The 67583-nt window shown below is 59.3% G+C and overlaps 3 protein-coding genes and 1 long non-coding RNA gene across 14 annotated transcripts; 2 read left to right on the forward strand and 2 right to left on the reverse strand.

Moving 5' to 3' along the window:
- Positions 1-3170: 3170 nt before the first annotated feature.
- On the reverse strand, positions 3171-7796 carry LOC123612425 (uncharacterized). Its single transcript, XR_006719661.2, has 3 exons — positions 7072-7796; positions 4528-4706; positions 3171-4452 (listed from the first exon to the last, which is right to left on the reverse strand). It is a non-coding gene; the product is annotated as an uncharacterized LOC123612425 (long non-coding RNA).
- A 5191-nt stretch (positions 7797-12987) lies between these two features.
- Positions 12988-23393, forward strand: GPR132 (G protein-coupled receptor 132). Of its 6 annotated transcripts, none has more exons than XM_010968852.3 (3): positions 12988-13062; positions 17699-17786; positions 21129-23393. In XM_010968852.3, the coding sequence occupies exons 2-3, from the start codon at positions 17780-17782 to the stop codon at positions 22229-22231; spliced, it is 1110 nt and encodes a 369-aa protein (XP_010967154.1). In that variant the 5' UTR covers positions 12988-13062; positions 17699-17779; the 3' UTR covers positions 22232-23393. The 6 variants fall into 6 exon arrangements, with proteins under 6 accessions (XP_010967154.1, XP_010967153.1, XP_074220968.1 ...); XM_010968851.3 differs by having other exon boundaries at positions 13007-13062; positions 20571-23393; XM_074364870.1 differs by lacking the exon at positions 12988-13062 and adding an exon at positions 13824-14252.
- A 13075-nt stretch (positions 23394-36468) lies between these two features.
- On the forward strand, positions 36469-46069 carry CDCA4 (cell division cycle associated 4). Of its 5 annotated transcripts, XM_045505709.2 has the most exons (3): positions 37356-37695; positions 39406-39504; positions 44070-46069. In XM_045505709.2, exon 3 carries the CDS (start codon positions 44077-44079, stop codon positions 44713-44715), a length of 639 nt encoding a protein of 212 aa, XP_045361665.2. In that variant the 5' UTR covers positions 37356-37695; positions 39406-39504; positions 44070-44076; the 3' UTR covers positions 44716-46069. The 5 variants fall into 5 exon arrangements, with proteins under 5 accessions (XP_074220975.1, XP_074220976.1, XP_045361665.2 ...); XM_074364874.1 differs by lacking the exons at positions 37356-37695; positions 39406-39504 and adding an exon at positions 36469-36785; XM_074364875.1 differs by lacking the exons at positions 37356-37695; positions 39406-39504 and adding an exon at positions 37178-37334.
- Positions 46070-50124: 4055 nt separating this feature from the next.
- Positions 50125-56515, reverse strand: CLBA1 (clathrin binding box of aftiphilin containing 1). Of its 2 annotated transcripts, none has more exons than XM_074364871.1 (6): positions 56386-56515; positions 55314-56065; positions 54112-54257; positions 52726-52855; positions 51541-51654; positions 50125-50888 (listed from the first exon to the last, which is right to left on the reverse strand). In XM_074364871.1, the coding sequence occupies exons 2-6, from the start codon at positions 55824-55826 to the stop codon at positions 50727-50729; spliced, it is 1065 nt and encodes a 354-aa protein (XP_074220972.1). In that variant the 5' UTR covers positions 55827-56065; positions 56386-56515; the 3' UTR covers positions 50125-50726. The 2 variants fall into 2 exon arrangements, with proteins under 2 accessions (XP_074220972.1, XP_074220973.1); XM_074364872.1 differs by having other exon boundaries at positions 55314-55949; positions 56386-56509.
- Between the last annotated feature and the right edge of the window lie 11068 nt (positions 56516-67583).

Consider the following 67583-nt stretch of genomic DNA (forward strand, 5'->3'; position numbering starts at 1 on the left):
AGCGGCCCAGGCAGGAACCGGCCTCCCCGCCACCCGCTCCCAGTTTCCGCGCCGCGAGGGCTCTCCGTTCCCCCAGGGAGGGGGCGGGGAGGGCCGGCACGGAGGGCTCTGACTCGGGAAGGGGTTCCGGGAGGGAGGCCTGGGGCACCGAGACACCCCGGCCCTGGGTGCCGGCCTGTGCGCCAGGAATTCTCACCACCTTGTGGGGGCAGGCCCTGCCCGACAGACAGAAGAGACCCTGGGGCTCGGTGACGACCCCCCAGGTCACGGACGACCGCCTGTTTCTGTGCAAACCTTTACTTGAGTGGGGGGCGGCGTCTGGAGCTTGGGTACAAATCCCAGTTGTGCCTCGATTTTCGCATCTGGAAAATGGGGACCAGAGCAGTACCTGCCTTTCAGAGTATTGCTCAAATAAAAGAGACTGCGGCGAACGCGTTTGTGCCCGGGATGGCGTCCTGCCCCGGAATATGGTCGCGGACCCCCGGGCGCACTTCGATGCGGGGACCCCCACCCTGGACACCCGCTCTCCCCGCACCTCTGCCCTGCCTACCCTGGCTCTCTCGGGGACTGCCTGGAGCCCCCTCCGGGCCGCACAGATCGAAGTCTCCCCGCCCGCCCCAGGCCCGCCCTGGCGCTGCTTTGCCAGCGGTCTCAACAGGCCCTGGCGCGCTCAGGCCCGCCGCGGGGCGAGGGTGGGTGCGCGCCGCCGCCAGGTTGCCCCGCTGGCCCCGACCGAGGCGGGCCGGGGATCGGAGGGGGCAGGGGAGGCTGTAGGTCGGGAGATGGGGTGGAAGAGGGAAGATGGAGGAGGCGGAGGTGGAAGGGGCAGGGAGGTTGAGGGCTGGGGCTGCGAGGCTTCGGGAGCGCTCTGGGGTGGAGGCGGCAGGAAAGCTCGGGACCACGGGGGCCGGGGGAGAAGCGGGGAGGCTCAGGGCCTAGACGGGGTGAGGGGAGGAGGGAAGGGGGCTGGGAGTCTCGGGATCCGCAGCGGGGGTAGGGTGCCCCGGGACCGCTGAGACCACCCAACCTTCCACTCCCGCTGGTGGGTGCCCCGCCCCTCCCTGTTCCCCTGGCGCCGCACGCCCTTTTCACTTAGGGTAGACCAAGGTTGCAGGTCTGCAGCGCATCTGGCGAGGGTGAGGATTTGTGTCCCAGTGTACTGGGTGCTGAGGGGTCTCCCCGAGTTGCTGGTGGGACGCACTGGCGGCACTGGGGGGAGAAGCGAGTCTTGGGTGCTGGCTGAGCCGGTGTTCTTGGAGCGCCACCCACATCCACCTTCCCCTGCCCTCACCGTCGCCTCCCCAGCAGAGGCTCTGGGCCAGAAGACCGGGGACGCGCCCGCGCCCGCCCACTGGCACAGATGGAGCCCCGGAGCGGGGCCCTGGAGCGCGGTGCCGGCGGTGGCCACCAGGCGGCGGGGCAGGGCGGGGCAGGGCGGGGCAGGGCGGGGCAGGGCGGGGCCTGGCTGGTGGGGCCAGTGGAGCCTCACGGATCCAGTTAACGAGGCCGGCGGCTCCTGGGCTGCCCGCCCCTTCCCGGGAGGGCCTGGTGGGATCACAGAGGGGCACCCAGGCCCTCGACACCTGACCTCATCTTGGAGTTTCTGTGCAAGAGGGGGACAGGGAGGCAGCTGTTCGGGGGCATTGGGAGGATGAAACGGGGTCTCCCAGCTCTGCCTCTAGGAGGGGACCTTTGCTGAGACCGTGCCTTTGTTTCCCCTACGAAGATGGGAGTGAGGGGAGGAGAATCTCAGGCTGCTGGCCCTCCTTGTCCCGAGGAGAAACAGGCTGTGGGCAGCTGGGCCTCCGAGGGAGGAGACGGCTGATGGCTGGCCCAGCGGGAGGAAGGGAAGGTGGCCCTTGGGCTCCGCTGGGGGAATGGCTGGGCCAGGAGAGGGTCGGCCAGGAGAGGGTCATCCACGAGAGGGTCACCCAGGAGAGGGCCTCAGAGGACCCTGAGCAGAGCTTGGGGCGCGTGTGCATCTGGGCCTGGCCATGGGGCCTGGGGCTGGGCAGCTGGGAGGGCACTCTCCCATGGGAAGCTGAGGCGGAGGATGTGGAGGACCCCAGGCTGCAGCAGTCCCCACCTGCTCGGCTGCCTCGAAGCTCAGCTGCAGGCCGCAGCCGAGGGCCCTGCACTCAAAGGTGGCTTCTCCCAGCCCTACTCAGTACCTTGCAATAACCTAATTTGAAAAAGAATATGAAAAGGAATACATGCGTATAACTGACTCGCTGTGCTGTACACCAGACACTAACACGACCCTGTGAATCAGCTAGACTTCAATTCACAAAAACAACGTAGGCGTCTCCTTCCTGGGGGTGCTGTCAACCTCCAGCCAGGGGGCCGCTTCCCAGACACCTGCCCTGGCAGTGGCAGTGTCCAGCCGCACGCAGGGAGGAGCCGGTCGGCTGGACACCCCTCTGTAGCTGTGGCACGGCCGGAGCCCCCCCCCCCGCTCCCGTCCAGGCCCGAGGTCCACCCATCTGCCCCCTCCTACCACCTCTCTCCTGCCCGGTGTCCCAGCCTTCCAGGGCACAGCCTTTCCTAAGCCCTTCTCTCCACTCCCCCCTCAAGCCTTCGCCTGAGTCACCTGCAGAGAGCCCTCTTCTGAGCCTGTGCAGCAAAGGGTTAACTCAGTAGGCCCGGGTTGTCCGCAGCCCACACAGTCTAAAGACTAGTTTAGCCATGGCCTGCTCCTAGGAGGCAACGTCTGAGCCCTTGGGCTGCCTGAGACCCCTGCCCTGAGCCCACAGCAGGCCCGTGGGTGGGTGGTGGGTGGGCAGCAGCTCCAAGGATCCACCCATCAGGACTTTCTCCTTGGTGTCCCATTCACCAGGCACAGTCCTGGAAGAGCACCCCTGACTGTGATCAGCCCCCTAAGACAAGAAAGGGAGACTTGTAGGGAAAAGGGAGAGGGCAGAGTGGATGGACAGAGAGGTGGGCAGACGGATGCATGGATGGATGCGCGCATGGATGAAAGAACTAGCTCAGTAAGCCGTTAACTGTAGAAGGTAAGTGGTGGGTGCATCTGTCTTCACGGTGCTGTGTGTTTGAAAATATCATACAGCGTTGGGGGAATGTCTATAGACAAGCACTGTGACAAAGTAGCTCATGAGCTAAAAAGGAGATCATGGTAAGGACTTTTAAATACCTAGAACTGAATGATTATTTTAAAAAGCATTGCATATCCAGACTTAGTGGGGTGGGGACAGCGGAAGTGGCTTACATTGGAAAAGAAGGACACTGTAGGGGTTGTAAGCTGAGTCCCTGTCTTGGGAACTTCAAGGTCAGCATGGGGGATGGAATGGCCACAAAGGAGCTGAAGGGAAGATTTCATACCCCAGGGGACTGGTCACCGCACAGCTTGATGCACGTGCCACAGGCCAGATGGCTCACCTGAAAGGGGTGAATCGCCTTGCATTGCAAAAATAGAATGGATTTTTAGGAATCTATTTAGAAATCTATTTAGAAATAGATTTATTTCTAGAAGAAATAATAAGCTTGAATGGTCCTGCGCCTAGCAAATCAACTGAAGCAGTATTTAAGTCTTCCCACGTGAACACTTGGGGCTGGAAAGACCTGTTTTGCAAGTGCAGACACAGAAGACAGAGGATGGAGGACAGTGCCCCACAGCCAGCCGAGGGTCAGCTCTCCTAATCACTGACAGGAGGTTCTCAGCGATGCTCGGCTCCGCCGGGCAGAGAGGAGCCAGGGAGAGCCCAGCACGCAGGTCACAGCCAGAGCCTGTGGCTGCAGCTGGGGACGCAATCTTGTCCACTGTCTCCCCACGGTGGTCCGGGGTTTCTGAGGTGCAGCCTCAGAGCACAGATGCCAGCCCACCGTGGTGTCTGAAGGCGAGATGGGACACTGCGGAGGCCGCACTTCTAGAATGGCCCTGTCACCTCCCCGCAGGAAAGCCTGGGGCTGGACAGCCCGGCACCAGGACCCAGGGGTGGCCGTGGCTCCAGGGGTGGCAGACAGCCGTCAGTGGTGGCGGGAAGTTCACAGTGGAGCCAGGTGCCTTTTTCCTGAATAAAGTTAGGATGTACGTTTCCTCCGCAGGGTCACAGTTTTGTAAACGGGACAAGGAGGGCTCTCTGTGTGGAACGAGCAGTGTGGGCTGCCCCAGGGAGTGGGCCCAGGAAGCATCCAACCAGGAAAGGAAGCCGCATGACCTCTATTCACAGATGATGTGATCTGATATGTAGAAAACCCTAGGTGGGAGGGTGCAGCCCAGCGGCAGGGCACGTGCTTAGCAGGCACAGGGTCCTGGGTTCAATCCCCAGCACCTCCATTTGAAAAAAAAACCCGATTAAAATAAATAATTAAAAAAAAAATCCTAAAGATTCCACAAAAAAACTTGTCAGAACCGACAGGTGAAGTTAGCTGAGTCGCAGGACACGGCGTCAACACGGAGACCAGCTTCATTTCTGTTTGCTAGCGGCAAACACGCTGGAAAGGAAATTAAGAAATCAGTTCCATTTTCAATGGCATCAAAAAGAATAAAATCCTTGGAAATGGACTTACCCGGGAAGATAAAAGGTCTGGACAACAGAAACCACAGAGCCTTGCTGAGAGGAGACATGGCAACGGGGGCACGCCCTGCGTTCACGGACTGGAAGGCTTCCTGTGGTTAGAACGTCAGCTCTGCCCAAGCCACCTGCAGGTCCCCTGCGTCCCCGTCCAAATTCCGGCGATGTGAATTTCTTTTGCAGGGATGGAAATACCCATTTTAAAGCTGGTGTGGAGTCTCAGGGGCCCCAGGCGGCCCCGGGAATTGACCCCCCTGTGCATACATGCTACCTTGGGACTTCCCCATCTACCCCAGCCTGGCCGGCAGAGGCTAAAGCGGGGGACAGGGACAAAGGGGCGGCTGCAGATGCAGCTCACATCCTGGGGCCCTGCCTTCGCCCCAGGGAGCCAAGCCCAGAGAACCCGGGCAGCCCGCCTGGCCACACAGGACACAACTGGGCCCGAGTCCCCAGCCCTGCTGGCCCTCCTCCTGCCTCCCTGGGCCCCTGGCAGCGTTCCTGAATGTCTGCATGCGGGAGTGCGTGTGCGTGTGGGTGCGTGCCTCCATCTTTGCACTGGGTTCATTGGCATGTGAGCAAATGGGGGAGCCTGGCTGTGGCAGGCGGGTGAGGGAGTTGACAGGATACTGGTGGGGGTGGGGTGGAGGAGGCCTGTCCAGGTGGGTGTGGGTCCCCCTCAGCCCTGGCAGGTGGCGGGCCAAGGGCGGGGACCTGCAGGTGAGAGGCAGGGAGTGGCGGCAGCTCCACCTCCAACCTGGATTCTCTGTGAGGTGGGAGGAGCCCATGGGATCCCAGTGGAAGAGGTGGCAACACACACACACACACACACACACACACACACACACCCTTTCGCTCTGCCCTCCTCTTCTGCCTGGACTCTTCCAGCCCTGAGCACAGCCTCCCATGTGATCACCCTGGGAGACCAGCTCAGGCCTGGCCCCTGCACCCGCTGCCTTGCACTGACCCCAGGTCCCTCTGCAGTGCTTCCGGCCACACACCACGACTGTGATCCACAGGGTGCTGCAGTGCTTGTCCCTGACCTGAGGGCCCCCTCCTTGGGCTGTGTGCTCCTGGAGGGCTGAGATCCCCCACCCTCCAGGACCCGCCCGGGGCAGTGCACACACAGGTGCCCAGTAAATGCTCTCTGGGGTGAGCTGATGGCCAGACCCAGTGGGTTTGTCCATCCGCCCTGGTCCCCTCTGCCCAGCAGCCTGGGAGCTGCCATCCTGGGTGTTACCCGAACTGCTCTAAGCTGAGGTTGGCTGGAGCCCCAGCTCCCTGCAGAGGAAACCGGACTGCTTCCGGCATGAGCTGTGGCCTCAGACATCAGCCTAGGTGTTTCCCACGTGGGCTGGCTGTCTCTGCTGCGTCTGTCTAGGGAGGTGGGTGTTGCGTGGTGCGGGTGGAGAGGGGTGGGGAGCGAGGGGCGCCTTACCCCAGCACCCTCGACAGTCCCACCCTGGTGGTTTTCCGCCCTGAGGCACTTCTGCTTTTTACTTGATACTGCAGGGTGACAGGTTGGGGAGGGCACAGTGGCCCAGACCCTATGGGCTGCCACAGACCTCCAGGCCCGCTCTCACCTGCCCGCCCACCCGCCGTGGTGCCCCACAGCTTGGGGCTTCTCTGGGGCCTGGGATGGTAGTGGGTTGGGGCAGTCCCTCTTGGCAGGGTTGGTAGGCAGCCTGTGTCCCTGCCCACCCTCCTCAGAGCAATTCCTAAAACTGGGCCTGCTTTAAACCTGCCTATAGGCCATGCAGGCTCCCTATCCCAGCTCTTGGCATTTGGGGCCCTAAAATTCTTTGTGGTGGAGGAGGGGCTGGCCTGAGCAACGTCCCTTGCCACCACACCCCGTCCCCCCCCCCCCCGACTTGAGCCGGCAGCACCCTCACCCAGTTGCGTCTCCAGAAAGGCTCAATGTCCCCTGGGGGCAAAACTGCCCTGGGTGGGGACCCCTGCGGGAGGTCCTGGCCTTCCCTGGGCTGCACTGCAGGGAAGTGAGGCCGTGGGGGTCCCAGAGCAGGGCGACCAGGGGGAAGGGTTCGGCTTTCATTCCAGACCTACTGCCGTCCATTGACCACGTGAGATCAGGAGATGGACTGGCAGAGAAGGCAGCCACCCGACCCAGGCCTCTGGGCTCCGTCTCGGGTCTTGCTGGGGGCTGGACCAAGCTTCCCGAAGAGGCCGGGGGAGGGCAGAAGTTGTGCCTGCTCTTCTGCAGGGGGACGTCTAGGGGGGCCTGGTCTTTGGGACTCTCCCTGTGTCATGGGACCCTTAGGGCAAAACAGATGATTCCTAAAAGCTGCTGAGACTGGACCACAAAGGCCCGAGGGCCACACTCCTGGGAGGAGCTGCGGGGTCGGGGCAGGGGTCTGGGGGCAATACTCTGGAAGGGCAGGGGGGCTGAGGGAGGGCAGGGGTCCCTCATCTGGGGTGGGAAAGAGTAACTCTTCCTGTCTGGGGACTGGCACACAGCAGGTGCTTAATAAAACAGCCTCCTGTTGCGTGTGCCCCGGCCTGTCCCAGAGGGAGGCTGGCTCACCTGGGGCCTTCCCGGCTCCTGGACGGTCGTGCTGCCTGGTGTCTGTCTGCAGCGGCTCCCTCCCTGGGGCGGCAGGGACAGCCCAGGGGCTGGGGCGGGAGAAGATGCGGGGGCAAGTGGGTGCGCCCTGGATGGGCGTGGTCTGCGGGCCGTGCGTCCGCGGGGGTGCTAATGCTTCTCTGAGCATCTCTGCTCAGCTGCCCTTCTCCACGTGCAGACGTTCCTTGTGTGCCTGCAGTATTAATTCTTGTCAGCTTTAGACCCGGCACCTGTGTTCTCCTGTTCTGCCTTCACGTGCTGGCTTGGTCCCGGCATCCGTGGCCGGCAGAAGTCCTCACGTCGACATCATCAGGTTCCCCTTCTTCTTGCCGTCCTGTGATGCTTTTGGAGATGTTTTAAGTCCTTCTCCGTTCAGGCTGCCAAGAAATAATCCTGTGCATTCTTTTATGAACGTCCTGATTTTGCTGTGTCACTCGGCGCGTGGGCCTATTTGAAGCCACCTTTGGTCCTGTCCCGGAGGAGTGGCTGCGGCCCCACCTGTCCTGCCCCAGGGACAGCCACACAGGATGTGAAGATCCTTTCTGCTTTCTTCTGAGGCTTTGCTGTCCGGTGTCGCATCAGCTGTGTCATCCCCCTAGGCTGGGTTCGCTGTGCGGCAAGAGGAAGCTTCTTGTTACTTTGCAAACACATCATAATCCAAGTTCCAGTTTCCCTTCTCGCCCTCCCAAGAATGGTTTGTACTGCCCTGGGGGCTGGATGTGAGTGTAGTCTTCTGTGAGCAGTTTCCACTCATGGGGTATATGTGCAGGGGACAGGAGGCTCAGGGACACCAAGGACAATGGGGTGCAGACCCGCCACCCCCAGGGCTTGGGACTAGAGGGACAGAAAGACATACAGACAGACAGGCAGAGGTGAGGGCCTGTCAGGTGAGCCAGATTCGGTGTGATGGTGACCCCGTGCTGTGTCTGGAAACCTCTGGTGCCCCCAAAAGACTGCTGAAGGTAGGTCCCCAAAATATCACCCAAAGTGTCACCTGATGCTTCCAGTTGAAGAGTTGGTGGGTCTTTCTGGAAATTCTGGAACAAAAGATAAGGGTATTTGGCATCTATTTAGCTTCCTTGGGAGGAGTGATGCTCTGTTGGTGGGGAAAGGGGTGTAGCAAATCCTGCTAATGCTGGTGAAACAGAGCCATATGGGTTGATGGTTTCGGTTCTCCATGCAGATCCTGCTCCCTGGGGCTCCTGTGGGGAGAGAGCCGCCTTTGCAGGAGCTGACCCAACCTGTCCCCGGGGCCTCTCCCTCTGTCTCCCCTCTTTGTCTCTCCCCCAGACCCCCTCCGCCAGCTCCCCCCTCCTCCCAGATCAACCCCGCTCTAGACCCTTTTCTCACCTGGGGGCAGTTTCATCCTGGGGCCTGGCCAGTGTGCACACCCACCTGCCTGGGACCTGCTCTTACCAGGTTGGGGGAAAACTGGTGACAGTGTGTGCCCGAGGCCACACCTCCCATATCCAAGTGCTCCTTCTTGCTTAGGAACAGCCCGCAGCATCAGCAGGCACAGTGACCACATGTCCCAGCCCCCCTGCAGCCAGGGGTGGCCACAGGACAGCATACCCAAGGAGACAGGACCGGAAGTACTGAGTGAGGATCCTGGAACACCTCCTCAAAGGGGAAGGTCTGCACCATCCTCCACCGTCTTACTTCCCGACACCTGGAATGCAGGTGTGAAGGCTGGAGCTCACCAAGAGACCAGGAGGCAAGCAGGAAGGCCAAGGCCACAGAAGCTGCCGGGCCAGCCCCGAGAGAGAATGCCCCTGTGTGTTCAGCACAGTTATCTGGGAACTCGGAGGTGATGGATGGGCAGCCTGTCCTGGGCTGAACTAAGACACACTATAACTTTGTTGAAGCCGTGACCAGTGACTCATACTTAGAGTGCCCCGGTCAGAGGAACATGGGCTGGTAACAAGTTTCAGAATCACAACGCTCTTGGGGCGATGGCTTCTCAAAAGCCCCTTTCCTTTCCCAGCCTCTTCTTTCTCAGGGAAGCTCTTTCCGAAACTGCCCTGAAAGCCCCTTCCCCAGCTGGTGTCTGGGGAACTCCCGCCCTCAGAGGCGGGTACTGAGTCCCATGAAAACCACCAGAGGCCCCGTCCCCTCCCCTAGCCCTGAGTCAGCATCACTAAGGCCCCAAGGTGGGGGAGGCGGGGCTGGAGCCTGCTCCCTGGGAGAAGGGCAGAGGCTGGCAGTCAGGAAAGCTTGGAAGACTTACTGGAGGCGGAAAAACCATCATTGCAAGGCAATGGCACTTGGCATCGTGGGAGCAGACTGACACACGCGTGCGACAAAGCAGGGCTCTCTCCAGGCACATGGTGTTTGGAGATCGATGGGCGGAAATTACTGTAATGACAAATCTAGTGGGGAGGGTAGAGCTTGGGTAGAGCGCGTGCTTAGCACACACAAGTTCCTGGGTTCAATCCCTGGCCCTGCCATTAAAATAAATAAATGAATAAACCTAATTGCCCCTCCCCAAAAAACAAATCTAAAGAGGTGGGCCATATAATCATCCCCACAGAGGTGGGGAAACGCTTTGTCAAACCCGGGACAATTTGAGTGGCCTCAGCAGTCATGATTGTGGTTGTCGGAAGCGCATCAGAGATGAGAACGTCCTCGGGTCCTGCTCACGGGTGTTCACAGCAGCCAAAGCAGGGAGCAGCCCAGGTGGCCATCGATGGGTGAGTGGGTGAAGATGTGGCCCACCCACACGACGGAGTATGACTCCGCCGTAAGGAGGAGTGAAGTCCTGACACCTGCGCCGACCTGGGTGGGCCTGGAGGACGCTGCGCTGAGCGAGACAAGACAGTCACAAAAGGGCATAGTGTACTGTTCTGCTCACACGGGGTTCCTGGAGCAGTTTCATAGACACGGGGGGGGGGTGGGCGCCAAGGCCTGGAGGGAGGGGCCCACACGGGGTTCCTGGTGCAGTTTCACAGACACCGGGGGGTGGGGGTGGCGCCAAGGCCTGGGGAGGGAGGGGGAGTCGGTGTTTAATGGGGACAGAGTTTCAGTTTGGGGAGAGGAAAAAGTTCTGGAGGTGGGTGGTGGTAATGGTCACACAGTGTGGGTGTACTTACTGTCACTGAGCTGTGCACTTAAAAATGGTTAAAATGGCAAATTTTATACAGGTGTAATTTACCACAATAAAAGTCTCTGAGTCCTTAATGACACTTGGGGAGAGAAAGAATGAATCTAAGGCCCTCGCTGCCGCCAGAGGTGACCTGGCCTGCCTGGGGACACAGGTGGAAACATCACTTTACTGGAAAGTCACCACTCAGCAGACAAAGCACAGTGGCCGCCCCCGGATAGGAGGTGGAAGGTGTGGCCCCGGGACCAGGGGCCGGGGTGCGGGACTGAGTCCACCTGTGACTTGCACTTTCGGAGGAGAGGCCTTGTCACCGTGAGCTGCCTGCTGTGCTGTTATGACCTGTCAGGGCTTTGGGATCACTTCCTGGTTACGGGGAACCGCAGGTGATGGAGGAACAGGTTACATGAGGTTGGGAGGATCCAATCAAGCAAATCTTGACTTTTATGAGGCAACCAGCCAGGTCACTTCAAAATGTAAATGTGGTGGGTTCCGGGGGTGGGGGCTTGCTTCCCAGGGAGGGAAACCCAGAGACGTGACGTCCACTGCAGTGTTCCGTCCTTGCTTGGGACCCGGTTTGAAACCACCTGGGGACGAGCCGGGTGGCAGGCGCTGGGCTGGCTGTCAGGTGGCGGGGGAGGGGTGGCTCTGGGGCATGCAGGGCACGCTCTCGGCTTTGGAGGTGGACACGGAAGCCCCTGCGTGCGAGTCACGGGGCGGCACCCAGCGTGGCCCGGCGGTTCCCGTGAAGCCCGCCTGAGGACGTCTTCCCGCTCGTTGAACCGAGCGGGGGATTCGGGCTGGGTGACGGCCCTCCTCTTCCCCGGGAGCCGTGGGGAGGGCGGACACCTGCTGCCCAGGTGAGCACGTTGGCCGGGCAGGTGCCCGAGAGCATGCCCACTGCCCCTCTCGTGCATCTTCTCAGGCTGGAATCTGTGACCACATGACCTACTTAGCATGGTGGATAATTTCCCCGAGATGATGAAAATGATACTGCAGACGAGATAAATGAGGAAACCCTTCCGGGTTTCACAGGAACCTGGCGGAAGTCAGGACCACTGAACTTCTTGGGGAAAGCGTCCCCTGGGTGCATTGTCAGAGGGGGCCACAGAGTCCCCTTCCTCCTGCCTGGAAGACACTCAGCCTTCAGGGAACGCACCCAGCCCCTCCCAGATGTCTTCCCTCACACCTGCCTTGCTGGTCAGGAACTGTGCGTGGGCAGGGGCTGCGGTGGGCACAGTTACCCTCCTAGACCCCCTTGAGAGCCTGGGGAGTGGATTCAGCTGACCTAAGTCAAGTCCGCTGCCATCCCTGACCCAACAGCCAGTGCGCAGAGGGTGACAGCGGCCCCTGCTCCACGCCGGAGCCCGTCAGCTGGGTGTGGGGGAGCCCGGGAAAGCGCAGACCCCTCAGCGGGGGTTCAGAGGGAGCAGGTCCAGGGGGTGCCACCGATGGAGTGACAGCCATCCCTCGCTATCTCTGGGGTGCCTGGCCTGCTGGCCAACATGGCCTGGCCCCTGCCGAGGACCCCACTCTCTTGGACCCCGAAGCTGCCCTGCCCCCTCAGAGCCTCGGCTCCACCTGCTATGGCTCATTTGGGAGGGGCTGCCCTGCTCCTGAGCCCTGGGAGGCTGCGCTGCCCTTGGCAGTGGCCTGTGCTGGATGCCTCAGGCCCTGGGCAGGTGTCTCAGGAAGGCTGAGGGGAGCCCTGTGCACAGGCCCTCTCACCACATGGCACTCTAGGTGCTCCGAGCCCCCTCCACACTGAGAAATTGCTGTGTAGGGTGGAGCCCAGAGGGAGCCCTGGGTCACACCCCATGTCCTGATGGACAGTGCAGAGTGGGGCCCGCCCACCCCGGGCTCCCCTAGCCGTGGACGCACCAGGTGCCTACTTCCCCTGCTGTGGTGCTGGGCACAGATGGCCCCCAGATGTCAGGGGGTCTAGCCTTGCCCTGGGCTGAAAAGCCAGGACCTCCGTGGTGGACACATGGAGGGCCCACAGTGCTCTGCCAAACCCCGGAACCCAGAACCAGCCTGTTGGGCCCAAGGTGGGCAGGCAAGGCCGTGGGTCACATGCAACCCCCCAGCATCTTCTGAGGACACTGGCCATGAACTTTTGTCTGGGGTCTTGCAAGCCAGAGAGAGAGAAGGAGACACAGCCCCACTAGCCAGCATGGACACTGTGTCCCAGGGGACCCTACGTGGCCCTTCATGTGGAAACCCACCCACAGAGCCACCTGGCCTGGCTGGCGTTGGCTCTGGGGACTCAGAGACAGCGCCAAGGGTGGGTGTGTTGGGCCTTTCCCCCCACGGGGCACCACCCCCAGACGGAAAGGAGGCTGGGCTCCATGTGAAATGGCTGGGTGCTGGGGGCAGGCGCTGTCCTGGGGCCGTGGCGGGCTGTTCTGTGCTGCAGTCCCATGGGTGTCCCTGGGAGGGCCAGGCTCTTGGAGGCTGCTCTGCTCTGTGCCTGCCTCGCCTGCGAGGGGCCACACCAGCCTCTGTGTCCAGCCCCATTTGTCTGGGGACCCCAGGCGCCAGTAGCTTGTGTGAGCTGGTCCCAGGTCCAAGCCGCCTAGGAAGGCCCAGAGCGAACGCAGGTCTGGGTGTCGTCAGAACCATGGGGAGAAATGGGATGGGCCCCGCTTTCTGCCATCTGCCCCCCATGAAAGTGGTGAGGCCGCTGTCTCACCACCAGCAGGATGACAACCGAGCCGGGTTGGCCAACCCCAGGTCTCGCTCTGTTTGCGGTTAGGGGAGTTTCAGAGAGAACACACTTGGACCCTGGCTACTTCCTGAAAGCTCTCAGCTGCGTCTACAGAGAGTGTGAGGCCGGCTGTCAGGATGAGCTCAGAGTGAGTCCAGGGCCCACGTGCTGGGAGCAGTCAGGGCCGGGGGATGGGTCCTGAGAGCAGAGGTGATTCGTTGGTGTAAAGGTGGGGGGTATTAACCTGGGATCCTTCACCCAGAGAGACCCAGGGCACCACTGACCACAAACGTGGTGGGGGGGGGGGAACTGGGGGAGGGGCAGCCCTCTGTTGTAGCTTTGGCGTCTCTGCCCGCCCTGAGATTTCCTCCAGCACGGTCCCCACCAGACGGCTGGCTGGGGCGGGAGGCAGGAGCTAGGGGCTGGCTTGTCCAGGGACCGTCTCCTCGCCCTGGTCCAGGCACTCCGAGCTTCCCGGGCTGGTGCCACGTGCTTGCTGCTGAATCGCAGGCGTCTGGCGGGGTCGGGCGTAAAGGGCCTCTCACCCTGGCCTCCAGGGGCTGCCTGGGCCCGGTCACGTGGGCAGGAGTCAAGCCAGCAGGACAGCGGGGTCTCTGAGGGGTGGGCGACCAGCCCGGTCACAGGGCACGGTCCTGGGGCACAGTGGAGTGTCCCATCAGTGTCCGCGGAGAGCGGCGGGCAGGGGCTGGCCACGGAGGATGGGCAGCGGGAAGGGTGGTTCTTCCGGGCGTCCCTCTGCCTGGACGGTGACAAGTGATGTCAGAGGACCCGCCAGGCGGAGCGGGGAGGACAGAGGTGGGACAGCAGATGTGTGTTTGGGGAGGGAGTTCAACCTCATTAGCACTCAAGGAAATGCAGGTGCGTTTTAACCGGTGGTGGGAGGAGTGAGGGTGGGTCAGAGGCCCCAGTCCAGCTGCCTCAGAGCATAGGTAGGAACTCAGCAGTTCCCTCCCCAAAGTCTAACCGATGCACAAGGACAGAAGTGAGGCCCGAGGTCTGGGTGTGAGGAGGCGGGAGCGAGAGATTGGAAAGAGCCCCAAAGGCCGGCCGTGGTGAAACGGTGAAAGACGTTACAGCAAACCCACCAGACGGGAGCCGGATTCCGGGCGTCCTGGGGAGCCGCTCCTCAGAACCTGCAAGGGAAGCCAGGAGGGCACGTGCTGGACAGGCTTCTCTGCTGCGCTTCTGTGCCCGTTTGCAGCGGCCCACGGTGAAACGGCTGCAGTGTGTTTTAAATGCCGGGAGGGACTCGCGGCAGACGCAGGGCCTGGAGCACCTGGGGAGAGCACTGGGGGCCAGGTCACTCCACCCCGTCCTGTGAGTGTCCACCGCAGCTCCTGTCCGCAAAACGGGCTTATTTACATAACAATGGATTGAAAGGGTCAGTGGAAATAATCCATGAACAATCTCTAGTAGGAAGAGAAGAGTTTTATTTGAGCCAAACTGGGGACTAGAGCCCAGGAGACAGCTCTCAGATGACGGGACCTGCTCTGGAGACGCAGGGTTTCCAGCACAGTTTTGTATCTTGTCAGAACACGAACATTAAAGAAGTCAGGGATACATTCCCACAAGATGTTGATAAAACCAGACCAGCAGGACACAGGGAGTCAGCCCGGCCCAGCCCCCGGGAGGGGGTCGTCACAGAAGGAGGGCCCGCGCGGGCGTCCCAGGGCGGGAGGCGCTTCCGCTCGGACGTTCTCTGCTTCTGGTCAGTGCGCCCTTTTCTTTAATAATTAAAGCAGATGGACAAGGTATGTTTAGGCCACACACAGGCTGTTCTAGCATCAATTTCAAGTTGTCCCCTGTGTAAGCCAGAGTGACGCCCCCAGACCTCTGCGGGTGAATCTTCCTTCATTAAAAGTAACCAGCAGACAGGCCGCAGGTGAGCGTATGGGGGCGGGGGCGGGGCGGCACCTGGAAGCTGCTGAGGGGGCAGGGTTGGCCCCGCAGGGAGGAAGGTTTGGGTTGAAGGCCTTAGGGCTCGTGGAGGCACCAGGGTGGGGCCCAGGGCTGGCAGGGGCTAGGGCTGGGGCTGCCGGAGCCCAGGCCCGGGGAGGGAAGGGGCTTCAGGCTTCGTTCCACGGCCTGTGCCTGCCCCAGAGCCCAGGTCAGGGACAGAGACCCCAAGCCCACCAGGCCCAGGCTGGCGCTGTGGGCGTGGCGGGCTGTCCTCCCCGAGGCCTCGTGTGGGGTCTGTCCCTCCACCTGCCCCAGAGCTGAGACTGCCCAAAGGCAGGTGGGGACGTGGGGCAGGCGAGGAAAAGCAGGTTACTGTGTGCAGGCAGGCAGAGAGGACCAGGCCCCAGGCCCACTGGACCTGGGCCGGCAAGAGCCCCAGCTGCCAGCGGGGATGGGCTCTGGGCGCTCTGGGGCTGGTGCAGGGCGGACGCCGAGAGGGGACAGTCCGCTGCTACCCCGGCCAGGCTCCTGCTCCACACCTAGGGCGCGGCTGCCAGGTGTCCCAGCTGTCAACCAAGGACGACACAAGACCCACTGACGCTGGGTTGCTCAGCTTATGGGTCAGGAGGACACACAGGGAGCAAGGACAGGGGAGCAAGCCGGAAGTGTCCGTGTCACTGGAGCCACGAAGACCCTGGGAGTGGGCCTGGGGCTGAGACCTGCAGCCGTGCTTCCATCGGGCAGGACCGGCCGGGACAAAGCCCGAAGACAGGATGAGCTCTGGGGAGCAGACGGCCCGGAGGCCGGGGGCTGGGCCGGGGAGTGGGTGGAGGGGTAGGTGCCCAGCCCTGTCGGCATGGGGGAGGGGCGAGAGGGGTGGCGAAGACTGCGCACTGGGTGTGGGGACACGCTCCCCTCGCCCGGGCCGTCCCACCACCTGGCTGCTCCGGCCTGGGCCTTGTGCCGGGGCCGCTGTTTCTTCGATGTGGTCCCTTCCAGCCCCCATCTCATCCATCCAGGCGGACTGTTGGCGCCTGATGGTCAGGGACGTGGCCCCGGATCTGTACATCAAGCTTTGTTCTGCACTGGCTGCACGGGGCAGGGGGGCAAGCAGAGGGCCAGCCAGTGCCCTCGGACGGACAAAGTGCAGGCCCCGGGGTCTGCTTCGCCCACCGCTGCTCTGCCCACGGGCCTCAGCCCGAGGGATGCACACTGTCGGTTGGGCCACTTCCTCCCGCTTTTGCAGAAGTGGCTTCTAGAAACATGAGCCCCGCTCTGCTCCCAGCTTCATCAGGGAGGAGGGTGCCACGCAGCCCCTGGGGAAGGGGCTGTCCTCCAGCTTTCCAGAGTCACAGTTCTGGGGAAGGGGTCGGGCCCAGGGTGAGGCCGGTGGTGCCCGCCCCCCGCTCCTGGGGCTCGGGGCCTCTGGACTGCTCCCAGCTGGGCTGGTGTCCTCACAGCTCATGTGGGCCACCCTCACGGTTGGAGACCCTCTGGACGCCCCCTTCCTCAGGCTTATCCCTCCCTCACCCCCGGAGCTGACGGCCCCCCCCAGGTGACAGCCCTCAGGGCCTTGGACCATCTCGTTGGAAGGCAGAGTTCCATGCAGGGTCCTCCCAGGCCAGGTGTAGACCTCAGCCAGAGTATCCGCAGGATTGGACCCCTCCCCACCTTGCAGGGGTGCTGGATGAGTCCCGGGGGCAAGGGTGGGCGGGGGGTCCCAGTGACCCTCCAGGCCCACCCCTGCTGGCAGTCAGGCTATGTCAGTTTCAAAAGTTTTCAAAAGGCTTGGGAGATACCGTTTCTTGATTCTTTCTTGCCTCAGCATCTTATCTTCGCCTCTCGTTCTGAGGTCTTACTTACAAATTCTAAGTTTCAGTGAACTCTCTGTAGTTTCAGGTAAACATCTGGTATTTCCGGCTGCTAAAGTGCACTTGCCAAAGGAGGGCCTGAGGGGAATCTACCCGCAGCGCAGCCGCCGCCGGGGGCGGGGCGGGGGGCGGGGCGGGGTGGCTGCGGTGCTGGCTCCCCGCGGGGTGGGGTCTCCAGCTGGCAGGTGGCTTGGGGTGGGGGCTGGGGCACAGGTGGTGACACCTCTCTAGCCCAGTTCCCTGAGGAAAAAGTTAAGAGCGCTTGCCTCCCCCGGACCCTATCTGGCTGGTAGAACGGAGCTTACCTCAGGGGCACCTCTGGTTAGAGAGGGCAGCTGAGAGACAGGGTGCCTGGAATTCCACCCCCCGCCTGCCAGCACCCGCTGTGCCTGCCTACCTCTGTGCACTGAGGCCGCCGTGGTCACTGTCCCGGGGTCCTGGTCCCTTTCACAGGGGTGATGTCTATGCACTTTGGATCTCAGATAATTACTTCACCAAGAAGAACTCCTAGAAAGGATTTTACCAGATCCAAAGTTAAGCATGTTGAAGATTTTTTAAGCCATGGTGCAAAATTGTGCTCCAAAACATTTGTGCCAGTTTGTGCTCCCATGAACACAGTAAAAAGTACCCACGTCTCCATTGTCTCACCAACACTAAGAATTAAAGTTCTTCATTTTTGCCAACCTGATAGGCGAGAAAAAGACTACTATATGAATGTTTCTGTTTCTTTAACTACATAAGCGGAGTTGAGCATTTTTTGAATTTTTAGGAGCTATTTTTACTTCTTCTGCAAATGATCTGCTGATTGGCTTTGACCCTTCTATTTTTGTTGGTTTGTAGGAGCTCTTTACATATCAAGGATCTGCTGTTGTATCCCACAGGATAAATACAAGACTTGGCATGTAGCAAATTTTAACTAACCATTCGTCAAATGACTTAATTTGTAATTTAATCTGATTTCCCTAAAGCAATTTCAACCTACTCTTTCTCTAGGTCACTTTAAAACTCCTGGAGTAAACCTCTCAACAGGCATGTGACGTGTACTGCAGCGCCGCCCTGAGACAGCTGGAAAACATGCCAGGTGAGACCCACCCCCATGTCTCCTTTGACTTCAAACACTCAGCAGGGAGCCGGTGAGAGTTTTGCTACAATGCACTTTGTCTCGTAACAGGGGCAATTAATGCAGAAGTTCACATGCAAAACTAGATTTATCAAAATAAACTCGGAAACAGCAAAGCTGGAGGCCCTCTGCCAAGACACAGGCAGCTCCCATTTCTTTATTCTCTTGAAGTGCTAGCGAACACCAGCAGCAGGGCTGAGGGGCAGTCCCAGGCTCTGTCTGCCAAGGCCCAGATACCCTGCAGAGACTCTCCCCTTCTCTGGGGACTCATCCATCCCCACTCAGGGGCTCTTTCCCCAGGAATCAGGGTCCTCTGTGTGCACTGTTGGTGGGTGCAGGGGCTCTCACCTGTGTGCCCAGGGCTGGTCACCAGGGGGCTTGGAGAGGTGGAGACTGGAGGCTTGGTGTGGCCGTGCGGCCCCGAGCAGGCGGCCTGTGACGGAGCCACACTCAGAGTCCAGTAGGTGCGCTGTGAGGTGGGGGCGGTGCTGGAGGGGGTGAAGGGGAGCAGGGAGAGAACCAGAGCCTCTCTGACGGCTGGGAGCCCACAGGCCTCACGAGGGCCTCTACCTGGGTTTAGGTCCCCTTACACTCTGCCCCCAGGGGTGTGTGACCATCGAGAGGGATGGGATGGAGACAGGGCAATGCTGGGGACCAGGGAGAGTGGCAGGCACTGTGGAGGACTCGTGTGTCCAGAGGGGAAGAGCCGTCCAGGAGGGGACCGCCCGTGCAAAGGCAGGATGTCACCTCTCTCCCACCAGAGGACCGCCCTCCGTGGCCCGGGGCTCCCCCGGCCTCTCAACCCCTCTGCTGGGCGGAGCCCAGCTCTGGCACAGAGAACCGACCACTGGATCGGGGCACTCGGTCACACCTCCGTCCACATGGAGAATGGAGCTCCAGTCCCAGGGTGTTAGGGCAGTGGGGGGGGGCCCAGAGAAGTGACCCCTCACACCCACTGGGATGGCCACTGCCAAAACCAAATACCAAGTGCCGGTGAGGACGTGAACAAACGGGAGCCCTCGTGCACTGTTGGTGGGAACGTAAAAGGGACCATGTGCCAGGGAGGACAGTATGGAGGTTCCTCAAAAGCTTAAAAAAAAAAAAAAAGGTGGGGATATCACTCAGCGGTAGAGCGCGTGCTCAGCATGCACGAGGCCCTGGGTTTAATCCTCGGTGCCTCCGCGGAAAACAAACCAACCGACCTAAATACCTCCCCCTCAAAGGAAAGTTTAAAAAGAGACTCACCGTGTGCTCCAGCGATCCCACTCCGAGCCGCACACAAAAGAGGTGAAAATGGGTCTCGAGGAGGTATTTGCACACTCACGTTCACAGCAGCCAAAGTGTGGAAGCCGCCCAGTGGCCACGGGCAGGCGACTGGGTAAACCTAGCATGGCCCGTCCACATGCCAGGGTACCGCTCAGCCTTAGGTAGGAAGGGCGTCCGGACACGGGCCGGCACGGGGAAGCGTCCTGAGGACACGATGCTGAGAAGGACCCGTTCTTTATGACCCCTCACGCGGGGGCCAGGGGGAAGGGGAGGGCGTGGGGAGCGAGTGTCCCCGTTCAGGGGACAGGGCTTCCCTTAGGGGCGAGGAGAGGGTCCTGGAGGTGGGTGGTGGCAGCGGCTGTGCAGCCCTGGGGCTGTGCTTAACACCACTGAACTGCGCGCTCAGGACGGTTAAGGTGGCAGCTTTCACACTGTGGCTATTTCACTAGAATTTAAACCCTGGGGAGAACAAGGGAGCGGCGCCACAGGCGCCAGGTGGGGCCGGAGGGCGCGGCGGCTGGACGGCAAGCGGCCGCCCCGCAGCACCCGGAGCCAGAAGACGGGCTCCAGCGGGGCGGGGCTTCGTCGTCCTCAGGAAACCCCTCCAGAATTGGGGTGAAGGTGCATTTCGGGTGAACCGGAGCTGAGGGCAGGCTCTACTCACAGGGTTTGTAAAGGGTGCCCCGGGGGAAGGAGGGCGCGACCTCAGGAAGGCAGGAGTGAAGGAAGGGAGCCCTGTGGCCAACTCACGGCCGCTGGGAGCAGGGACAGGTGGTGCGAGGTCACGGCCACCAACCACCGCGGGCAGCACCAGCACCAGCCGACGTGCAGGGTTAAACAGACAGAGGACCGGCCCTGAGGTAACCGGACAGAGCCGCACACGCGCCAGACACGCGGCTTCGGAGTGACAGTGCCCCAGGGTTCCTGCCCGTTCAGGAGGGTGGCGGCTCTGCGTAACTCCAGACATTTAGACACACACACACACACACACACACACACACACACACAAACACGAGACTGTCTAGGGCTCTCTCAGAAAGACTGAAAATAGCCTCAGTGACCTCCAAACCAGCAGGAGAGGAAAACAGAGCGAGAAGCAAACTCAGTCAAGCCGAGGGAAGACGTGCTGTTTGCTCGGGCTGCTGCGGCAGAGGTGCTCGGGCCGGGGGTGAGACCCCACACTCAGCCTCGCGCGCGCCGGGGGCTGAGGCCCGGGCCAGGCGCGGGCGGGGCTGGCTCCTCGGAGGCCCGCTGCCTGCAGCCCATGGCTCCCTGGCCTGGCGCTGTCTTCTTCTGTGTGTGCCCTGTGTGTAAATGTCCCCTTTTTTTAAAAAAAATAAATTGCTACATCATATTTTTTGATTTGGGGTTTTTGGGGGGGTAATTAGGTTTATTTATTTATTTATCTGTCTGTTTTTTAATACCCTCCCTCCTCCAAATGGGTTTCTTAATGTGACCCTTCGATCACTGGTCTCCAAGCCGCCGGCCCTGTGGACAGAATGCAGACCGCGTCTTTGCCGCTCATGGAGGTCATATTTCCAAGTGTTGTTTGTGTGCTGGAGAAGAGAGTTGACTCTCTGTTCGCCTCTGTGATGGGGTGAATCGTGCTCCCCCCAAAAAGACACGCTGAAGCCCAAACCCCCAGGCCCTCAGAAGGTGACTGCACTTGGAGGTGGGGCCTTTACAGAGGCCACCAAGTTAAAATGGGGTCATTTGGGTGGCCCTGACCCCCTATGACTGTGTCCTTATAGAAAGGGGACGTTTGGGGGAGGGTACAGCTCAGCAGTGGAGCATGTACTTAGCATGCACAAGGTCCCAGTTCAATCCCCAGCACCTCCACCAAGGAACAGACAAGCAAAGAAACCAGCCTAGCCCCCCCCCAACCCCGGCTCAACAACAGCACCCGCTGGAAACCGTTCAGCCCCCGGTGTGTCCTGTCTGGGGCGGCCATGAGCCCTCTTGCCTTCCTGAGCGCCGCCAAGTCTCTTCCAGGCGGTTCCAGGGACACCCGCCCTCAGGCTTGTCTCTGTCCCACAGGAAACGGCACGTCAGCAACCAGCCCTGCCCTGTGGACTGGCGCGCCCCCGCCAAACTGCACCATGTCCTTCGAGGAGAGCAGGGTGTTCCTGGTGGCGGTGTACAGCGCCGTGTGCACGCTGGGTCTCCCGGCCAACTGCCTGACGGCGTGGCTGACACTGCTGCAGGCGCTGCAGGGCAACGTGCTGGCCGTCTACCTCTTCTGCCTGGCGCTCTGCGAGCTGCTCTACATCGGCACCCTGCCGCTCTGGGTCATCTACGTCCAGAGGCAGCACCGCTGGACCCTGGGCCCCTGGGCCTGCAAGGTGACCGCCTACATCTTCTTCTGCAACCTCTACGTCAGCATCCTCTTCCTGTGCTGTGTCTCCTGCGACCGCTTCGTAGCAGTGGTGTATGCGCTGGAGAGCCGGGGCCGCCGCCACCAGAAGACCGCCGTGCTGGTCTCAGCCTCCATCTTCATCCTTGTCGGGCTCGTCCATTACCCGGTGTTTCAAATGGAGGACAATGACACCTGCTTCGAGACGCTGCCAATGAACCGCAGGGTGGCAGTGTACTACTACGCGAGGTTCACGGCAGGCTTTGCCGCCCCCATGTCCATCATCGCCTTCACCAACCAGCGTATCTTCCGGAGCACCAAGCTGAGCACTGGCCTGAGCGCCACCCAGAAGGCCAAGGTGAAGCAGCTGGCCATCGCGGTCGTGGCCATCTTCCTGTTCTGCTTCGCTCCCTATCACCTGGTGCTCCTGGCCAAAGCTGTCGCCTTCTCCTACTACAGGGGAGATGCCAAATCTGTGTGCGCCTTCGAAGCCAGACTGTACACCACCTCCATGGTGTTCCTGGGCCTGGCCACGGTCAACAGCGTGGCCGACCCCATCATCTACATGCTGGCCACGGGACTTTCGCGCCAAGAATTGTGCAGAATCCATAAGGAGTGGAAAAAGTTATCCACAAAGGCGGACGTCACCAAGCTCACGTGTTCCAAGGACTCGGAGGAGGTGCAGCTGCCCACGCCACTCACAGATGGCTGCACACTCCCCGGGCCTGTCCACGTGCCCGGGCCACGGCTGGGTGCCCTGGAGAGGCTGACCGAGGACACGTGCTGAGCTCAGCCTGCCGCAGGGCAGGACACCGGCACCATGACTTCTCTGCCACTGAGCCCGCCAGCCAGTGTCCACGGCGCCAGCTGTGGAGCCCCGTCCAGATGACACACCACCAATTTCTCATGCTTGGAGCCTGCCCCTTGGGGGTCCCGGTCTCCCAGGCGTCCCCACTGGGTACAGAAACCCCATGAGGAAGGTGGCGGCACGCCAGAGTGAGGGCGCCTTCCAGGCTGCGGGAGAGCGCGCGGCAGGCAGGAGGGCGTGCTCTGGCCGGCTCTCGGCTATTAGCAAACAGCAGGGCCGCTGGCAGTGGCCGTGTGCCTGTCTGGGGAAGCTGGCAGCTGGCCCAGCCGTGCACAGGGAGGTGCCTGTCAGCCCCCAAGTGATGACTTTATTGTCTGTGCTTTTCTGCAGGCGTCGCCTGAATGGCTTGGAAGGGAGATGGCGGGGCCTCTGTGCTTCTGCCTCAGAACCTTCGTGCAGGCAGGCCTGGTCACCAGGGGCCAGGAGCCCAGCCCCGAGGGCCCTCGGCTGCGGCTGATGCTGCACTGGGCTGCAGACGCTCAGGGGAGCTGCGGGGCGGGTGCAGCCCACGCGTCCTGCAGGGAGCCCAGGTACCCTGTCAGGGACACCATCAGCCAGGTGTCCGCTGTGCACCCCAGGAAGGGTGATGTGTTGCCACCGGGCTTGGAGAATGGCTGCGATTTCTTCTCATCAAGGCTTCCCGGCTTGGTTGTCCGGGGAGAAGCTGGTTGCAGGTTCGGGCCAGTCCAGCCCCTCACCAAGGCACCGATGGAGCACGGACGGAGCACAGAACTGGGTGCTCGGGGAGACAGTGGGCTCCCGGGAACCTGCACAGCTGAGTGAGATCCGGGTCCTGCCCCAACCAGCCCCATCGGGCCAGGTCGCACGGCCGCCTCGGTTTCCCCATCTGTGACAGGGCCAGCGACCCTGCCCTTAGTGGTGGGGTCGGGTCAGGTGGGGGCTGACCCACTAGCTCTGCCTCAGGCACGCCCCCCGTGCCCGCAGCACAGCGGCCCGGAACCGCCTGGATGGACCGGGGCTCTCGGCTCCCTGGGCAGCCGCAGAGTGGCCTTCTTCACGGGAGAGACTGAGAAGATACGCGGTTTAGAAAACACGTTTAGAAATAAAAATATGAAACAACCGTGGGTGCCAACTTCCTTTTTAAGTAGAAAACTGTCATCGCGCCTATGCAGGCAGGTGTCCCCTCCAGGGCTTTCCTGGAGGCCAAGCCCGTGAGGGGCCGTGCGGTGGGCTCGCCAAGTGACGGGCAGGGGCCCCAGGAGCAGCCGGCGGGTCAAGGCTGGGATCGCAGGACGTTTCCACAGTGAGATAGGGCCTGTTCGCTTCCTGGGCCGCTGTCACTACCGCAAGCCGAGCGGCTTAGAGCAGACACGGTGTTCTCCCCGTCTGGGGCCGGGAGCCTGGGAGCAGGCTGTGGGCAGGGCGGTCCCTCCTGAGGCTCCGGGGGAGGCGGCGCCTGGCCTCACTCTCAGCCCGGGTGTTGCGCCAGCCTTGGCCGCCCTGGGCTCGTGGCCGCGTCACTCCCAGGCCCACCCCGTCTCGTGCGGCCTCCTCCTCCGTCTCCCCTCTGGCTCCCTGGATTCAGGGCTCACCTGGATAATCTGGGACGATCCCGTCAGCTGATCCTTACTTGTGATGCCTGCAAATAGGGAGCGACACCCATACTTCGAAATAAGGTCCTGTCCACAGGGGCCATGGGGTCGGAGGCAGAGGTGCCCTTCGGGGGCCAAGCCCACCCACTGCAAATGGCAAGAAGGAGCCAGAACCGCGCTGCGTGGTCCCCGGGCAGGAACGGCCCCACACTCGCCACTCACCCCGACTCGCTCTGCGCCTGTCGCCACCCACCCCGCCGTGCCATGACAAACGCGGGGAGGCATGGTCACCACCCAAGCCCTCCACACCTGCCTCCAGGAGTCGCACCTGTCAGCTGTGCACTGTCCCCCAGTTGCTCCCTCCTTCCCCCTCCCCCAGAGTCAGGTCCGAGGCCTCCAAGAGGCCCCTCCTGGGCCAGCCAGCCCCTCTGCCATCAGACCTGCCTCGGGTCCCTCTCTGGCCATCTGGAGACGACTGCTCCGTCTCTAGGACCCCCCAAAGCACTGGGTCTCCCCAGACTCCTGGATGCGGACCACGCAGTCTGGCCTGGACAGGCTCCAGCGGGGAGAGGTGGGTGTCGGGGAGGCCCCGTCGCCCCCAGAGCTGCCCCTTCCTTGGGGCCCTGCCTTTCCTGCCAGAAGCGCCAGGTCTGAAAGAGCCCAGCCCGGTTTGAAGGGGCTCAGCAGAGGGGGCCCAGCCACATCTGAGGCTCTAATGCTTTTAAACAACAAGAAGGACGAGAGAAAAGTCCTGGAAAATGGAGGAGCCCAGGTGAGAGACGCGGGGAGCAGGAGTCTGCACCGGCCCAGGGTTGGGGGCCCAGCCTTGGGGGGGTGCCTGTCTACCACCCCCACACCCCCTCCAGGCCAGCCCTCGGGCCTCTCACGCTGTCTCGGAGACCACCTGGTTTATGCGCATGTGTGTCACGTGACTCTGAATGCACCCCACCCCCACCCCCAGCAAAGGGGTTTCCCTTAGTTCAAGACCAGTCTTCACACCCAGGCTGGGACTCTCCCTGCTTCATCTTTTGTGACAGCGTGTGACCAATAAGCAGCCCCTTTCCTCCTGGGTGGTTTGCCACCGAGGCCTGCCCAGCCCCCAGCTCATCCCTGGGAGCTGGGAGTATAGGGGGCAGGGCTCAGGCCCCAGGAGCACCTGGTTCAGATGTGGGGCCGCTGGGACTTTGCCGGGGGTGTTCCTCGGAGGGCCTCCGCCCCCAGGGCTCTCGGAGGGTGCGTGCAGGGATGACATGGGCCCCCAGGAAATTAGAAGATGGACACTTGGAGGGGCAGTCGCTCTGGGGACCAGAAGCTCTGTGTTCAGGGCCCAGCCAGGTCGGGCATCACACTTAGAGACCAATCCGCCATCCTCAGTGTGCGGCCCCACTCAGCTTAGTGGAGGGGTGGGAGGGGGACCCTGATGGAGTGAGGCCCGCCCTGCCCTGGAGCTGAGACCCTGGGGAGCAGCTGGGGAGGCAGTGGGCGGGGCCAGCCTAGGGTTCTCCCTGGCCATGTCCCCCTGCCCCACCCCGACGGACGGCCTTATTATGACTGAGTCTTCAGTCACTGACCACGAACCTTTCCCCTGTCATCTGAGTCACACTGATGAGGGAAATTTCTCAGGTTAGCAGTGTGGTTACGGGGCCTGAGAGTGGCTCAGACAGTCTTCTCCCACACCCTCACCCCCCACCTCTTCACCCCCTACTTCACCTGTTCACTAGTTCCCTCCTTTCTCCTGCTTCACCCCCAGCCCAGAGCGCTCCCCGGAGGTGGGGAGGGAGGCCAGTGCAGTGAGGCCCACCCTTACTGCCCTGGGGCCCAAGGAGGAGGCAGGAATTGAGGGGGGGCCCCTGAGGCCCCTCTGGGGCCGCCCCGCCGCCCCGAGCAGCCCAGCCTACCCTCCTGGGCACATCCAGCTATTTGTTCACCGATGCACTCCCAGCTTCTGGGACAGGGCCTGGGCCTGAGCGGGCCCTACGGTGGCTCCCTGAGTCACGGAGTGAGGGACAGATGGTCGTGTGGTGGGCGGGCACTGTGCCAGCCGTGGAGCCCCACCCGGGCTCCCTGACATTCTGAGCACTCACGTACGTCCAAATATTTGAAAAGTCATCAACAACCTAACAGACGGTTGAGCCAGACACTCCCCACTCCCAGCCCTGATAAATACACCTGCACAGCTGGGGCAGGGCGAGGCCCCCCCGGCTCCCCAATTCCCCCTGGCCCTGCAAGTGGCTGCGGCCCACAGGTGCACACACCGGCCCGGGAGGTGGGCTTCCAGCGGCTTGGCTGAGGATCTGGGGTCTCGTTGTCCGGAGGTGGGGTAGAAGGGCAGCAGAGCCCCAGGGAGGGACCTTGTGCCCAAAGCCCCCCGACCCCGTGGGAGGGGCGGAGAGGGGCCTGCATACGCCAGGCCCGCCCGAGTGGTGAGTGTGCACAGAAAAGCACGCTGGTGATGGCTGGTGGGGCTGACGCCAGGCAGAGAGCGCTCCCACCTCGGGGTCACTAAGACTGTCGGGAACCCCCCGGACTTCCCAGGACACCAGCCTCAGCGTCCTCATCTGCAATTTGGGAATGGCCACAGGGCCCGCCCGCAGGGATGCTGGGGGCATTCACTGAGATCACGTGTTTCCCCCGCTTAGGCTGTGCCTGACAGCCCGCCGGGTCCTGCGGGGACCTTGACGACCGAGGCCCGTCTTCCCCGCGTCGGCCCCTAGAGGGCGCGGGGCGAGGCTGAGCTCGCCATGAGTCTCCCGCCCGCGGCCGCCAGGGGGCAGCACCACCCGAGAGGCCGCCGCGAGCGCGGGGCCCGGCTGCGCCCTTCCCCGCGCGAAGGGAGGGGAACTGGGCGGGGCCACCTCGAAACCTAGCCCGAGAGGCCCTGCGCCCCGGGGACAAGTGACAGTGACACCGTGGTTGACAGTGACATCAGCCCTGTGGCTGGCCTCGTGCGAATCCGGGAAAACCGCGGGGGCAAGCGTGGGTGTCCGGGCCGGGCTGGGAGGGAGCGGGCGCGGTGGGGAGGGCGGGGGGCCGGCGGGGCCAGGCGGTGGCCCTGTCCCCAGGCGGGCTGGGCAGCAGCGTAGCTCCCCCAGGAGGCATGTAGTGCACATCCACATCCCCCGGAGCCACCCCACAGCAGGACCGCCCCCCAAACCTCCCTCGGGACTCTGCGGCCTCCGTACCCCCTAGGATGGCGAGAATCGTAGACAACAAGGGATGGAGAGGGGGTGGAGAGGGTGGCCCCTCCTACACCGCTGGCGGGATGTGAAGTGGTGCAGCCGCTGTGAAAACAGTCTGGCAGTATCACGATCAACACGGAGTCCCACGTGACCCGCCGCGCCAGTCCTAGGAGCCACCCACGCGCGCTGAGAGCCCACGTGTGCGCCTAGCAGCAGTGCTCCCCGGAGCCGAATGTCCAACCGTGGGCGACGGGTAAGCAAACGTGGCCTGTCACACGACGCGGTCACTGTCACTCAGCCGCGAAAAGGAGTCGCGTTCTGACACCTGCTACATTGTGGATGAACCTCAAAAACGCGCTAGGTGACAGAAGGTCAGCAAAGTGTGACTGCGTTTCTCTGAGAAGGCCGGAATTGGGAAACCTACAAGTAGGTAAGGGGTGGCCTGGGCCTGGGCCTGGGGATGGGGACAACGCCAGGGTGACAGCCAAAGGGCATGGGGCTCTTTCCCAGGGGATGAAAATGTTCTACCATCGACTGTGTGCTATTTGCACATATGTGCAAATACACTGAAAACACCGGCTTGTCCACTTTAAAAGGGTGAGCTCCTCGGTACACGATCACATCTCAATAAAGCTGTTTAAAAAAAAGACACATCAGACCCCCTTTGTCCAGACTGCCGCCTCAAGGCCCCTGAAGGGACAGTCTGGCACCACCACAGCCCAAAGGAGGGTGGGCTGAGAGACCTCGGCCCCCATAGCCCCCACGTATCCATGACTCATGACTCTGGGGTCCACAGTCCCCGATGACAGAGACCTGGGCTTCAAGCAACAGGCAGGCAGCGTGGCCAAGGGTCCCCTGTGGGCTCTGCCCTCCGCCCTCCCAGGACCACCTCCCAGCCTCACCCCAAGGTTGTCAGCTGAGGTGAGCAGAGGCACCTGTTGTTTCTGCTGCTGAGGACACAGTCACCCTCCTCCATCATGACCACTCCTGACCTGCCTGGAGTGACCAGCCCACCCTGCCCAGCCTGCCCCTTCACCCCTGGGTTTGGGCTCGGGGTGGGCTCTGATTGCTCCTCAAACCTCAGCCTGCATCAGAATCACCTGACAGGCCTCTTAAGACAGAGACAGATGGTACCCAGCCCCAGAGATTCTGAGTCAGAGAACTTGCATCCATGCCGAGTTCCCAGGAGAGGCTCCTGTGGCTGGGGCAAGCCCACACCTTGAGCACCTCTGCCCTAAGCCAAGTGCCGCTGGAATGGCATGTGTTCAATTCTGCCCATGAGAGGTGGGCCAGGACTTCAGTTTTCCTCTTAGAGGAAAGGCTCTCTATTTCCTGGAACCTGTCATGAGACTGGGTACAAGGTCTGGAGCTGCTGCAGCCACTCTGAGACTCTGTGGGCAAAGCCATCTGAGCAGGAAGCCGACACATAGGGGAGGGCCTTTGTGCCCGGCACCTGCCCATCCCTCTCCTTGGCCTCTTCAGGGCTAATGACATTTGCCTCCAGTCCATCACAGCTCTTGTGCCCAGGGCCTGCTCCACATCAGAGGGAGTGTCGGCCGTCCACTTCTGTCTGCTCCTTCCATTCTCTCCCACTGACACCCCTGCCGTGTCTCTTCAGTCTCAAAGGACACCGTTTTCTTTCATTTATTACTACATCCATGCGTACTCACAGAAGTTGCACTTTCCCTAAACATTCGCTTGCCTATGTAGGAACGCATAGAAACAATATGGAATTATTTTGTGTCTATGCTTTTATCCAACTTTTTACTTTGAAATAATGTCCACTGTACACAAAAGCGGCAAACTTCCTACTGTGGAATTAAAGAGACTGAAATAGGAGTCAGGCACAGAAAACAGATGTGTGGCTGCCAGGAATCAGGGATGGAAGGGGACCGGGAAACGGGTGTGGCTCACAAGGGCACCAGGAAGGAGGCATGTGGTGTTACCGTATTTAGTGTCTTGACTGTAGCAGGGAACACATGAACCTAAACATGTGATTGAATTCTATAGCGTTCAATGAACACACATGAGTGAGGGTGAGACTGGAGACATCTGAACAACTCTGGTGGTTTGTATTAGTGATTGTGATGTTATATTGCAGATGTGTAAATAACTGCCTTTGGAGAAACTGGGAATACTGAACAAGAGATATTTCTGTAGTATTTATTACAACTGTGTGTGAATCTGTAATTATCCAGATAAAAATTCAATTAAAATACAATAAAACCTCAGTGTAGAACCTGGAAGAAAAAAAAAGGAGGAGTCAGGACAGGAGAGACGTGGCCTGCATCACCCCCAGGAAGGCGCCCGCACTGACAATCCAACAGGGAGAAGAAAGCTGCTCTCTGCCGTGGGGTGGCCCAGAGCTATAACAGCCCTGCCAGGGAGAGGCCTCCATCCTTCAGGCCCCGGCTCCTCCAGCTCCTCCCAATTCCCCTCTCCCCCTGCAAAAGCAAGTTCCCCGCCCTGGTTCTCCGGACCTGCCTGGGGTCCACCCCATCTGGCACATCCTGAACTGCAATTCCTCTGGCTATTCCTGAGTGAACTCGCTTTTGCTGGTAAAAGAACTGGCTATTATATTATGATAGATGACATATTTCGTTTCATCAGTGGGACCCAAAGGAGGCAACCCCCCGAGAGATGACAGCTCCTGGACTCAAGTGGGGTGCCCGCCTGGAAGCCCTGTGGTCACTGCCGCTGTGAATCGCTACCTGAGTTTGGCTTGCTGCGACGTCTCTTGGATTCCAAGCTCTGCTCTTTTTGTGTTTTGAGTTCTCAGACTTAACCAGGGATCCGGAAATCCTGCGTCCTTTCTGGTTCAAGGCTTTGTCCTTGGTGAGAACTCAGTTTTTTCTGGAGCGCGGTCATGGGGTTCTCGACTGGGGACATGCTAACTGGGATCTAAGAGTTTGTTTTAAACCCTCTGGAGTCTGGCTGGGACTTGGGGCCACTCTTGGGTTTCTAGGGGAACGCAGGGAAGTGGGATCCTGACCATCCCAGCCTGCCTTCAGGCCTCCGGCCAGTTGCATGTTTAGAAACTATGGACCCCAGAGATGCACATTGTAACTAAGCGTGCAGAGCAAACTAGAAGTAACCTGCAATTACAGTTGCCACTACGGGGAACTTTCGATCTTCTGGAACTCTTTTCTCAAGATTACATTGGAGGACCACGGTTCTAAAATTAAGTAAAATTAATGGTAGTTTATTTTCATTCGTATCTGGGAGTTTCCAAATGTGCGCAAAACTCTAAAATCGCCTCTTTGCAAGATACCATTTCTAAATTGGCCAAAACAACCAAAAAACTAGAAAAGAACAAAATGGCTTACCAAGCCTGGTGCTTGCTCCTTGTGTTCCCTCCCCCAGCTGCTTTGTCTTGCGCACCATCTAGAACATCTTCCTCCCTCCCTTTGTCTCAGACCCCACCACTTGTCTCAGACCCTGCCCCTTGCCTCAGACTCCACCCCTTTGTCTCAGACTCCACCCCCTGTCTCAGACCCCGCCCCCAGCAGCCTTCTTGCGGTCGGCTGGCAGCCTCACCCCATCCCACGCTCTCCTCTGCAAAAAGCTGCCCCTTTACAACTGGACCCAAATGCTAAGCCTTTAATTATTGTTTCTAAGTCAACTGGAGCAAGTAACAACTGGAAGAAAAGATTTAAATAGCAGCTGTCCTAGATTTTTCATAATAGACCAGTATACTCCAAGGCTCCTGGGAAGAAACCTGCTTTCTGCTTCTGTGTGTTTGCCGCAGTTGCTGGTAAATCATCTCCTGTTCAAAAGGGGGAACCTTTGTTTTAAGTAAGTAAGGGGCACCCTTAACAGAGAGGACTCCCAGCCTCTCTGGAGACAGTGTAATGCGTTCTTTGGCTGGTCTGCAGGAGCTTCTGAAAGAAAAATAAGGCAAGCCAGCCCCACGGACGGCTGTGAAAGCGCCCTTCCGCCCGCCCGAGGCGCAGCTTGGGCCTGACTGCGCCTGCGCTTACCTCTGGGCCGCGCCTAAGACTTCAGACGGAGCCGTAGGTCCCTGCTTGCATCTGTCCGTATTTCCACGTGTCTGTATATATATGTATGTTGTAGGTGTGTGGTGTAATTTTTCTCTTCTACTTCTGGTTGGTACTGTTAAAATTTATTTGTAAAAGAGTTCTAATTAATTGGCTTAAAAACAAACAAGCTCTTATATGGATTAACACATAACAGACTGGCCTATGTGCTTTTCATCCTTATGTGATCCGGGATTAATTCTGGGGGAGTTGTTGGCTTAAGTAAAATAGGCATGTCTTTGGGGTGTTCAACTCTGAGAGCAATGCAGGTATACAGTGTTCATCCTACCTGGCTTTATTGGTCAGACACGTCCATATTATCCTTGCTAATAAATTTATCAGCAAGGAAAATAACTTGGTAAGATAAACATTTTCGTGAGTGGTCTGAACGTGACTGTCGAAAACAAGTGAACTGAATGGATGTGAGCGGGATAGAAGTTTCTAGGTAAATCTTTTCAATGGCTTCCTCCAAACTTTTTGGCAACCTGAAGCCCTACAGTTTTGCTAAGCTAAATTAAATGATGGATAAGCGTTAAATGCCTAGATCATTCCTAAATAAGATAAAATACTAAAACATTACTAAAAATAGGTTAATCCACTTTGCAAAGGAACCAAAGATATTTTGGTCTATTGGTCAACATGCCACATTGGAAAATGCACCATGAGGATGATGTGCTGTTAGGAATTCTGCAATGTGTTCCTAAATCTGCCAGTACCGGACCATTCACAATTGTTTACAGTTACTAGAAATAATAAGGGGAAACAACTCTGTGTACAAGGAAAGCAGTGTGGTTTTGGTGAGGAAAGGTATGAGAAATGGGAATTAATTTTGTTGAGGGAAAGAAAGTAATTTTGTCCTAAAGTGAAGCTGGTTGTTTCAGACTAGGAAAGAGAAAAGACAGGATGAAAGCTGGATGAAAATACTAAGTTGTAGGTTCGTGGAAAAGGAATCTTTGAAAACAGGAACTTTATGTGCAGTCAAGCTGGCTAAGGTTGAATTACTGTTAAAAGCATATTAAAAATAAACTTTAAAATCAGTACTGCACTTACGTAAAACTAAAACGAAGTGTCTTTCATTTGCTAAAAGGCCAAGGTTTGCTGAGCCGGTCCCGCTGGCACTGTGGCTGCCTTGGTCAGAGCCTTGATTACTTAAGAAGTTAAGAGCCTCGCAGTGTCGGGAGAGTGACATTTGCTTAAGTCTGTGTAACCTTTTGTGCTTGTTTTCTCATTACTTTGGCCAGATTGATAATTAAGTATCATTTCTTAATGGTCTGTAGTCCTATCCAGCCAAATGTCCAAAACCTTTTGAGATTTTTGACAAATCCCCAAATTGGGTTCTAAATGAAGTCTTTCTGACCTTGAACTAACTCTGGGTTCTTCCAGAGGGCCCCTGGAATATCTCAAAGGATTTGTCTCTCACCTGGTAAAATGTTAAACTAAGCAGGCTTATTTGGTGTGTTAAATATCATCAGATGCTTGTCAAATAAGAAGGAATACTAAATCTTTTTACCTTATATTGTGTAGGTATATGCTAATATAACTATTCTAAGGTTGTATGAAATTCCTGAAGTTCTGAGATGTCCTGATATAATGTTATCAGTCATAATTTAAAAGTATATCACCGAAATATGCAGGTTTTCATTGTCAGTTCCATAATATTGAACTTTTACCAAAATCTTTGATAATAAGCATTTTCAAGTCTTCTTGTCATTTATAGGCTGTTATTGCTTTATACTAAAATTAACTTTAATCTCAGAGAAATTCATGGAAAGATCTCTGACAGGTACTCTGGAATACAAGTTTTTGATAACTTTAAGATCATAACACTGAACTGATCGGATAAGAATTTCTAAAACTCTAATGGAAAACTGATTACCTTAATGTTTTGTCTCCCAGATGTAAAGGACCCCCTTTGCTCCTCTCCTTTAAACTATCTATAACTTATGGAATTTAGAAAAGTGTATCTTCTCAACCAAGGATGAACCATTCATCTTTCTCTCCCTACCTGCTCCTCTGAAAGTTCTGAAGTTCTGATTAAATGCCCTTGTTGTCGTGACGATGTGTGCACTTGCATAGGTTTGATGGGAGTCTCTGTTCTTTGTAACAGGATGCCCAGTGCACCTGGATCCTGCTTCCTTTGATCCAGAGCTGATAAGGTAGACAAACTTTAATACTGTAAAGGCCTAATTACATCTATTAAAAATAGCCAGGCTCTGGTAGAACACTCTTTTTGCAGTGCATTCCCAGGAGATGAAAACAAACATCACTCTCTACAGCCTGGGGATTTTGTGTCCTGGAAAAGGCACCTCCAAAAGGATTCTCTCCAGCCTCACTGGAAGGGCCCCATCAAGTACTGTGGACTAACCCTTGTTACTCAGATATGGCCTTGTGAAGTCTCTGATTCTTGCGTCTTCCCTCCAACCTGGGACTTGACAACTGGGGAGGATCCATCCTGGCACCACTGCACACGGAGATTCTGACTCTCGATCAGTGATGCTTCCAAGGAAAGATCTTGGTCGAAAGGGGGAAATGAGGAATGAATTAAACCTCAGCTGAAGCAGTACCGGGACAGACGTGTAGGGGGCGCTCTCATGCCCACCTTGCATCTTCAGTTACCCCAAACAGAAAGAGACAGGCACCTTCATCTCCCACAGAAAGTACTTACTCTGTAGCGGGAAGAAGGAAATGCTCCGCCCCTGACAGCCCAGCCCATCAGAGACTGTCCAGCCTAGCCAATGAGAAGCCTCCATATGCTGGACTCCCAGCTCCTCCAAGGGACTATTTGCTTATCACAGCCTCTCCCAACTCCCCTCCTTTTCCAAGAAACTGGTCTCTGTGCCCCGAAAGACGAATTCAGGCTCAGAGACAGAGTTTTGGGAGAATCAGAAATGAGTGGCTTTATTGTTTTGCCAGGCAAGGGGGAGTCCCAGCAGGCTAGCTCCTTAGAGACTGTGAATCCATCTTGGGGTTGGGGTCTTGAGGTTTTATAGAAAACTGGATAGAGCAGAAGAGTGACAACAACCGGGGCGGTTTGTGGTGCTGTGTTCTTCTTAGGCTTGATAAGTTCATCTGGCGTCACTGAAAATAGGGTCTGTCGATTCTTCTGAGGTCATCAACTTGGGACTTTCTTTCTGAAAAACAGCATCTGGGTTAAAAAAAAAAATAAGCTATTTGGGGTAAAAGAATGTATAGGGAAGGTTAGGGGCCATTTTAGCAAAGGAATAGAGCGAGTAAACAAAAAGAAAAACAAGGTGTGTCCAAATGAATCAGCGGACCGGCAGCACACAGCCTTGGCATCGGGGAAGCCTCTTTGTTAGCTGTGTTAGTCAGACTTCTGCTCTTACATCCCCTCCTTTGTTCTGTGCAGCTGCCTGGAGTCCACCATAGTTTGCATATCCTGGATTGCAATTCCTCTGCTATTTCTGAATAAACTCATCTTTGCTAGTGAAGTAACTGGCTATTATATTATTAAAGTTGACACTTACTTTCTGGTACAGTATTTGCTGAATTTACTCTGCTTCAGCCCTAGGTTCTGCCTTTTCTCCAAGAACCCGTGGTTCCTTTCAGGTGGAAAGTGGTGGTTAGAAACCAAGATCTGGGCCCCAGGGATGCTCATGGCTACCAGGCTAGCATTATTTCTAGAGCTGGAAAATACATGTATGTCTCTACATACGTAAGTGCAGACGCACGTCTGCATCCCTGTCAGTGTCTTTCTGCCTTAAACTGTGAATTTGCATGGCTACCTCCAACTTCAGTCCAGCCCAGGAGTTGGTCTAACCCACTCCCTTTCCTTTCTTGCAACTCCCTTTGACAGTGAGAAACCTAGCCTTCTTCATCACTTACTCACATATCTGCTTATTTGCTCCCCTGACAGGCCAACAGCTGGTCCCTATGAAGGGGGAGGTGGTGGAGGGAAGAGGCTTAGCGACAAGACCTGAAGGGTCTGAGACGTCCCCCTGCTTGCAGCCAGCAAGTGGGCCTGCCCATGTCCTGGATGTGGCCAAACACCCAAGACAAAGGAGTTAATTCTCATGGGGTAGTGGGCACTCTGTCTGCACTGGTGCCCCTTGCACCCAAGCCCCATTGGCTCATGAGGAGTGCTCAGGTGTCATGCACATGGCTAAGGAACCCTGGGCCGGGAAACACCAGTCTTTTCAAGGGATGGCTGGTAAACCTGCCCATCCCTGCTCATGTTGGACAGCAAAGACCTGCCCTTCATTAGGGGAGAGACCCTCTTTGTTCAAGGTGATCTGCCGACAACAGCCCTGAAAAGATAGTCAAACAAGAGCTGCCAAGGCTGAAGGAGGTGGCAGCAGCGGAGCGGCCAGAGGTGGGCAGGGTCTGGATCAGTTCAAAGGCTGAACTGGCGGGCAGACTAGGGGTGGGTCCCAGAAAAGAGAGGATTCAGGAGGATCCTGGGGGTTCTGGCTGAGTGTCAGGCGGCTGATGGAGCAGTGAATGAAGCAGGAATCTTCGGGTGGAGGCAGGAGTTCTGTTTCACGACATCCAAGAGCCGTAGAGAGGAGGAGCCGGTGCTACATCTGGAGGCCAGGGAGAGGCTGGTTGGGCGAATGTGGGTCCAGATGTGTGAGACACAGGCCACCCCAAGTCAGGTAAGTCCTGTGCGTCCTACTGACAAGGGCTGCTCCCCGTGCTTTCTCTCCTGGTGGTTGTCCCGGCTTTCTTCCACCACAAATGCAGTGGTTTGAAGTGACATCCATTTTTTAGCTCACAGTCTGGGTCAGACGTCCAGCATGGTCGCATCAAGGACACTGCCTTCTCTCCTGGAGCCTGGGATCCTTTCCGAGCATGATCCCGCGGGTGGCAGAATCCAGGTCCCATGGCTGTGCCCTGAGGTCCCTGTTCCTCGAGATGTCGGCCAGGGCTGCCCCCGCTGTAGGGAGCGTCCGCAGTCCTTCTCACGCTTGGGACTCTGTGACCTCCTCTTCTGCCACCAGCTGGAGAAAACGCTCCTCTTCCAAGAGCTCAGTGCCAGGTCAGGCCCCCCGAAGTCCGGGCACTGGGACCCCAAGCCCCGTCAGCGCGCAGCGCCGGATGACATCACTCTGCAGTTCGGGTCCCAGGGCTAGTGCGGAGCCTCGTCGACCACAGCGGTGCGTGAACCGCCGCCAGTTCCTTGGCGTGGGCTGGACGGTGCTTCCTCTGTGGGCCTGAGTGAGTAACAGCAATTCTGAAAGTTCCAAGAACTATGCCTCCTGTTAGAAGTCAAGACACAGATAAGCTTTTTGAGACGGGGCTGTATATCAAATGACGCATTATTAACAGTTCACATAACCCAGATCCGAGTGCCGGGGACTCCTTGTCAAGGAGGAATGTTATCTTTAAGGGCTCGTCTTAAGTTGCTCTGCACAGTTGAGGGGGGATTTCTGCTGACGGGGAAGGTTTGGTCGATGTAGAATGCAGATACACAATGCACAGCAGGGGAGAGAGGGCCAAAGGGCAGAGAAGACTTTTGTTTACGTTTTTCTTGTCTTGCTGTAAAATTCGAGTTTCATTTCACAGCTTTGGGAGAAGAGGCAAGGTCCTTCTCTCTTTCGCACGCCCAGCGGAGGCCGCGCAAGGACGAGGCTGCTGTCTGCAAGTCAGGAAGCGAGCTCACAGCTCGTCAGAACCTTGACCTTGGACGTCCAGCCTCCAGGACGATGAGGAACTCAGTTTCCGCGGCTTAAGTCACCCATTCAAGGTATTTTGTTATGAAGCCCAAGCCAGCTAAAATGAGATTCTCTGGGTCGCCTATGTTCAAAACCTTGTCGTCTGGGAGTAAATATTTTAGGTCTTCTTTGCAAACCCTTGCCCCTTTCTTTTCTCGCGTTCTCGGCGCCGCGAGGACAGGACGCTGGGGAGAGCGGTGGGAGCTAACACTCCCCTCCACTCCCCTCCCTTCCCCTCCCTTCCCTTCCCCTCCCTTCCCTTCCCCTCCCCTCCGGGAGGTCCGGCGCAGGCGCACTAGGGCCACGCGCGGAGACCTGGGAGCCGGCGAGGGCGGGGCAGCGGAGGGCGCGGGCCCAACGGCCGACGCGGCCCCGCGGAAAATCGCGCGCCAGGCCCCGCCCACGGTTTGAACCGGAGGCCCCGCCCCCGCGCCCGGCCAATCAGCGGGCGCGGGCGGCCGACCCCGAAGGGACCCTCTGTGGGCGCGGAGCGGCCCCGCCCCTCCCCGGCGGCCCCGCCCCTCCCTCCGGCTGCTCCTCCCTCGGCGGCGGCGCGGGCGGCGCGGACTGCGGGCGGCCAGGTGAGCGTCCCGGCAGGGCCGGCGGGCCTTTGTGAGGCCGCGGGGCGGGCCCGGCCCCTCCGCCCCGGGGGCCCCCGGGATGGCTGGGGGCAGCCAAGGGGGAGGGGGCGACCGGGGGCGGGGGCCGTCGGGGGAGGGGCGCTGCCGCGACGACCCGCGCCCCTGCCCGCCGGACGAGCGACCCTCCACCTGGGATTCCCCCCGAGCGGCCGCAGCCTGAACTTGCCTGTCCCGCACCGGTGCAGTCCGAGAGTAACATCGCCTTGGCTTTGACCAAATCGGGGGCTCTTAAGAGGAGAAGCACTGAAGATGGGTTTGTTGGGCTGCCCCACGTTGTCTTCTGACCTTTGACTCGGGAGAGGTCAGTGCAGGCCCTCCTGCTCCTCCCGGTCCCCACTAAGGCCCCCCTTAGAGACCTGTGGGGCCCTGGCGGAGCCACCTGTCCGGCCGCCTTGTATTTCAGCTCTGACCAGAGTGCCCGGTGGCTGCCGCCTCTGTCACCCCTCCACACGTCCTTGCATCCACCCCACCCTGCACCCCACCTAACCGCCTAACCTTCCATTTTCTCTGTTTCTAAATGTCCTTCCTAATCTGCGCTGTTTGTAGAATGAGGGGTGGGTGTGGGTGTTGGCAGCGGAACGCTTGGATTTCATCTTAGGTCCTTTTAGCAAATCTGGGTTTTGTTGGTACTAGAGTGCCCAGAAATGGCCCGGCCAGGGGCACCTTTCTCTGGAACCCTGGAGGGCAGGGCCTCCTCCCTGTAGCAGGCTGCCTGCCTGGGAGTTTCAGTTTGAGTTCTTTCCCCTTGTGTCTTAGTTTTAATTGTTTTGAAAGAGAACGTTAAGAATGTTTTGCAATAGTTTCCCTCCTCACACTGCAGGAGAGCCAGCTTGTCTTTAAGCTGGTCAGCGAATATCAGGGAGCAGATGACACCAGCCTTGGGTGGCCTGAGCCTGGCACCCTGCCTGCTCCCCCGCACCCGGGCGGGGGCAGCCAGGGGAAGGGGGTGCGATGTGGGAAGAGGATTCTGGGACCCTGGCTGCTAAGGGAACTGTCCTCAGTGGCCTCCTCGTGCCTGCCCCTCCCCGCCTCAGTCAGACGTGGGAGCCAGCGAGCTCTGACTGGGGAAAGTACCAGACCTTTGCTTCCGCAAGTCAGAGGCAAGCTTAACTCTACATTTTCAAAGCGTACTGTCCCCAAAACAGGATCACCAGGGAAAGCGTCTACCAGGTCACTGTTTGCTGGGAGAAGCTATGGTCCAACTAGAGGGTTTCCCTCCTGGGGCCGTGTGTTGCTGGCACCGGACAGCGGAGCGGGGCTGAGTTCACAGAAAGACAGATGCTGCCTGCTTACCAAATTAAGTTTCACGTTGTATGACTTTCCTGCTACAGTTGCTCTTTATTTTCAAGTTTCACCATGTTTTGCAATTAACGTTGCAATTCAGAATAAAAAATCAGTTGAGACCTTTTTTTTTTTTTTTTTTTTTAACGAGAGAGGCTGGTTTTGTCTTAGAAAGAGGGCTGGGAGGTTTCTTTCAACTTGCTATTGGAACATATTCCCAGGCAAAGAAAGGTTGTGTTTTACTCCAAGTAACAAAAGTAGCTGAAATCAACTTTTTAGTGCTAGCCTATGAAAAGTCCGGACAGATGGTAGTCAAGTGATGACCCCCACACCTGACTCAGAGGCAGATCTCAGAATCTTGCTGAGTATTTCAAAGCAAATCTGACCTTGAGACGGAAACTGAGAGTGTTCATGTGGATTTGCCTTAAAAACCTGACACTCCTAAGAGTGCTTGGCAGTGGCTGAAGGTGGTGATGAGTCTATCCCTGGCCTGGATCTGGGGGTCTCACGGGATTGCTGGCCACACTGTGTGAGTGGCTGCAGCAGAGGTGGCCTGGCCCCTGTGACTGGGGTCTCCTTTGCCTGGGGGGTGGGGATGCCCTGGGTGGGCAGGTGCAGCGCCTCCCTGGCTTTCTGTCCTTCATTTTCCTCTGTCCAGTCGGCGCTTGGTCTGGAGGAGGCTGAGGGCAGTGCTGTGCAGTGACAGAGGGGCAAACCCTGACATTGACAGGCTCCAAGAGGAGCGTGCTGACCAAGAGGACTTGGAGGGACGTGGGCATTTAGCTACATACGCGGCAAGACCTGCCGGCAGATTGCGGTGGTGATGGAGGTGGGTAATAACCTAACTAATTTTTGTTCGGGACTCCGCAGTTAGGACAGTCTGGAAGCTGTGGGGCTTTGTGTCACCCTGAGTTAGAAGGGCTGAGTGCCCTCAGGCCACAGTCATGGGCTATGACTTAGCCAAGCCAGCCTGGAGGGGAGGGGAATCTGTGTCCCTGCCTCTGCCTTGGGCATCTCTCAGGGTCCTTTCTGACTTTGTCCCAAACACAGGTGTCTGGGCGGGGGACCCTCAGAGGCCACCCACTGAGCCCAGCCTGAATCGTCCCCTGAAACAGGCTCTGGGTGACAGCATGTCGGCGCTGTCCTTGGGCTCCTCCCTCCCCTACTGATAAGTCTGCCAGCACTTTCTTGTGTTGAGTATCACACCAGTTGACGGTTGCTCAGGCTTTGGAACATAGGAAAGGAGTGACTGAGAATGGTTTTGAGTGTGTATTTGTCCTGGCAGGCCCAGTGAGATCGGCATACTGAGTGAGACGTGGCTGCAGAGGCAGCATCTAAAGTGGTTTTAGATTTAAATTAATGTAGTGGCAACCCCCCACCTCCGTCACCTTGTTTGTTTGTGCATTTTTGTTTATATTTAGTGCAATGAAATGAACAGACATTAGTTGTGCTGTTCAGTGATTTCGACACGTCCGGTCTTTCCAGGCCCGACTCCTCCGTGGCAACAACTTGGGTTAGCTCGGCCTTTCTGCGCGTTCATGTGAGTAGCATCGCATGGCGCCTGTTTTTCTGTTGTTCACGTGGTGTTTTGAGATTTACTGTTGCAGGTTGTTGCCTCTCGTGGGTTTTGTTGCCCAGTAGTATTCCATTGTCAGACACACCCCCACTTTACCCATCGAGCACGCTTATTTTAAATCTTAAATAATGTTTCATTCAGAGTGGCGAGACAGACCGGAGCTGGCAGAGTGCCATGAGGGAGTGGAGTGGGGGTGTGGTCCAGGGAGGCGGCGGCGGGGAGGGGGGCTCCCAGCAAAGGTGAACAGATCAGGGCAGAGGAACTAGTGGAGGGTGAGCTGGTTCATCCTTCCTGGGAAGCAGCTGGGCGGGTTCACCACGTCCTGTGACAGTGCCCCTGCCCTGGCCCCAGCAGCACGCACCCCCCCCCCCCGCCCCCGCGTTTGTAGGTGGGACAGTGGCTGTCAGAAGTGACGGTAAACTTCCGCATGACACGGAGGATGAGATGAGCAAGGAAGGCGGGACTAGCCGTGACTCAAACAGGCAAACACGCAGAGGAGGATGTGCCTGGAAACGCCAGGAAGACCTGGCATAACTGGCTCCCTAGGGTCTTTGCTTGCGCTATCTCATTCTCTCCCCATTATCTGCTCTGCGGGGAGTGGCTTGAAGAGCAGAGGCACTGCTGCCTCCAGAGGGAGCCACCACTGCCTGGCTGGCAGGGATGAAGGCAGCAGGGTCCTGATGGGGGCTGTGGGACGAGATGCAGGCACCCCGTGATGGCTGGGGGCATGCCTGCCTTTCTCCTGTTGGTCCTAAGTCGGACGCAGGGACAAAATGATGGATGCTGTCGGGTATTGGTCACACACTGGCCGGCCACGGGGCAACTGCTACAGGTTGTTTGGCTTTCTGTGCTGTCGCTGGAGATAGAGGTCTGAGTTCCCGCAGGTCTGCCGTGTGGGGAGCAGGCAGCTTCCTGGGCTGGTTCCTGCGCATGATGGGTCGGCTCTGGGACAGTCAACCGGCATCCCTGTGTCTGTTCCGTGTCTCAGAGCAGAGTCACACGGGTGCCCTCTGGGCATCTTTCCTGGCGGTGCTGCCCTGGGAGCTGCAATGGCTCTGAATTTAGCCTCTGGAGAGAGGGGCTTGCTCTGGGTTGACCCCTCATGAATCTGTGCCCTGGGCTTTTTGAGGACCCCTGGAGGAAAGAGACGTGGGGTCCCGGGGAGCCCCACATAGCTTCCTGTGTGATGGGTCAGCCATGGGCTCTGCCGCCCCCCCCTCAAGCCCCATGTGGCTCCCTGACCTCCCGTAGCCCGGACCTGCCAGTGAGAAGGGCGGCTCCACCTCCTCTGTCTGTAAACTGGGGCTTAATTGTGTTTTTCGAAGGAGTTTGGGCCCTAAATTAAGTCTGTCCTCATGCAGAGTCCGAGTTTCAGGTTTGGTTGAAAAGCCAAGTGGTGATTGACTTGCTACAGAGGAACCCTTGAAACTTAGTCCCCCCACACACAGGGTGTCTCTTTATAGTTTGACATAATTTATATTAATTTTCAAGATGCTTAGAAGTTTTAAGCCAGTGACTTTCACACCAGTAGTTGGGGGGAAAAACTGTAGAAGTTGAATGTGTAGCCAAGACAAAAAGCTCAAATCCTTTATTACCTGAAGAGACTGAAATACTTTTTTGTGTGATTTAGTGGTAAGCTCTTTCTTTCATTCATTTAAAAATAGTCGCTAAACAGGTGTTCACGCACGGGGTTGTGACGGAAGCTGGATGGCTTCAGTGGCTGTGTTGGTCAGTTAGACCTATTCACTTTTCTGGGAAGTTTGTCTCAAGGGAAAACAGCTACGGTCACCTAGTTTTCTAACTTTTATTTGGAAATAAGTATAGGCCCACAGGAAGTTGTAAAGAACGTCCTGGAGGTACACCCTTGCCCTGCCTCCCAGTGCTGGCTCTGCACTGGGTGCCCAGACACGCCGTCCCCACCAGGAAATCGGCTTCCAAGGGCCACAGAGCTGATCTGATTGTGTGTGTGTGTGTGTGTGTGCGCGCGTGCGCGCGCTCGCTCGCGTGTGGTTCTGGGCAGCTGGAGCACACGCCAAGCTTCCAGGACCCACCACCTCAGCCCCCATGCAGAGGGATGCCCTTACCCCAGAGACCCCCTGGGGCTCACCCCCCGCCTGTCCTGTTAGCATCCTTACGGAGGTGGAGCCTGCCTTGTGCAGTCTGTTGAGATTGGTTTTCTCATCCAGCGTAAGTCCTTGAGACCCACCCGAGTGCCCCGGCCACTGGTCAGTCCTCTACCGCTGAGCGCGGGCGCCCTGTGCTGGTGCCAGAGCGGCAGCCTCGCCACACAGGAAGGGCCTGGTGTCCGGTTGGGCTAGTGTGAGTGGAGTGGCTGTAAGCTTTCTTGTACATGTTTTTGCACGAGCATTGGTTTTCCTTTCTCTGGGATAAATGCCCAAGAAGTCACTAAATTTAAGTTTTTAAATGTTTAACACACAGCGGGTGAGAGCTACAGCACTGAGGGGAGACTTGGAGGATGGGGGCCTCTTTCTGTCTGTCTTAGGGCCAGGCTGGCGGGCCTGCTGGGCGGTGGGGGCAGCGGCGCGTTCCCTCTTCGCCGCACAGCCCTGTGATGTTGGCGCCCGGCACACCACGGTAACAGGCCGGCGGCAGTCACTGGGAGCCACAGGACTGCCTTTTAAAAAGAAGGAAAATTTTTCAAATTGCACATTTTAAAGATTCTAACCCCAACTCAAATGAATTATTTGAAATAAAAGTATTTAGCTACTTTATGGACTTGAGAAGAGAGGAAACTCATGCGTCACAGCGTACTGTTCCAGCGGGTGCGGACCTTGACAGAGAGCCCGTGGTGTGGCAGGGCCCGGCCAGGCGTCGCGGGGTAGGTGGGGCCCTGCCCCTTCCTGCTCCACGTTTTAGTTATGCAGAGGCCTCCAGCTTAGAGGCTGTTGGGAAGAACAGCTTCCTTGTGTTTCTGCCTCTCAGGTGGTGGCACAGAGAGCCTGTGGCGTCCAGCTGGGCCCCCCAGAGCCCCTGCCGGTCTGGCTGAGGCCCAGGAACCAGCATCTTCATCCTGCTCTGAGGGATGCCGCCTGGGGTGGCCGTAGAAGGCCCCAAGCCCTGGGGAGGACCCTGCCCCTGCCCTGCGACCTTCCAGAAACCCCTCCTTTCCCAGAGCGGGGAACTGGAAGGGGACACATGGCCTCGGAGGCCCTGGCTGTGCGCACCTGCGCCCAGCAGAGTGCTGGGACTGGCAGGTGGAAAGCAGCCTGCGGGGCCCAGGTTGCTCCGCCAGCACCCTGTGGACGCCCTGCACGTCCAGTGTGTCTCCCCTGTGGCTTCTGGGGCGCAGCTTTTCAGGAGGGCTCTCCACAGTCTGGGAGAGCTTGTGAAAGCATTGATCGTCCGGTGTCTGATGTGCAGAAGTGGCTGTCGGTGACCAGGACTGAGTGGCTTTGCAGCAGAGTCAGCCCATTGGTGACCACAAGGCTCCTGGCCGCCTGTCCTGTTCTTTGGCCCTCGGCTGTGCCCGGCCACCTCGTTTCACACAGACACCTCCCTCATAGGCACCAACACTTAGAAATTGGGTGTCACTTTTGAGCCTAGGTCTTTAAAATGTATTTCTTCTGTTTTTGGTCCATTTATCTTTTCTGATAGAGACAGTTGTGCTGCGGCTTAGCGATGTCCTTTGGAACAACCTTTGCAGTGTCCGTGTGGCTGTGGCCGCCCAGAGTTGTGGCTCTATCCCCGCCCCAGGTCCCCTGTCTGCACAGGCCACCGCTGGCAGTCGGAGACTGAATCTGGGGCCCTGTCTGTGGGGACTCGGGTGGGCTCAGTGGCATGTTTCTTGGTTTCCACAGGACACGCATGATGTTCGCCCGAGGGTTAAAGAGGAAGTGCACCGAGGACGAGGAGGCGGCGCCCTCCTATAGCCGGCAGCGCCAGTCGCTCCTGGACATGTCCCTGGTGAAGCTGCAGCTCTGCCACGCACTGGCGGAGCCCAGCCTGTGCCGCTCTGTCCTCATCGCCAACACGGTCCGGCAGATTCAGGAGGAGATGACACAGGACGGGGCCTGGCGTGGGGCGGCACCCCAGACCACGGGGCGGGCGCCTCTCGACCGCCTGGTCTCCACGGACCTCCTGTGCCGCTCGGTGCGGGACGGGGCGGGAGACGGCCCGGCAGCACCGGCTCCGAGGGGCCTGCAGAGCAGCATTTGGGAAGGGGACGGCCCCCTGGAAGACAAAGGAAGCTTTCAGAAGTCCCTCGATCAGATACTGGAGACGCTGGAGAGTAACACCCCCCTCTCCGTGGACGAGCTGTTCTCTGACGTGGACAGCTCCTACTGCAGCCTGGACGCCGTGCTGACCGGCGTGGTGGGCGGCGCTCAGTCGGGCCAGGACGGGCTGGAGGCCCTCGCCGCCATGGCTGCTCCAGCCCCCAGCACCAGCTGCAAGTCGGACCTGGGTGAGCTGGACCACGTGGTGGGGATCCTGGTGGAGACTTGAGCCGCGGCCAGCAAGGTGCAGAGCAGAGGGAGTTGTCAGGCCGTGCAGTCAGCTGGAGCCCTGGGTGTGGTGCCCGCTGCCCTGCAGCCGGGGTCAGCTCTGGTTTGCCTGTGTTTCGGAGAATGACCGGCCACCCCCTCTGCCCCCAACCCCGGGGGGTGCCGAGCAGTCTCCTGCAGGCTGGTCGGCCCTCGTCCCTGGGCCTCGTCGCCGTGTCCTGCTCCAGCTCTGTGGAGGACGCACGCCTCCAGCTGCAGTCAACCGTGTCCACCTTCAGCTGGGTGGATTTTCTAAAATTATGTTTTATATGTTTTGGATAATGTTTTGTCTTAAGATATATTTCTAAGCTTTTTATACATTTATCACTTTAGATTTTTTAGCTATTTTCTTAAAAATATATTTTTTCTATGAATGTTTGCTGCTGCTACATTAGGAACTTACAACTCAACAGTTGCAGTTGGTGTATTTCATTTTTTTAAGCTTTAAGAAACACTGTTCTTTTTACAAGTGTCGCTGCCCTCCGAGTCGGCAGGGTACGGGCATCGCAGTTTCCACTTCAGACTTGGGGGCGGTCCCTCCCCGTACGCGGTGCGCCCCTTAGAGCGCCGTCAGGGTCGAGGGCCTGGCTTGGTGGAGCCTCTGTCCTCGCGTGGTTAGAGGTCTGCCATGCGAGCCAGAACTCCGTCAGACATCATTGCAGACTTCGGAGGGGTTTATGTGCCTGTTTGTGAATGTCTTCGGAGGCAAAGCTCAGGTAGTCCACCCTGAGGTGTCTCGGGTGCTGCATCCTGAGGATCTGGCTCCCGGGGCCCCTCTCATGCGGTTTCCCCAGCACAGCTGACCTTCTCCTGGAAGATGCCTCCCTCCCCCTGTGGCCCTCCCTCTGCGGGACTGTCCCAGCTGCTGGGCCGTGCGCAGGGAGGCCGCCGTGTGCCTGCCGCGGTGGGGTGGGCGTGGGTCTGTGTACCGCAGGACTGGAGAATGTTCACGTGCGCTCTGTAAAACTGGTGCTGGAACAGAATTTTAAGACTAAATTTAAGTCTAGAACTAAAGAAATCTGGACACGTCCGTTATAGTCCCTCGATCTTGAGGGCAGTCGACCGCAGGGCTGGCTGGGTAGTGCGTTCGCCCCGTGACCCCGCCGGGGGCACTGAGACCTCCCACAACTTCTAGATCTTTTTCACTGGTTTACAAGTAAGACTGCCCTCTCCCCACCCCCACCCCACGCTTCCCATTTCTCATGCTTTTTCTCCCTTCTCTAGTCCTTAGCCGGAAAGGGTTGTTTTCTTTCATGCATTTCTTAGTATCAGTGATGTACAGCTCATTTTATTAAAAAGTTATTCTACAAAGTGGACATGTGTTGTCAGTCACCTACCATGTCTAAATCCTTGAGTGGATCTGCTTTTCTGGTTCAGTTCAGCCAGATTATCTAATGGAGCCAGTGGGGGCGGGAAGGGGTTTCAGGTGGGTGTGTTGGTGGGCAGGGGAATGAATTTTTAAAAAAATATATTTAATTAATTTTTTTTGGTTTTTTTTTGCTTGAGGGGGGAGGTAATTAGGTTTATTTATTTACTTATTTATTTTAACAGAGGTACTGGGGCTTGAACCCAAGGCCTTGTGCACGCTGGGCACACGCCCCACCACTTGAGCTCTCCCCCACCCGGGACGTCTTCATTACCCGACCGCACGGGGCTTCAGGGGCACACTGCTCCCCTCCCCGGCGCAGCGGCGGGGGATGGGTGTGGGACGGGGCCCTTGGATCTGGGCCGGGGCTGGGGCCCCAGCAGCGCGGGGAGCTGTGGGTGAGATGTGGGCTGGGCAGCATCCACGAGGTGCTTCTTTCAGATTCAAAAGTATTTTCTCCTTGGGTCAAGTGTGTTTTATAAGCCGCACACCTGAAGCAGTGCTTTGTGCCTCTAGCATTTCTGTCTACAGGGAATTTGCTCGGTTGCAGAGTAGCAGCAGGGCCTACAGTACGTGGGCGGGGGGTGGGCAGTGGGCAGCGCCTGTGCCCCGGCTGTGGCTTCAGGGCCCCAACTGCTGGCGTGGCTGAGCCCCGCCGCCTCTCTGCCCTGCTTTGCTTTTCCTAGTTCTTCCCCAGCTGCCCACTGTCATTCTGGGGCCCCTGGTGTTGCTGATGGTCTAGAAGTCCCAGGCAGGGCGAGGTGGGGCTCTGCTGGACCTCTCTGCCGTCCCAGCCGGGCTGGCCAATGGGCACCTGGACACCGACCCCCCGGAAGCATCAGAGCATCTCCAGAGAGGAGCGGGGGCAGGTGGCCAGTTGCTGATGCTGGGTTTGAACATGGATGTGCAGGACTCCCTCCAATTTCCCACGTGCGCGTGGCCACGTGTTTTTGTCCACTTTGCAGAAGGAAAGTGCCAGCTGCAGTTGTGTGGCCGCCATCTTCAGCCTGCCTCCTCCCGTCCCCCTGGCCGGCCGGCAGAGCTTCACGCAGATCTGGGCTCCGGGTGAGGGAAGCTTTGTGCACAGTGGGTCACGGTACGTGTTTGCAGCTGCTTCTGCACACACAGATTCTGGAAGTGTTCCCAGCCCTGACAACCTCTTGGTCAATGGTGAGTCCTTAAGTTGGAAGACTTCTGAACCATCAATAATAAACATACATCGTGCTATCTTTATGGACGATGAGTGATACGAAGTTACTGTCACTGAGAAGGAGATTAGAAAGCTCACAGTCAGGAAACTGGGGCACACACTGCTGTGTCGGGTAGCGGTTAATCGCAGCTCTGTTCCTTTTCTGGACTTGGTGAATTTCCCTCTAAACTGCCCCCCCGGCTTCCTCCCGGCTTTGATGTTGTATTTTCATCCCCACCTGGTTTCTGAATAAGCATTGTCACATGTCCTCCTAGCTGTCTGTTGCTTCCCACCCCGCCTGGCTGGTTCCTGGGCTGGCAGACTCCAACAACTGGATCCTCGGCGTCTCTCGGCCTCCATGTGCATGGTCACCTCAGACACCTCCAGTGTGGGGGCATCAAGGAAGCTGGGCTCTCTTTTGCATCATGGCTGGGGTCCCCACAGGCCTGTATCCCCAAACCCACCTCTGTGACGCCCATGGAGCCTTGGTGAGTGGCTCTGGGTGTGGCCCGCTACACACAAGTGCTCCCCGTCCACAGGAAGAGACGGGTCTTCTGCCAACGTCAGTGAGGTCAAGCTGGTGGCATACGTGTGTGCAGGCCTGTACACGGCCGTCACGCACGTGGCTCCATGTGGCCACCTCAGTCACGACGCGTGGGTAGGGCTTCCTTCATACTCATCCTGTGTGGGGTCATGAGATTCTTGGATCTGTGGATCACAGTCTGCCATCACTTTTGGAAAGTTGATAGCTGTTAAACTTCTGAACATTTCTCCTGCTCTCTCTCCCCTCTGGCTCTGGCTTCTGGGACTCCAGTTACACTAGGTTAGACTGTCTGCTCTTGGACTGTTGTTTTCTGTGTTCCATTGGGCATTTCTGTTGACCAGTCTTCACGGTCGCTGGTCTGTTCTGCTGTGTCTGGTCTTCTGTTAACCCATCTGAAGATCATTGCTTATGATACCATAGTTTTTATTTCCAGCATTTCATCTTGTTCTTTTTTATAACGTCCATGTTTCTGCTGAAACTTTCCATCTTTTCCTGTGTTGTCCACTTTTCACTAGAGCCTCACTGCTTCTGCCTTGGTTTTACAGTCTCGTGAGTTACCGTTTGGGCAATCTCTGGTTCTGCTGCTGCTGACCATGGGTCGCTGTCTTGTGATGTCTTACTGTGTGCTAGGCATTTAGCACAGAACAGCAGAGAGTGAGTGATACCCTGTCGGGTTCCTGGAGTAGGAGTCGCCCTGGCCTGCAGACTCCAGTTCCGAGGGTGGTGTCGGGACTGCAGCTGCAGCCGGGCCTGCGGTCTGAGCATTGGCAAAATTCTGGGGAGGAGCCTGAGCCATGTTTTTACATTTTTAGATCACTGGAGGGTTTTCTCCACTCTCCGTTCCAGGTCTTCCTGCTGCCTCTTCCCTAGCCTTTAAGGGCCCAGAATACTCCCAGAGTGCGTACTCAGCTGCCCTGCGCAACCTCTGGACTTGGTGGCAGGGACCCCAGAGTGCCCGCCAGAGGCCTTCTCACTTCCTATCCCCGCCCCCTTCTGGGAGAGGCTGCCTTTCCCTGGGGGGACTTCCTGCAGCTCACCCCCTGCCCTTGGCATCTACTCCGAGTGCTCAGCGAAGACAGAGGCCTGGAGGACAGGCCTGGACTGTCCACTGGGGCTGCTCAGGACTGGACCCTGCTGGCCCAGCGAGGAGCCAAGCCTTGCTTGCTGCGGCTGGGCCCTCTCCCTCTGCTCCGCCACTGGTGCTAAGAGCGGCCATGGCCTCGTCCACTGCTTGCTTCAGGTGTCTTGAGTTTGTCTGTATCGTCAGCTCTGTGTACTTTAAACTGCGGCCTTGTAGCTGACTGGGCTTGTTCTGGTCAGGGTGAGCGACTGCCTCTTGTTCGCTGTACATCTGAATCAGAGGTGACCAGTCAGCACTTACCTGTGTGCCAGTCTCTCCCGGTTCAGAAAGTCCCCTCCTGGGGCAGATGGCCTTGGCAACAGGTCACAGACTCAGGGCCAGACTTGGTTCCTGATTAGATGGGGAGTGGGGAGGGGGGCAGGGCTTCTGGTTTGAGGACTGGGTAGCGGAGGAGCACAGTGGGGATGGGAATGGAACTGAGATTTGGGACCTGCGGAATCTGGGGCTCTTGTGGGGACAGTCCTGCTGGACACTGCGCTGGGGAGGGGGCATGGCTTACAGCCAGCAGGGCAGGAGGGCAGCTGTGGGGACAGTCAAGTGCCAGCATCCAAGTTTGAATCTGGGGGGGAGGAGGCCGAGTGGCCTCATTGGGGCTTTCATGTCTAACTTCAAGCAAAGGTGGGAAGTGACAGCACGTCCCAGCTGGCCTCTGCCGGCGGGGGCCCCAGTGCAGGCGCTGCCCTTGATGGAAGCAGCACGGCAGAAAAGCAGGTTCCAAATTCCCACTTTTTTCTGGCTGAAGATGAGAGCGTAAGACAGATTTCCCAAACATAGGGCACCAAAAAAATCTGTTACCCTTAACATAAGCCTTGACATGACAGGTGGCCTGTGGGGGGTGCTGGGGTGCAGGGTGACACTAGGGTCCTCCTCCCAAGTGACAGGTGACATCTGCTGTCACCACTGTGTCCCGGCTGTGCCACTGACGCCTGCATTGATGGAGCTGTGGTCTCCCAGCCTCGAGGGGCCTTGGGGGGGACAGTGACGGCTGGGGCCCCACTCTGTGTGTGTGCCAGTCCTGCCCGCCTGACACCCAGGCCTCTCCGAGGGACCGCAAGGGCTGCCTGGCAGGCTGGCATGACAGGGTTTCCAGCCCAAGTCCCCAAGGAGCGGGCGATTCAGCAAGAACACAGCTCGTCCAGGCTGTTTTACTTCATAAAATTTTACAAGTCAGTGCCGATGGCTGGGCTCTGCCCTGGGAAGGGGGTTTCCTCAGCCGACGACCAGGGAAGCTTGCCCACTGGCAGGCAGGCAAAGGGGGGTGCAGGCGTGGACGAGCTCACACACTGTGGGGAAACAGCACCCCCTGCCCCGCCCCCCGCCTCATGCCCTGCAGCCCTGGAACCCGGGGCTGGGGACAAGCGCAGTTGTAACGCACGCAGGACCTTCCAGGTCCCAGGACGGCTGCTTCAGGGGACAGTCCCAAACACGGGCTGCCTGGACGGTGCAGGGCAGGTGGCCAGGCGCCTTCACTGCATTGGGGCCCCAGACTCAGGAGCCACCACTGTTCCTCAGGCTGGGGTGGGGCTCCTGGGGACACAGGTGAGGACTAGCTCTGCCCAGGGACAAGGGGCACCCTGTCCAGCAGAGCCTCAGCCCCACAGGAGCCAGCGGGGAGGGGGGGGGCAGGGTGGGTCCCTGGACCACCCTGCCACAAGATAGTTCTGGTTTCCAGCACCAAACCAAACTCGTAAGATAATGGAAAATTCCTCATAAAGATACAAAGTCCTTCCGCTTTAGCAAACATCACTGTTAAACAATGTCATTTTTAGATTACGTGGAGTGAAAATCTTCTTTTTCCGTGGAATTGTGAACTGCCGGTTTCCGTGGAAGGGGGTCTTCAGGAAGAGGCTGTATGTGATCAGGCTGCCCTGTCTGCTGCCAGGTGTCCCTGTGAGCTGGCAGGACAGAAGGACGGGTCGGGGCCAGCACATGCACCATGAGAAATGCCAGCGGCCTGTCTGTCCCCTGAGGTGGCCGCGCCTGCCGCTGGGCCCCCGGGGTCTATACCCAGTGTTGTCACCACGGAGGTGCAACAGACAGAAGTGCACGGCTGTGACTCCTGAAGCACCTGCCCCAAGGGGGACACACTCTGCCCCAGGGCCATGTCGGCCCCCTCCTCCCAAGGGTTCTGGACCCTGGCCTGTGGCCCCCACTCCAGATCAGAGCCTGGTGGCAGACACACCACCGTGTGCTGTCCCATCTTCTCCCAGGGTCGGGGTGCGTCCAGAGCAAACCCCAGCTGAGCTGCTCATCCTGGGCATCTGGAGGACAGGCCCCTCTGGGCCTAGTCATGGCCCTCCACCCCCAACACCTGGTCCGGAGGTGGGAGGGAGACCCTGCTCCAGGGGAGGCTTCTCCTCGGCCTGGTAAAGCCCCTTTCCAGTCCCCTTCCTCCCGCCTGGGCCCCACCCTGACAGGCAGTGCTTGCGGGTCTAGCAGAGCCTTTGGACCACGGAGGAAAGCTGCTGCACGGACCCTGCGGCCACCCAGCCCTGGGGCCGGGCCTGCCACCCTCCTAGCTGCCCGGCTCAGCTCCGACCGGCTCACCTGGGTCTGGATCAGGGCTCCGCAGTGCGGCAGACGGCAGCTACGTGCCGTGGACTCTGCACGCCCCTGGAGGTCTGGGTCCTCCTGCGTGTGGCCCTGGCCTGTGGAACGGCTCTGAGGGAGCAAAGCAGTGTGGGCCGGAAGGAAGGGCGCTGGAGGGTGCTTTTCCCCCATTTTTCCTTTTTACCCCAGGCCCTTCAGTGTGTCTCCCTGTAAACCAGCACTGGTGGCCAGCCCGCCCCGCCCCTACCCCTCACCACAGAGCCCCTTCTCAACCGAGGTCTTTGCCGCCCCCTCCCCGTTTCCATGGGAGGAAGACCCGGCAGCTGGCGGCCCTTGTCAGGGTCCAGCCCCGTGTGGCCCTGGCAGCCACTCCTGTGCCCATGTTCCCCCGGCCTGCCTGCTGGCCCCTTCTGCATTTCCCATGCCTGAAAGTTTCCATAATACTAAAAATGGAAAAAGGTCTTTGCCAACTTGGTTACTGAAAGACAGCCCTCCTTGCAACTTGCATGTTCTCTGATAACTCCTGAGTCATGTAAGTTGGGTCTCGAGGAGACTGGTCAGCCATGGCCCTTGCCGTGGCCTTCCTGAGCCTTTCCCACCCCATCTTTGCTCTGGTTTTGCCGCCTCCCACCTCAGAGGACCTGCCTGAGCTAACCCCACACCTCCGCCTACACCCGCTGTGGACCCTGACCATGTTCATGCTGGAGCCCCGGCCCCACGCCCCCCACCTGCAGAAGCTCCCGTGGCGCAGATGCGCCCTGCAGCCCCCAGCAGAGAGCGATCCCCTATCCACCCTCCACGGCTACTCCTGGGCAGCCTGCTGCAACATCACCATGTTCTGCCCTGCACCCCTGGCACCGGGCGCCGAGGGCAGGGCTGCACTTGGATGCCCGTTGGCCTGGCACAGGGCAGGTGTGTAATGAGTCAGACAAGGGGCCCCCACCCTGCTTCGCCCCTCCCCTGCCTCCCCTGCCAGAGTCACCCCCTGAGGAAGTCAGGGTCCTGGGCAGGTGTGCCCCTCTACAGACCTGCACGTTTTCCCCACTAGCAGCAAGGCCCACCCGCCCTCGTCCCGGTGGGGGACCCTGAGATGTGCTGTGGCCACAGGGTGGCTGGAAAGTTGCTGTGAAGTCCAGCCGACCCCTAGGAGACTCCCAGCCACCTCCACCTATGTCACTTCACCTTCTGAGCAGCATCAATTCTGAGAACAAGGAGGAAGTTTTCCTGGCAGCGGGACTCACTCCAGAGACATTGGGAAGTCAAAATGGTCTTGGAGTTCTGAAGAGCTCTCCAGAGTTTTCTAGATTCAGAACTGGAAAAGAGGTGCAATCATTATAGGGCAACCTAGAAAGGCTTCAGAATGGAAGCACAAGGGCGCCTGGCCTGTTAGAGTCCTGAGAACAGAGCCCGGCCATCTCACTTGTCTGCTCATTTATTCAGACACCCACTACCCTGCAAGTGCCCAGCACTGCCCCTCCTTCCTGCTTGATTCCGCCCCACAGAGCACATGCCTAGTGCTAAGTGGCTCGTTTCATCACTGAGTTTCTCCTCCAAGGGCAGAAGCTCTGCGAGACCAGATATTTTTCTGATCTTGTTCCCTGATGATCTCGAGTGCCTAGAGCCATGCTGGGTGCCACAGAGACGCTCAAAACCGGGAGGAGAACGGCTGCCCAGAGGAGTGAACACGAGTGTCTGCTGCAGCCTCCAGGAGAGAAGGCAGGGCGGGTGCACAGATAGCTACAGTGGGAACAGATGCCCCAAGTAGAGTCACTTCCAGACCGCACGTAACTCCATAGTGTTCCTGTCACCCATCATCCAGTCTGCCCGGTCCCAACACCAGGACCACCTCTGGGTGCCCCAGAATCATGCCGCCCGCTTGCCAGCCTGGAGCATGACCTGGGGAGGCAGCATGTCCACAGGGCACGCCAGCCCCCTGGGCCAGGCTCTGGCCTCTGTGCCCAGGCCTCTGCCAGGCGTGCCCTGGGCAGGCGTGGGCTTGGACCCCAGCCAGAGCTCAGGAGGTCTGCCCGCACAGCTCTCTGCCGAGGTCTCAGCCTGATCAGCAGGGCATGGGGGGGGGGGGCAGGGAGGCCAGCTCCCACCCGCCTTCACCCCTCCCTCTGGGGCCTGGGTCCAGCTGGTCTCAGGCTATCGCTTAATTGAGTTAAACTGATTGTTCTCTCAGTGCTCAGTAAAAGGGCGTCGTAGAAAGTGGCCATCTGCAAACAACTGCCTCTGTGATTTCTCTTAGGGACCTGGCCAGGGGGTGTCAGGCTGCCAGGCACCCCAGGAGCACAGGAGGGCTGATACCCCTGGCTGAGAATGTCTCCAGGGCACTGGCTAGGGAAGGGGGGCAGGGGCGGGGCCTGAGGGGAGGGGCTGTGGCAGGGCATGCACCTGAACCTGGGCTACCTGGTCCTTTGGCCCTGGGACCAAAGGTGGCAGAATTTCAGGAGAGACAACACTCTACAGAGGTAAAAACAAAAGACCCCCGCGTCCACCATTTCGACCAAACGCATTACTGCTGAGCGGCTGGGAGAAATATTAGCTCCTGCTTAAGTTCCTTACCACAGTGTCTGCACAGGTTCAAGGCCAGGTGCTTCTTCCTTGCTTGCTTCTAAGAAACCGTCTAAGGTGGAAACAGCTTCAGTTACCTGCTGGATGGGCACTTCTTGAAAAGCAAACTTAAAAATGTTCTCATAGCTGAGAAGGAGCTGAAAAAGAGAAAAAAAATACCAAAGTCAGGAGAAATACATACGTTATGTCACCTTATTCCAAATATATAATTTGGGTACAAATGAGATTTGTAAACGATGATACCGTTACTGCTATTATGACATGACGTGTTCCTGCCTAACAATCCCTGCTTGACGCAGAATCATGCAGCGAAGACCACAGACTGTGTGGGGAGAGTGCAGTTAGGACACAACTGATGAACTTCATCAGTGACACATGGGAAAAGAGAGGCTCCCAGCAAAAACGTGAGCAGTCTTCCCACGTGTTGAGGGAGAAACCCACCCCTCCTCCAATAAACAGCACTTCCCAGAAAAAGAGCTAAAGTGCGCAGGTTGTGAGTGGGTGGGAAGTGCTGGAAGGTGGGGACCCTAACCCCCATGAGGAGCGGTAAGGCACACCCAGGTGGGCTGGGAGAAGTGGGAGTGTGTGTGGTGTATGTGTTTGCACGGGCCTCCATTCAGCAGGTGCATTTACCTGGTGTTTCCTGCAAAGTTCACATTATGATCAGATTGTTCCCTGATACATTAATTGAGTTGGAAGACAGTCCTGTCCTGGAGGTTAGGGCAGAGAAAGGGGGCTGAGTCCTGGGCTCTCCAGGCTGTCTCCAGCACCTGGTCACTAAACACACACTGAAATGTGGCCCTTGGTGGGGCTTTCCAATTAAATAGATTAACGACTCCGACAAAATGCACTTCACCCACATGCCCTGAACTGGGCCAGGAGAGCACAGCCTGGTTGATGGAACGTGGGCAGATGGGAAGGTGGAGGCGGGAGGCAGATGTGGCCAGACCCGGGAGGAGTGGGCACAGAAGGCGCCCAGCTCCCGTGTTGCCCCCTGGGGCGATCCATTTCTGCAACCTTATGTTATCTCTGGCTTAGGAGGACAGGACAGCCAGCCATGTGGCCCACGACCAAGGCCTAGAGAGCAGCAGACCCCCTCCCTGGCCAGCCCACCAAAGCCTGAGGTCCACGGGCCTTTCAGCATATAAAACACTTCCTTTGCAACATGGTGAAGATGAGTACTTTAGAAATACCTCAGAAGGTGAGACGGTGGCGGTTCCCGTCGCCCAAGGTCCACCCTGGTGAGGCTGGCGAGAACCATACTCCTTTGGGGCAGAAGTGGTTCTAGGCAGCTGAGTCTCTGCGGGCCTCTCTGGGAGCTCAAAGGACCGAGAGAATTGTTCAGACTTGGCCGAGGACTCCCTGAAGCCTTCAAACTCCCCCCAGGCACCGCTGCGTTCCCCTGGGTCTGGGCCACCGGCACTGCGGGTAGGTAAGCCCTCGCCACGCCCAGAGACCCTGGCGGCCCCGCCCGAGGAGGGAAGGAGGGAGCAGGTCTTCGCCCACTGCCCAGCGTCACCGCTCTGCCTCCCAGGTGCCGGGCTTGCACCGCTGTCTTTAGAAACCTCCCCTGCTTCCTCTGCCAGTTCACTCAAAAACGCGCAGAGAGGGGGCATCTGGCCAGCTGCCCCCCCAGCTCCTGTTGGCCTTGTGTGTTGGTGCCGCCAGGTCCGCACAGACCCGCTGGGAAGACGCTCGGGAGACATAGACACTGCTGTGCCGGAGCTGCCCAGGGCTGGACAGGCCCGGCGGTCGCCTGCTCCCCAGTGCTCAGCGGCTGCCGGCGGCTTCCTCAGGAGTACTGACGGCCCGGTGTGGGAGCAAAGTCGCTGTGGAACGGACACAAATCACGTACACAATCTGATCACCCAGGGGAAAGTGACGGGAGCCGCTGCCTAGCTTCCTCCTCCACACGCTGGGCGACGGTCCAGCACAGGGGCGTGTCCTAGAGACCAACGAGGTGCTGGGGGTCAGCATGGCCTGGGAAGGTGGACGAGCTGCGGGGTCCTGCCTGGGCCGCGGTGGGCAGGGGTCTGCGGCGCCCAGTCTGGCAGAGTCGGGGAGAGTCGCGGCGCCCGCGGGAGGGCGGCGCCCCGGGGTCCCTGAGAGTTGGGTCGGGGGCTCGGGTAGACCCTTTGCGGGGCGGACTAAGGTCCGAGGCGGCTGCTGAGGTCCCCCCGCTCGGGCCTGGCCTGGGCTCTCGAGAGGAGGACTCGCAACCCCAGCGCGCTGGGACCCCGGCGTCCGGCTCCGGCCGGCACCCACCTCGGCCGCGTCGCCACCTCGGCCCCCGTGTGCAAGCAGCTGCCCCGCGTCCCCTCGGCCAGCGCCGGCACGTTGCCTGGCAACGACGCGAGCCAGCCACGCTTCCGGCGCTCGCAGCCCTGACGTCAGCACGCCGGCGCCGCGGGGGCGTGGCAGCGCCAGGCCCCGCCCCTGCTGCGGCGGAGCCTGGAGAACCCGGGTGTCAGGAGAGAGCGGCACTTCAGCCGCTGTGCGAAGAGAGGCTCGTGTTTCATTAAACGAGCCCCCTGTGCCGCTGCCCAACGTGCAGCGCACGCCTTACACGGCCCCGGGCCGGGGGTGAGCGGGCGCCTGCTGCCCCCACCGTCGACACCGCTACACCCCGATGCCCCGCGGCCAGCTGCTGCCCTCCGACCCTGGCCTCCCTGGCCGCCCTCTCGTGCCGCTGCCCCGCTGCAGTGGTGGTGGTCGGCGGTGCCTGTGTAGCCGTGTGATGTCTTCTCCACGAGGGCCGTCTGTCTTGCCAAATCCTGAATCTCCAGAAGCTAGTCCTTCCAAGTGTAGGTGGATGAGGGTCCGCTGCCTGCGGGCAGGAGAGGGTCGCCACCCCTCCCTCTCGGGTCCCATGTAGTCCCCCCGATTCTCGACCTGGTCACCAGCCAGCCCCAAGGCAGAGCAGGGCCAGTCTGGGCCCCAGGGCAAGGGGCACTAATGGGCCAGCCTTGCCTCCTGCCATTGCCCTTCCCGGGGCATTCCGGGCCTTTCCCCATCTCCCCATCCCAGTCTCATGGAATCAGCCCTCCTCAGATGTGGCCATCAGGCCGTGGCTGAAGCGCTGATCCACACCTTGTCCCTGGAGTCTTCCTGGGACCTGCCTGGGCCCTGTCCTGTTTGCATGAATCACCTGCTCTCTCCCTAGTCCCTCTCAGCCAAGCTACTGAAAATTTCCATTTAAAAAATTACCAGATGAGATCATTCTCTGAAGCCTGGACCTCAGCCATCTTCCTCTCTTCCCCGCTTCTTGAGGGGCACAACCACCAGCAATGCAGTGTTTTGAGCGATGCAGTCAGACTGCCCAGCGCTGAGCAGACACCAGGATGACCCTGCAGGAAGGTGACCAGACACTGGCTCTCTCCTGCCTCGACATCACCCAGGGAAAGCAGTCCCCTGCTGTCCACCCATTGCTTGGACCCCCACCCCCACCCCATCCACTGTCCTGGCCATCCTCACAGTCCAGGCAGCTGGGAAGGGGTAGGAGGCATGTCGTCCTCATGTAGAGGTGAGCAAACAGGCCCAGGCCCAAAGGCCTGAGCGAGAAGGGTTGTTGGGGCGCAGACCAGGCCTTCTGACCCCACACCCTGTCTGGACATCAGTGAAGAGTGAGGCCTCTGTGAGCCTCCAGGGACAGAATGAGATGACCTAGGCACCACGCAGGCCCAAGGCGGGTTGCTCTGCATTACCTGGTGTGGAAGCTGAAAACACCTCCCAGAGGAGCCCACAGCCTGGCTCCCAGCACCTGTGAACACGGGACCTTACAAGGGAGAAGGACTTACAGACATGATTAAGTTAAGGCTCTCAGATGGGGAGATGGTCTTGGGTTAGGCCATTGAATTCAGTGTCATCACAGGGGTCCTTGCAAGAGGAAGAGGGAAAGCTCAGAGTCCGAGAGAGAAGATGGCAAGACAGAAGCTGAGGTCAGAGAGAGGCAGGACCATGAACCAAGGAGTGTAGGCGGCCTCTAGAAGCTGGAAAAGGCAGGGACGTGGGTTGCCCCTGAAACACACCTCCAGAAGGAACACAGCTCTACCGACACCCGAAAGTGTAAGAGAATAAATGAGGGCTGCATATGTGGTTATTTGCTGTAGCAGCCACAGGAAACTCAGATACCTGGCTGACTCCTGGACACCCCACCAAGGATGTGCTGCCTTGGGGAGCCATGACTCAGAGGAGGCAGCAGAGGTGACCCCGACAGGGGGGCCTGGCCCTGACTGCAGGAGAGGGGCGGCCTGAGTAGTTGACCGTGGTCCCTGGCTCCCCAGGCCAGTGTCTGGGCGGACTGGGCATAGCATGGGGCACTAGACGAGGTCCAGGCCTCTAGGAGGGCGGGCGAGGAGGGCAGCTGTTGAAGTTTGAAAGGTTTCACCCGCTGGGGGAGACTGGCCAGAGGGGGCAGGTCCCCCCATTAAAGTGGGGGTGTGGGGGACCCAAGCCATGACTCGCTGAGGTGCTGTGAGGGGGATGCAGTGTGGTCAGGAGAAAGAGCCCATGTGAACTCTGCCCTGAGTCCTTAGGGTGAGTCGAGGAGGGCGCCCGTCCACAGGCTTGGAGCGGGTGCTCAGCTTGAGAGTGAGGCAGTCAGAGGCCAGGGTCCAGCAGACCTTCCACCACCGCCTCTGTGTGGGACGGCAGATGGCAGCGGGGAGGTCCCAGATGCCCCTACTCCCGTGCTGTGCCCCTCCAGCTGGGCTGGGCTAGGGCAGGGACAACAATGGCAGAGCTATTTTTGCTTGCAGTACTGTGGCTGCCCTACAGAGACATCAATGATTGATGCTCTGGGCATCCCTGCTTGCCTGGAGAGCAGCCAGCCAGGCGGGTGGGGACAGGCTGGGGGCTCTGCTGAGCAGCTGGGGCCAGCAGAGGTATGGTCAGCAGCCCCAGTTCCTCACCCTGGCCCCACTAGTGCCCTGCACCCCCAGTACATGGGTATCTAGCCTCCGGAGGCTGCAGGCAAGCCTGAGACCTTTGACCACTGGGCTGGGGTGTGGCCCCCAGGGTGGAGGAGGTGGAGCCCCTACATCATAACAGGAGAGAGCATGGGGTGCTGCACAAGCCCCATGGGCCACCTCCTGCCCGTACGGGGTGACACTCAGAAACGGTGTGGGGCAAGGGGGGCTGTGAGTCGGCCCGAGTCTCCATGCTTCTGGAGGGGCAGCTATTCCCGAGCCATGCTGGGCTGCTCTGGCCTTCTGCAGTAGGGCATCTGTCCCCAGAGGGGGACGTTGGGACAGGCTGTAGTGGAGCGTGAGGCCAGGAGCTCCTTGTGGCACAGGGCTCTGCGGCAGGAGCATGGCTGGCTTTGGCTGGAGAACAGGGAGGTTGAGGGGTGGCATAGCTGGGCTTCAGAGGCCCTACCCGGGGCTGCCTTCTCTCTGTCCAGCCCTGTGATCCCAGGGCCTGGCTGGGAGGAGGGATCAGGCAGGAGGAGGCAGGGCCCAGTCTGGCTGGCCCTGGGGGTGAGGGCCAACTTGTGGGTAGTCTCCCTCTACACAGCTGCCCCCTGTCATCTGTGGGTACACTGCCTGAGGGGTACACCCTCCCAGAGATGAAATGGTGCACAGCTGTTGATGCCAGCCCTCTGCCTCAGAGCAGGCAGGAGAGGGGAGGGGGCAGCCCCTTGGGCTAGGTGGGGTGTCTCTGCCCACCCCCATCCTGAATCTGGGGCCCTGAGGCAGTGCTGAGTCAATTCTTAGGCTGCAGAGTGAGCTAGGCCCCAGCAGGAAAATGTAAGCCCGCTCAGCCCTCACCAAAGTCAAGGGCACATGTGGCCCCAGGGAGGTCCCTGACCCAGCCTTCCCAGAGCCCTGGCTGGCCAGGGTCCCTGGGACCACCCAACTGCACAGGGACTGGGCCTGGGCAGGGACTGTCCACATAGGGGCCCGCGGTGTGCACCTCAGCTCTCTTTCAGCGGCCAGGTGAGACCCCCTCCTCTGGCCTCTGCTTATGGGGGGTCAGGGAGATGCCCAAGGCTCCATCCTCCCCTCCCTGCGTTGCAGACAGGAGCCACCACTGCCCTGGGTGCATCATGCTGGGCAATCGGGACGAGTCACAAGGGATGAGGCCCCTTCAGTTGGATGGGGGCCAAGGATCCACATGACTGCACCAAGGTCACATCCCTATTAGGGCAGGGAGACCGAGAGCTTGTGCCGATTGCACGGACTGCCCCTTGTTCCCAGGCCCGCACAGCCAGAGTCATGCCCACAGAGGACAGTCAGGCGGAGACCCCCTGACAGGCCTGGGCAGATGCCAGATACACCTGGGGGCACAGACAGCTCTCTCCCTGCGCCCACGAGTCATAGATTCCCATATGGACAGGGTAGGGTCTCTGGCCCCAGGGCAATGCTGCCTGGCCCAAGAGAAAACACCAGGGCAGGAGGAGTGAGACCCAGGCCCCAGGGTCCCCCACCTGAAGGACAGGTCTGCGCCTCATGGTGCCATGGGCTTGAGGGGCGGGAGGCTGCCAGGGCGTCTTCCTGGCAGTGATGTGTGTGTCCGCCTGACCTGCAGCTGGAAGGCTGCCCGGCTGCAGCCCGGCTAACGGGAACTGCCAGGCATGAGTCATCGGCTAGGCAGGCTTACCCGGGCCTGGCCGGCCATGCGCATCCCCGAGGGAGCCCAGGATGGGTGTGCACCTATCTGTGCACGTGTGTGTGTCTGCATCCCACTGTGCATATGCCGGCACTTGGGCCCGAGTGGCTGCATGTGTATGAGCGTGTTCCCAAGCATCTGTGTGTGTGTGTGCCTGTCTATGGGTGGGGGGACATATCCAAGCAGACCTGTGTATTGGTGCGAGTGTGTGTCATCTCACCTACAAGTGTTTGTGTGTCTCTGTATTTTTGTGTGGCCCTCCCTCCCATTGCAGCCTGGCCTCTTTCTGCCCTGGGAAAAGTTGTGTGTGTGTCTCATCCATCCATTCCAGCACTGCCAGCACCATTCCAGGGCAGCTCCCAGGAAGGGTCCCGTTGGTGGTGGTTGCGCTCTCCCAGGTCTGTCCTGGCCCAGGCTCCCCACCCCGAACCCCAGCAGGACCTGCACCCCCGCGATTTCCTTCCTCAGGTCTGCACCAGGCTAGGCCTCAGCTAACTCCCTACTTCCTCGGAAAACAGGACTCCCTCTTGCCCCCTCACTTCCCAAGACATGCCACCCTCTGCCCAACACCTAAGCTAGAGCCCAGGTGGCCCCCACCGGTCCCCACTCCAGTCTTCACCAAGTCCCCTCTTGTAGCTTCCAGAACATCCCACATCCCTCTCCCTCATCACATCCCTTCCCTGGTCGAGCCCCACCCTCTTGCAGGGCTCCTGACTTCCATCAGTGTCCCCCTGGGGACATCCCCAGCCACCAGGGTGGTCTTTGCTCAGCTCCCAGTGCCCAGTCTCCCTGCCCCCTGTCCCCAGCCCCACAGCCTAACTTTCAGCGGCATGAACCAACCTGGGCTCTCTCACTCCCGTCCTCTGCACACACGCTATTGCTTCTGTGCAAAACACTGTTCCCTGCTCCTGAAGTCTGAGCTAAGACTGTCTGCCCAGAGCCTTCCAGGACCCCCTTCCACCCACCATCGCCGTTGCACCGTGCTACCCCGCAGAGCACATCTCCAGACCAGGAACCCCCAGGGCAGGGATAGTGGGGTCAGATGACATGCCTCCCGGGCTCCCGCTGCCCCAGTGGCCCTCAACGAGGGTGCCCCGCACCGCAGCTTGAAACTAAAACGTCTGTCTCTGAACTGGGAGGCAAGACTGCGGCGCGCAAGTCGAGTCCAGGAGGCTTGGCGCGGCGTGTGGAGACCCCTCCCTGGCAGGGGTCCAAAGTCAACGCTCAGAACTCAGGAAGGCCATTTGGGGGCGCGGGGCAAGGCCAACATAAGGGCAGGGCTGGAGTCGGACTAGAGGTGGGATGTTGGCGGGGTCCAGCCTGAGAGGCGGGGCCGGGGCGAAGCCTTAGGGGGCGGGGCCTGGGTCAGATCTGTTTGGGGACCGGCAGGGGCGTGGCTTGGCCGGTCTGGAAACAGCCAATGGGCTGAATGAGGCCGGCGGCACCGCCCGCCCTCGCTCCGCAGTGGCCCGGCGTGGGCTGGGCGGGCCGGGGCGGGGTCCGGGTGGTGGCCGGGTTGCGGGCCGCAGGCTCCGTCCGCAGTCCGCGGCCGGCCGCCAGCGGCAGTGCAGGGCGGCGGAGGCAGAGCGCGGGGCTCGCCCGCACCCCGGCCACCCGCACGCCGGAGCCGGGACCTGCGACTGGACGCGACGGGCCGCCACCGGCCCGCACCACCCGGCCGCCACGATGTGCGACTGCTTCCACATGGTGCTGCCCACCTGGCCCGGAGCCCCCGGCAGCGGTGCGCCTCCTCCCCGCCTGCAGCCCGCTCCCCTCGGGGCGGGTGGGCTCCGCGCGGGCGCGCGCCGGGCGGGTCCTGGGGCGCGCAGTGCGGGCGGGCTGCGGCGCCGGCAGGGGTGGGGGAGACTCGGGGACCCGCCCGCGGTCTCGGGCGCGTCTCTGCGCCTCGGGGGCTGGTCGGGTCTCTGCCTCCCTCCTCCTGCGTCTCGCCTTTTACCTGTCCCTGTCTCTGCTTCCCACCCTTCTCTGTCCCTGCCGCTCACTTTGCTTCTCTGGGTCGCTGCCTCGTCTCTACTACTCACGCTGTCGCTCCCCACCTCTGCCTCTGTCACTCACTGTCCCTGTCTGCCTCTCCCTTTCTGTCACTGTCCCCTGCTGTAGCTCTCTGGGACGTTGTCCAGTCCCTAGAGGCAGCTGCCTGGGTATGTATGCACGTGTGAGTGGGGCATGACTGCTGTGGGCCACCAGGCCATTGGGACCTACCGCCAGAATTGCCCTGTTTTGGGGGAGAGCAGCCTGGCTGGAGCAGGAGTTAGGGCTATTGGCTTTGGTCAAGGATGCTGGTCTGGTCTGGTCTGGGTCTACGGTGTGGCTACTGTGTATCTGGGTCTCTGGTTAGGTGGTGACCATGGCAGGGCTAGACCTGAGGTCTGCAGCTTGGTGAGGGGCCTGTGGGAGGGTCAGCTCAGGCTACAGCGTCCCCCAGTGCTGGGCAAGGGAAGGTGGGTGTTGCCCATGGGCAGCAACCTCCCTCTGCACCTCTGGCCACAGAATGGGAACCAGGTGCTCTCCGTCAGTCTGTCATCTGTCTGTCCCTGCACTGGGCCTGGTTCCAGGGCCCGGGTATCTCTGGATCTTGGAGGGCAGTCTGTCCAGCTCTGGGGCAGTAATGCGGCAGCCTGGCCACACCCAGGACACCTGGCCAGCTGCCGGCAAGGGGGGCTGGGGCCACACTGCACTGGCACAGCCTGGACCCCAGTCCCTGGGGAAAACAGATCACTGATGCTGACAGCACTGCTGAGACAGAGGGGGTGGGTGCCCCTTGGCCTGGGCACGCCCTCCAGCTGCAGCAGGAGCCACTATGGCCCATTTGTCTGGTTAGCACTGAGGCCCAGATGACCTCCTGTTTGGGCCCCCCTTGCCCAAATGGGAGCCCACGATGCTCCAGTTCTCCCTAGACAGCCAGTGGGAGAGTGATGGTCCCCTAGCTCCCTCCTGACTGTGGAGGGCCCTGGCCCACATCACTGGGGATCCACCACATCACAGGGAGAGAAAAGGGGGCCCAAAGAATTCGGGGGTCATTGCTGGGCCTCCAGCTTCCCACAGTAGCCTACTCCCCACTCATGGCCTCCCAGAGAATCCCCAGCTGCAGGGTCTCGGGCCATGTAATCCACCTTCCTGCCTCAGAGGCCTGTGCTGGGTGCCCCTCCCCAGCTGAGGCCCTCATTCCCTGCTTTGACCTGTGGTTCTCTGGCTTCTGGGCAGTTTTTCCTTGTGTCCAGCCTGCAAAACCAGCCACTCTAAGGGAATAAAATTCGTGGCTTTCAGGAGGCATTGGGTGGAGACTTACTGGATCAGCACCTCTGGTGGGAGGGGGTTCTACCCAACATGCAGATTCCCAGGCCCTCCCCACCCTTTCACAGGAGGCCTCGGGGCCTGCATTCCTGATAAGGTCCCCTGGAATTCAGTCCAGGCCATTTCCAGGCTCATTTCCCTCCTAGCAGGCCTTCCCCCTCCCTCATCTTTCCCTCCAGCCCAAACCTGCCATCCTGGGCCAGCTGCTGTAGGTCCTCTGAAGCCCCCTCCCAGAGCCTGTCTGTACCCCAGCCAGGGGCCTAGGGATGGAGCCATCTCCCATCTTGTCTGCACACGGAGGCCACCCCTGGTGGCTGCGCTGGGAGCACACCAGCGCAGGGATCCGCCCCACCTTGCTGCGCCTGGCCAGTCTGAGCAGCACCCCACTGCCGCCTGCCCAGGAGGCCTCCCCCTCTCCTGCGTGGGAAGGGGGCTCTGCCCTGGTGCCCCACCGTCATGCAGGCACTAACCACTTCACCCTGGGATAGGCCCCAGCTGCCACACCCGTTCCTATCCCAGAGGCAGCCCCTTCTTTCTAGGGGCAGCGCTGGGTCCTGGGCAGTTCAAGTGACAGGGAGCCCCCACTCCTGGCCTGGGCTTCAGCCCTGCACCTACAAGCCCCTATCTTGGCCTGAGGCCCCTCCCACACTCCCCAGAGAAGCCCCCCACAAGGTCCAGAGAGGTCCAGGTGCAGGTGACACACCACGATGGGGGTCTGGGTTGTCTCTCCCTGGCAGGGAGCCATGGCGGCGCTGGGGCCTTCCCCAAGAGCAGTGCAATGCCGAGCATCCCCTGTGCTGGTCTCACCCCTCTCAACTGGGTGGAGGGCAGCCTCTGGACAGCCCTGGACTCTGGCCTATGGGCTGGATCTCGAATCTGTGAGCTGGAGTAATCAGCTGCTCACAGCCCAGGCAGGCAGAGAGGCAGAGCTAGGCTGCCCTTCCTGCGAGCTGGCCTCTGTACTGTCCACAATGGTGGAGGGCTGTGAACCCATGTTGCAGACGGGGACACTGAGTCTCAGGGCAGTGAGGCAGAGCCCCACACCAACGTGGAGCCTCTCTGGTCTCCGCAGGGGCCAAAACGGCCATGCCCTGCCCCACCAGGCAGGGAGCCCATAGGCAACAGGCCCTCCAGCCTGGAAGTGCCTATGGCAGGGGCTGGCACTGGGAAGGACACCCCAGAGGTCATCCTGGGCTGGGGTACTGACTGGCCAACACTTTAATGAGGATGATTCTCAAAGCCACCGATGGTTATGGCATGCGTATCCTTGAAAACACCCCCACTTCTTTTCCTTGGGAAACAGGCCAGACAGCCCAGCTCCTGCCCCAGGGCCTCAGGGAGGGGGCAGGGCCCAGCAGTGGATGGGAGGGTCCAGTGCCTCCTCCTGTGCACCCACTCCACCTGAGGCTCAGAGTGGCTGGGCCTCCGGCAAGAATGCCCTTGTGGCCTTCTCTCCTTTTTGCCAAGCTCTTCCATCCTGAGCCTGGCTAGGGGCTGCCTCTTCCAGAAAGCCCCCTAGATTGCTGGACCCAGCCCTGGCTTTCCTTCAGACTCCAACCCTCTCTGTGTCTTCTCCTGTGACTGCCCTTTTCCGAAGGCCTCTGTATTTCAAGTTCAGCCTGGGGCTGGTCTGCCTGGGCATGGGGACTTGGAGGTGTCATGGAGGAGAACCCCAGGCAAGTGGGGTGTGGCAAGAGCCATCTGGGCCCCTGCCCCCACTTCAGGGGCAAAAAGCCCAGATCTCCCTAGCTTGGTCCTTTGCCTGGGCGAGGGCAGGAGGAGGCAGACCCTGTGCTTAGGGCTAATGTGAAGGGGGTTGTCTGCCCACCCATCTGTCCATTTGTCCATCCCAGGGGCCATGGGTCTTGGGAGTGCACAAGTCGGGGAGCAGGGATTCACCATTGTTCATTCAGCAATCAGGCACAGCTTTGGCCATCAGTGCAGCCTTGGGGTACAGGGAAATCTGGGAGGGCTTCCTGGAGGAAGGACAGCCTAGTGGGGAGACCAGTGCAAGCAAGAGATCTGGAGGGAATATTGACTAGGGAACAGTGGGCAGCTTCACAGGGCGGGTCTGGGGGCAGGGGTTAAGGATGGAAGGAGGCAGGGACTAGGCTGTTAGGAGAGAGGCCTATGTTCTGAGGGCACCCAGTAACTCCGAAGGGTTTCAGGGCAGTCCCCCGGGAAGGGGTGGGGCCCAGCAGGGAGGAGGAGGGGGCGATGGAGGTGCTGAGGACTGAGAGTGGGGAGGGTGTGAACAGGGAGCCTTAGCGGGATGCGCGGTGAGAGCTGGCCACACTCCCTTGGACCGCCTCCCTCATCGCTCAATTCTAAGGGCAGTCTGGTCACCCTGGGAGCCTTCAGACCACCTCCACCACGCCCCGTCTGCCCACTCCTACCTCTTCCTCCAGGTTTCCCTTTGTTTTTCTTTTTTTGGAGGCACAGGCAGCGGCTAAATGTCCACCTCACCGGGATAAATATTTCATAGTCAGAAGCATTTTCTCAAATGGAAAGATGGAGCTAGGCCCAGAAGGCCTGAGGGGCTGGGGCGAGGTGGGAGGTGGTGCCCTGCTGCACCCATGGGTTTTCTGGTTCCTGCCCTCCGGGGAGCCATAGGAGGCCCCGCTGACCCAGTGTGCCCGTGCCGGGTGCGGGTGAGGGGCAGCGTTGGGCCCCCTCCCTGGAGAGCTGTTTGGGAGGGCCTCGGGCAGGCACATCTCCCGGGTGCCCAGGCGTGATGATGGAACAGCAGGCAGAGCTGCCAGCAGAGGCAGGCTGCCCACTCCTTAGGCTGGGTGAACCGCCAGGAGTCCCGGGAAGGGTCCGAGCCGTGCTCCCGCCTGGACACAGCCCCAGAGGCGGGTGTCCGTGGCTGGGGTGAGGCTCAGAAGGGAGTGCACCAGGGACAGGACGCCTGGTGGGGCCCTTGTGGGGGCCTCGCCCCCCTGTCAGAGCAGTGGGCTGGTGGGCTCCCTCAGCCCCAGTGTCCGCTGGAGGGGCTGCCCAGGCGCGGGTATCTGGGTGGGCAGGAGGCCCTGGACATTACGGCCCACTGGGCCAGGTCAAGGCTCTTTTGTCTGGGCTTAAGCCCCCAGGGTGGGAGTCCGTGGGCCGCCTGCACTGGGCCCGGGGCCCTCTGCCCCACCGCACCCCCCCGACCCTGGCCAATGCCCTTGTTTAAGAACCGCCAGACACACTGGACCCCTCCAGGGCTGGAGGAGGATGACCTCTCAAGGAGCACCTGGTGTGGGACCCCTCCTGGTGGCTCCCTTCCAAGCAGGCCTTGCTCCTGGGTGGCACCAGCACCGCCGGGCTCCCCCATGACACATTCCCTGAGAATGCCATGCTTTCCCTGGCCTCCTTGCCAGCTGGTTCACTTTCAGCTGCCCCTGGGCCCTAACTATGGTGACTCCGAAGAGGAGCCTGTGGTCCAAGTGGCACTGAGCTACAACTGTCTGTGTAGCAGGGCTTGGTGGGCATGATCCAGGACAGCCCACCTGTGTGGCAGCTCAGCAGACACCCTGCCCGCTTCCTCTTTAGCT

Source organism: Camelus bactrianus, chromosome 6 (assembly GCF_048773025.1).
Source record: "Camelus bactrianus isolate YW-2024 breed Bactrian camel chromosome 6, ASM4877302v1, whole genome shotgun sequence".
Taxonomy (NCBI): Eukaryota; Metazoa; Chordata; class Mammalia; order Artiodactyla; family Camelidae; genus Camelus; species Camelus bactrianus.

Excerpts from the sequence above, each read along its gene's own strand:
- CLBA1 (XM_074364871.1), bottom strand. The coding sequence starts at position 55,826 with ATGTCTCCCGAGCGTCTTCCCAGCGGGTCTGTGCGGACCTGGCGGCAC. Across the intron at positions 52,856-54,111 it reads GAACCTGTGCAGACACTGTG|TTCTGAATCTAGAAAACTCT; the intron begins GTAAGGAACTTA and ends CCTCTTTTCCAG. Across the intron at positions 50,889-51,540 it reads GAGCCCTGATCCAGACCCAG|CTCACAGGGACACCTGGCAG; the intron begins GTGAGCCGGTCG and ends CTGTCCTGCCAG.
- GPR132 (XM_010968851.3), top strand. The coding sequence starts at position 21,041 with ATGAGCCCTCTTGCCTTCCTGAGCGCCGCCAAGTCTCTTCCAGGCGGT.